The 72,089-nt window shown below is 46.1% G+C and overlaps 1 protein-coding gene across 1 annotated transcript; it reads right to left on the minus strand.

The window, feature by feature from the left end:
* Nucleotides 1-21,690: 21,690 nt before the first annotated feature.
* LOC134957803 (peroxiredoxin-6-like) lies at nucleotides 21,691-39,368 on the minus strand. Its single transcript, XM_063939974.1, has 5 exons — nucleotides 39,179-39,368; nucleotides 27,470-27,626; nucleotides 23,003-23,149; nucleotides 22,755-22,901; nucleotides 21,691-22,274 (listed from the first exon to the last, which is right to left on the minus strand). The coding sequence occupies exons 1-5, from the start codon at nucleotides 39,268-39,270 to the stop codon at nucleotides 22,143-22,145; spliced, it is 675 nt and encodes a 224-aa protein (XP_063796044.1). The 5' UTR covers nucleotides 39,271-39,368; the 3' UTR covers nucleotides 21,691-22,142.
* Between the last annotated feature and the right edge of the window lie 32,721 nt (nucleotides 39,369-72,089).

The raw sequence follows: 72,089 nt of genomic DNA on the forward strand, positions 1-72,089 counted from the left end.
TCTTCCTTACCAGCTTCTGTCCTGGACAGGGAAGTGGTAGCAAAAAATTGTCAGGATCAGGTCATTGTCCTGGTTCCGTTGTTACAACAAGGAGAGGGGTTCTATTCAAGCCTATGTGTAGTTCCGAAGCCGGACGGCTCGGTCAGACCAATTCTAAACCTGAAAAATCTGAATCTCTACCTGCAAAGGTTCAAATTCAAGATGGAATCTCTGGAGGCAGTGATTTCCAGTCTGGAGGAATGGGAATTCATGGTGTCAGTGGACATAAAAGATGCCTACTTACATGTTCCCATTTATCCTCCGCATCAAGCTTATCTGAGATTCGCAGTGCAGGATTGTCATTACCAGTTTCAGACGTTGCCATTCGGACTTTCCATGGCACCGAGGGTGTTCACCAAGGTGATGGCGGAGATGATGGTCCTCCTTCGACAGCAAGGAGTCAATATAATTCCTTACCTGGACGATCTCCTGATAAAAGCGAGGTCCAGGGAAAAGTTGGTGCAGAACATTGCACTCTCCCTAACAGTACTCCAACATCACGGTTGGATCATACATTTTCCAAAGTCACAATTGGAACTGACGACAAGATTGTCCTTTCTCGGGATGATACTGGACACAGAAGTACAGAGGGTATTTCTTCCAGTAGAAAAGGCTCTTGAAATCCAGAGAATGGTCAACCAAAATTCTAAAACCAACAAGAGTGTTGATTCATCAATGCATTCGGTTGTTGGGAACGATGGTAGCGGCCTACGAGGCCATACATTTTGGCCGATTCCATGCCAGAGTATTCTAGTGAGACCTATTGGACAAGTGGTCCGGATCCCATTTACACATGCATCAGAGGATAATCCTGTCTTCCAAAGCCAGAATTTTGCTCATGTCGTGGCTACACAGTTCTCACCTCCTAGAGGGACGCAGGTTCGGGATTCAAGACTGGATCCTGGTGACCACAGATGCAAGTCTCCGAGGCTGGGGAGCAGTCACACAAGGGGAAAGCTTCCAAGGAAGATGGTCAAGGCAAGAAACCTGTCTTCACATAAACGTTATGGAGTTGAAAGCCATTTACAACGGCCTTCTACAAGCGGTACATCTTCTTCAAGATCAACCCGTACAGATCCTGTCGGACAACGTAACAGCAGTTGCATACATAAACCGTCAGGGTGGAACGAAAAGCAGAGCGGCAAGGACAGAGGTGTCAAAGATCCTCCTCTGGGCAGAAAGACATGCAAAAGCTCTGTCGGCAATTTTCATTCCGGGCGTGAACAACTGGGAAGCAGACTTCCTCAGCAGACACGATCTCCATCCGGGAGAATAGGGTCTCCACCAAGAAGTCTTCGCAGAGTTGACGGGCCTTTGGAGAATTCCTCAAATAGACATGATGGCGTCTTGTCGCAACAAGAAGCTTCAGAGATAATGTTCCAGGTCAAGAGACCCTCAAGCAATAGCAAAGGATGTACTGGTGACCCCGTTGGTGTTCCGGTCGGTATATGTCTTCCCTCCACTTCCACTGATACCAAAAGTTCTCAAAATCATAAGAAGAACAGGAGTTTGAGCGATCCTCATTGTCCCAGACTGGCCAAGGAGGGCTTGGTATCCAGATATTCAAGAGTTGCTCATAGAAGTTCCTCAGCCTCTGCCTCTCTGCGAGGACCTGCTGCAGCAGGGGCCGTGCGTGTATCAAGACTTACCGTGGCTACGTTTGACGGCATGGCTGTTAAGCGCCAAATCCTAGCCCAAAAGGGAATTCCCAAAGAAGTAATTCCCACTCTTACTCAGGCCAGGAAAGGAGAAACGTCTAAACATTACCACCGTATTTGGAGAAAATATGTGTCTTGGTGTGAAACCAAGAAGGCTCCAATGGAAGAGTTTCAGTTAGGACGTTTTCTCCATTTTCTCCAGGCGGGTGTGGATGCGGGCCTACGATTGGGTTCCATCAAGGTCCAGATTTCGGCCTTGTCCGTTTTCTTTCAGAAACAATTGGCCTCCCTTCCAGAAGTTCAGACTTTCGTGAAAGGGGTTCTGCACATCCAACCTCCATTTGTGCCTCCTGTGGTACCATGGGATATTAACGTGGTGTTGCAGTTCCTTAAATCAGACTGGTTTGAACCTCTCCAAGAGGTCGAGTTAAAGTTTCTCACTTGGAAAGTGGTCCTGCTGTTGGCCTTAGCATCTGCAAGGCGGGTGTCTGAGTTAGGGTCCTTGTCTCACAAGAGCCCTTATTTGATCTTCCATGAAGATAGGGCTGAGCTAAGAACTCATCAGCAATTTCTTCCAAAGATGGTTTATTCTTTCCATATAAACCAACCTATTGTGGTGTCAGTGGCTACTGACACCTTCGCTGCTTCAAAGTCTCTGGATGTGGTCAGAGCTTTGAGGATCTATGTCGCAAGAACAGCTCGGATAAGGAAAACAGAGGCTTTGTTTGTCCTGTATGCTCCCAACAAGATTGGGTGTCCTGCTTCTAAGCAGACTACTGTGCACTGGATCAGAGGTACGATTCAGCACGCTCATTCTACGGCAGGATTGACGATGCCGAATTCGGTGAATGCCCATTCTACTAGGAAGGTGTTCTCATCTTGGGTGGCTGCCTGGGGGGGGGTCTTTGCATTACAGCTTTGCCGAGCAGCTACTTGGTCAGGGGCAAACACGTTTGCTAAGTTTTACAAGTTTGACACCTTGGCCGATGAGGACCTACAGTTTGGTCAATCGGTGCTGCAGGGTCATCCGCACTCTCCCTCCCGTACTGGAACTTTGGTATAACCCTATGGTACTGAAGTGGACCCCAGCATCCTCTAGGACTTATGAGAAAACAGGATTTTAATACCTACCGGTAAATCCTTTTCTCCTAGTCCGTAGAGGATGCTGGCCACCCAGCCCAGTGCGTACTTTAGCTGCAGTTGTTAATTTTGTTGAAAATGTTTTCAGCACGTTTGCGGTTATGTTTCATGCCTGTTGGCATGTGGTTTGTCGAATGCCATGTTGTGCGGCATGGTTGAGGTGTGAGTTGGTATGAATCTCACCATTAACTTAAAAGTAAATCCTTTCCTCGAAATGTCCGTCTCCCTGGTCACAGTTCCTATACTGAGGTCTGGAGGAGGGGCATAGAGGGAGAAGCCAGTTCACACTCTAAAAAAGTCTTAAAGTGCCCATGGCTCCTGCGGAACTGTCTATACCCCATGGTACTGAAGTGGACCCCAGCATCCTCTATGGACTAGGAGAAAAGGATTTATCAGTAGGGATTAAAATCCTGTTTTTTGAGGAATCCTGGGCTAACCCGGAAAATAAATTTGCTATCCCTAAAAGGTTGCGGGTAGCATAACCTTTCCCTGAAGAGTATAGGCGTAAGTGGGAGTCACCCCCAATGATAGACACCTCAGTCTCTAGGTTGTCAAAGAAAATCATTTTACCTGCCCCGGGGTCAGCTTCATTAAAAGAACCTGCTGACCGCAAATTAGAGACGACTGTAGAGTCCATCTATGTTGCTACGGGTACATTACTCAGGCCCACAATTGCTTCTGCATGGGTAGGTAACGCAGTTGAAAAGTGGGCAGATAACTTGATTGTTAATATTGACACAGTCGATAAAGATGACATGCTGCAAATTCTAGGTCATATCAAAGACTCTGCAGGTTACTTGGTTGAGGCTATGAAGGATGTAGGCTAACTGGGCTCACGGGCCTCTGCTATGGCGATTTCAGCCCTCAGGGCACTCTGGATCCGACAATGGAATGCTGATGCAGAATCCAAAAGAAATATTGAGGCGCTCCCTTACAATGGTGAGGCCCTCTTTGGAGAGAAACTAGATGCCATGATATCAACTACTACATCTGGCAAGTCAGCATTTCTGCCGTGGGCGGCTGCACCAGCTAAAAAAGTATATCATTCTCATACTATGCAGTCCTTTTCGGCCCAACAAGTACAAAAAGGCTAAAACTACCCCTTTTTTCACAGGAAAGGGGAGAGGAAAAGATAGAAAACCTACAACACCCTCAGGCTCCCAAGAGCAGAAGTCAGCAACTACTTCTGCAAAAGCCACAGCATGACGCTGGGGCTCCCCAGCGGGAGTGCGATTGGGTGGGGGCACGTCTACTATTTTTCAGCCACATCTGGCTTCGCTCAGATCTTGATCCTTGGATTTTACAGATAATATCCCAAGGTTACAAGTTGGAATTTCAGGACCTTCCCCATGCCGATTTTTCAAATCAGCCTTGCCAGTTTCTGCTCAAGACCGCACAAATGTCCTGAACACAATACACAAATTATGTCAAGACAAAGTAATTGCCTTGGTTCCTGCCGAACAAAGGAACCAAGGCTTTTATTCAAGCCTGTTTGTGGTACCGAAGCCGGATGGCTCGGTCAGACTGATTTTAAACCTAAAATCTCTGAATCTTTTTTTGAAAAGATTCAAATTCAAGATGGAATCCTTGAGAACAGTGATTTCCAGCTTGGAAGAAAATAAATTTCTGGTGTCAGTGGACATCAAGGATGCTTACTTGCATGTCCCCATTTACCCGCCACATCAAGCATACCTGAGGTTTGCGGTTCAGTATTGCCACTACCAATTCCAGACATTACCGTTCGGGCTCTCCACGGCTCCGAGAATATTCACCAAGGTGATGGCGGAGATGAAACAAGGAGTCAAACAAGGAGTCAACATAATTCCATACTTGGACGATCTCATAAAAGCGAGATCTAGGAACAAGCTACTCCAGAACATAGCATTATCCCTGAAGGTGCTTCAACAGCACGGTTGGATCATCAACTTTCCAAAATCCCAGTTGGAACCAACAATTAGATTATCATTTTTGGGAATGATACTGGACACTGAGGTACAGAGAATATTTCTACCGGTGGAAAAGGCTCAGGAGATCCAGAGCATGGTCAAACAACTTTCGCCTGTTGGGGAAAATGGTAGCGGCTTACGAGGCGCTACAATATGGCCGATTCCATGCCAGGGTCTTCCAGTGGGACCTACTGGACAAGTGGTCAGGGTTGCATCTCCACATGCATCAAAGCATAATCTTGTCAGCAAAAGCCAGAATTTCGCTCCTGTGGTGGCTACAAATTTCTCACCTCCTGGAGGGTCGCAGGTTCGGGATTCAGGCCTGGATCCTGGTGACCACGGATGCAAGGCTCCGAGGATTGGGAGCAGACACGCAAGGAGAAAGCTTCTAAGGAAGATAGTCAAGTAGAGAAACTTGCCTTCACATAAACATTCTGGAGTTGAGAGCTGTGTACAACAGCCTTCATCAAGCGGTACACCTTCTTCAAGGTCGTCCCATACAGATCCAGTCAGACAATGTAACGGAAGTAGCTTACATAAACCGTCAAGGCAGAACAAAAAGCAGGGCGGCAATGGCAGAGGTGACAAAGATACTCCTCTGGACAGAAAGACATGCAAAAGCTCTGTTGGCAACTTTCATTCCGGGAATGGAAAACTGGGAAGCAGACTTCCTCAGCAGACATGATCTCCATCCAGGAGATGGGGCCTCCACCCAGGAGTGTTTGCGGAGGTAGCAAGTCGTTGGGGCGTTCCTCAAGTGGACATGATGGCATCTCGTCTCAACAAGAAGCTTCAGACATATTGTTCCAGGTCGAGAGACCCACAAGCAATAGCAGTGGATGCACTAGTGACCCAGTGGGTGTTTCAGTCGGTGTATCTGTTCCCTCCACTTCCACTTGTTCCAAAGGTTCTCAAGATCATCAGAAGAACAAGAGTTCGAGCGATTCTCATTGCTCCAGACTGGCCAAGGGGGGTCTGGTATCCAGATCTTCAAGAGTTATTACTGGAAGATCCTCGGCCTCTTCCTTTTTGCAAAGACCTGCTTCAGCAGGGGCCGTTAGTTTATCCGGACTTACCGCTGCTGCGTTTGACGGCATGGCTGTTGAGCGCCAGATCCTAGCCCATAAGGGTATTCCCAATGAAGTCATTCCCACACTTATTCTGGCCAGGAAAGGGGTAACGTCCGAACATTACCATCGTATTTGGAGAAAATATGTATCTTGGTGTGAATCCAAGAAAGAAATAAGGACAACACCTGGGCGCAAATAATCAAAAAGTTCTGGGATGTTAACAACAATTCACCTGATCAAGGATTGCAGCTTCACATAAGAGGTCACTGTTACCTCCCAAAAATGCAGAAACAACAAAAAATAAATGAAGCGCTATCCTGATCAGTATAACTTAAAACATAAAACATTTATTAGACATTACACAGACAACATTAATATCACGGCTAGTATTGTTTAAAAAATACTTTTAAAATATAATTAACCCCGTGGCCACTTGACAGTTGATTAACTTAATTACTGCAGTAATAATCAGCAAAGTTCCTCACATTTGTATTTGCCAAGATTAAATCAGGATGAAGCTTAAAGATGTTAGAAGCTGTTACCTAATCATAAAGCAATAATTGGCTGCCAGTTAGTAACTTTTGCCAGATGGAAACAAGCTCAGAGATGTTAAAAGATGCTCAATTAGTGTTATGTAACAATCTTCAACTGTTAGTTCATAACTTATGAGATGGTTTAGATTCAAAGCATGCATGCAGTTGATTAGTAGAAAAACTGATTGATGATTAATACTCAAGAATTTCTGTCCAGAGAATATTTCAACTCCACAGTCCAGCGTGGCCACGCTAATAGTAAAAACCAACACAACGTGTCTTCAGACCAGGAAACCAATTTGTGGAGTGACGTCTCACTCTAGATAGTTACCACTCCGGTCCTCACGTACAAGTGTTGGAAGTAGCAGATCACCGCCGTGATTGGCACTCCTCTTACGCGTTTCTCCGCCTGTGTGCAGATCGGCGGCTTCTTCCAAAGAATAATGAATTCTTTGGAAGAAGCCGCCGATCTGCACACAGGCGGAGAAACGCATAAGAGGAGTGCCAATCACGGCGGTGATCTGCTACTTCCAACACTTGTACGTGAGGACCGGAGTGGTAACTATCTAGAGTGAGACGTCACTCCACAAATTGGTTTCCTGGTCTGAAGACACGTTGTGTTGGTTTTTACTATTAGCGTGGCCACGCTGGACTGTGGAGTTGAAATATTCTCTGGACAGAAATTCTTGAGTATTAATCATCAATCAGTTTTTCTACTAATCAACTGCATGCATGCTTTGAATCTAAACCATCTCATAAGTTATGAACTAACAGTTGAAGATTGTTACATAACACTAATTGAGCATCTTTTAACATCTCTGAGCTTGTTTCCATCTGGCAAAAGTTACTAACTGGCAGCCAATTATTGCTTTATGATTAGGTAACAGCTTCTAACATCTTTAAGCTTCATCCTGATTTAATCTTGGCAAATACAAATGTGAGGAACTTTGCTGATTATTACTGCAGTAATTAAGTTAATCAACTGTCAAGTGGCCACGGGGTTAATTATATTTTAAAAGTATTTTTTAAACAATACTAGCCGTGATATTAATGTTGTCTGTGTAATGTCTAATAAATGTTTTATGTTTTAAGTTATACTGATCAGGATAGCGCTTCATTTATTTTTTGTTTTTTGTTGTTTTTTTTGTTGTTTTTTGTTGTTTTTTTGGTGAATCCAAGAAGTCTCCTGCAGTGGAGTTTCAATTAGGACGTCTTCTCTTATTTCTACAGGCGGGTGTGGATGCTGGATTGAGATTAGGATCTATCAAGTTTCAGATTTTGGCCGTGTCAATTTTCTTTCAAAAACAATTGGCTGCTCTTCCTGAGGTCCAGACGTTCGTAAAGGGGGTTCTGCGCACCCAACCTCCCTTTGTGCCTCCTGCGGCGCCATGGGATCTTAATGTGGTATTGCAGTTCCTTAAACCGGACTGGTTTGAGCCTCTACAAGACGTAGAGTTGAAGTTTCTCACTTGGAAAGTGGTCATGCTATTGGCCTTGGCCTCAGGCAGACGGGTTTCTGAGGTAGGAGCTCTCTCACACAAGAGCCCTTTCTTAATATTCCATGAAGATAGGGCTGAACTGAGAACACGACCGCACTTTCTTCCGAAGGTTGTGTCTTCTTTTCATATCAACCAGTTTTGGTGCCAGTGGCTTCTGACACCTCAGCCATCTCAAAATCCTTGGATGTCGTCAGAGCGTTGAGGATTTAAGTTGCAAGAACGGCTAGGATAAGGAAAACAGAATCTTTGTTTGTCCTCTATGACCCCAACAACATTGGGGGTCCTGCTTCTAAGCAGACTATTGCATGCTGGATCAGGGGTACCATTCAGCACGCTCACTCCACAGTAGGATTGCCGTTACCGACTTCAGTAAAAGCCCACTCTACAAGGAAAGTGGGTTCGTCCTGGGTGGCTGCCCGGGGTGTCTCGGCTTTGCAAATCTGCCGAGCTGCTACTTGGTCAGGTGCAAACACATTTGCTAAGTTTTATAAGTTTGACACCTTGGCTGCTGACGACCTAAGATTTAGTCAGTCAGTTCTGCAGGAACATTAGCACTTTCCTGCCCGTACTGGGAGCTTTGGTACATCCCCATGGAACTAAAATGGACCACAGCATCCTCTAGGACGTAAGAGAAAATAGGATTTTAATTACCTGCCTGTAAATCCTTTTCTCGTAGTCTGTAGAGGATGTTGGGCGCCCGCCCAGTGCTAATTTTTCCTGCTGATTACGTTTATCTTTTTGCACATTTTTCATGTGTTCAGATGTTAACAGCTGTTGCTGTTGCGTTATGCATGCTGGATGGCATGACTTATGTTAAAGGCCATGTTAGCCGACATGTTGTTTATGGATGGTGTGAGCTGGTGTGAATCTCGCCACAAGTTTATTAGTAATTCCTCTCTCGAGTGTGTCTGTCTCCTCGGGAATAGTTCCTATACTGAGGTCTGGAGGAGGGGCACAGAGGGAGGAGCCAGTTCAAACTGTTAAAAAGTCTTAAAGTGCCAAAGTCTCCTGCGGAACCGTCTATACCCCATGGTACCAAAATGGACCCCAGCATCCTCTATGGACTACGAGAAAAGGATTTACCGGCAAGTAATTAAAATCCTATTTTTGGTTTGTGAACCGAAGGAAACCCACACAAGTATGGGAAGAATATACAAACTCCACACAGGGCCATGGTGGTAATTGAACCCATGACCTCAGTGCTGTGAGGCAGCAAGGTAAGACACTGACATTATGTCTAATAGAGTTAGATATCAGAAAAATACATGTAATTTTTTTTCTCTTACGCTACTTCATAGCAGCCATTACTTCTGGGATTGTATCCAATTCCTAACTTTAGACAGGGAGTTTTTTTCAATGAATAGGAACTGCCCACTCTGGGTACATAGCACCGCTCCTTCCCATTCCCCATTAGTCTTTTTTTTCTGTGTCCTAGCTTGACAGGGTAGGAGTTTGTTATTTTATGTTCTGGGCTTACCTCTATATTCCCAGCAAATACGCCTCTTTGCAGCCGTGCTGGAAGAGGGTGGCACCCTGGGGAGTTTTGGCAAAGTGTGCTTGGGGTGGTCAAGTAAGTCCCCGTTTTATCAGCTTAAGGTTTTCTGCCTGCTAAGTGAGGTGACAGGACTCTCACCCTTCCTTACCGCTGCCTGTAACCATCGCCCCGTGCAGATGCCGCTCCGTTAGCCGCATCGCTCTGTGCTCCTGCTTCCATGCTGGGACTGAAAGTAGGGGCTGGCAGCCGGAAGGTCTGTGGAGAGAAGGGGATGTGCGGCTAGCGGGTGGAAGCACTGGGGGAGGTCAGGATGCAGAGGCTGGCGGGCGGAAGTGCTGGATAGCGGCCGTCCCAGTTTTGCTGTGTGGGACGGTCTGCTCAAGCACCCGTCTTTTTCTATGGTATCAGGGTTTTTTTTTAAACGAAAGGCGCGGGGGTGTGACTTGGCTGTTGGAGTGATCAGTCACGTTTGAGTTGAGCTCCGGTTCTCCCTGATTATAAATCACTGTATGTCCTGCACTGATTGTCTTTTCTCTCCCCCTGACCGTCTGTGACTTGCCTGAGCTCCCTTGTGAGATCAGGTACATGCCACAGAATCTGGGAGCACGTCCCGGAGCTCCCGTGGATTGTGGCCTACCTGAGACTCCCAGGCCGGGACCTCAATTTCCAGCTTGGTCCACCGGAGCCGCGGCCGCTGCTTCCTGACTGATCCTGCATCTGGCGGTGACCTAGCTGCCGCGGTGCGGGCGCTTCCTCTAGCTCCCTAGCTCTGCTTCTTCTGCTGGGAGCCGGAGGCACACGCTGGGAAGATTTGGCCGGGTGCACAGACGGAACTGCGGGACGCCCTGAGGCCATCTTCATTCCTCCTTTTACAAACAGCGGCGGCAGCAGCTATCATTAGAGCCAAAAAGCTCATAGCAGACCATCGGTGTTCTCCTTCTCCCAAGGCCTCATAGACGGACAGCTGCAATCCTCTTTGTGCTTCACAGGGTGCCAGTGTGCGGCAGCGTTGGAGTCTGATCCTCTGCACGGTGGCCATCTTCCCTCCTCACTCCATCAGGGCAGGTGGAATACCATGAGGAGGGATATACAGGATTATGTTAGTTCTTGTCCTCAGTGCACACAGCACAAAATTCCTCGTCTGCCTCCTGCCAGATTGCTTCGTCCTTTGTCCATTCCAAGGAAACCCTGGACCCATATTTCTATGGACTTCATTACCGAGTTGCCCCACTCCAAAGGTTACAATACCATCTGGGTGATTGTTGACCGTTTTTCAAAGATGGCATACTTTGTTCCGTTGACAGGTCTACCAACAGCTCCCAAACTGGCTCTGCTATTTATCCGGGAGCACTTTCGGTTACATGGTTTACCTCTGTAGGTGGTCTCAGATCGAGGGGTTCAGTTCACCGCCAGATTTTGGAGAGCTCTCTGTTCTGCCTTACGAATTAAACTCAAATTCTCATCTGCCTATCATCCCCAGACAAATGGGCAAACCAAACGAGTCAACCAGGATTTGGAGACTTTTCTCCGCGTTTATCTCTCTCCTTCACAGGACGACTGGGTGGAACTGTTGCCCTGGGCAGAGTTTGCCCAAACGAGTCAACCAGGATTTGTAGACTTTTCTCCGCGTTTATCTCACTCCTTCACAGGACGACTGGGTGGAACTGTTGCCCTGGGCAGAGTTTGCCCATAACCATTTGTTTCATACCTCCACTGGCGAATCTCCGTTCTTCATCAATTACGGGTTCCATCAACGGGTTCCGGAATGACCAATCCTTCCGTCGGAGGAAGTTCCAGCGGTAACCTCCACGTTACAACACTTCAGTCAAATTTGGAGTAGGGTTCATGCTAGTCTCAAGAAATTCTCAATCCGATACAAATTCTTTCCTGACAGGAAACGGCGGGCCGCTCCTCAATACTAAGTTGGCCATAGGGTATGGCTTTCCACCCGCAACCTTCGTCTAAAAGTTCCCACTATGAAGTTTGCTCCAAGGTTCATCTGCCCTTACCCTGTTTTACAAGTCCTGAATCCTGTGGTCTGCAAATTGGGTTTGCCTCCTCAATTTCGTATACCAAATTATTTCCATGTCTCTCTCCTTTGTCCCCTCACACTAAATCGCTTCCATTCAGAGCCTTCTAGTTCAACCTCAGTAGAGACTGAAACTGGGACAGAATTTGAGATCAAAACTATTCTGGACTCTCTTTACTATCACAAGAATTTACAATATTTGGTGGAATGGAAGGGTTATGGACCTGAAGAAAGAAGTTGGATAAAGGCTTCTGAGGTCACCGCTCCCCGACTAATTTGGATCTTTCATTCCAGACACCCAACTAAACCAGGTAAGTGTTCTGAGGCCACTCCTAGAGGAGGGGGTACTGTCATGCTGCCGCGGCCACCGCGCTTGCCCCTCCGGGTGCGCTGGGCATCCTGGCGGCCATCCCCGCTGGTGGTCCCCGGCTCCTGGTGCTGCGTTGGCACTGGTCCTGGCGGATGTCCGGGGGATGGGCGCCGCGGGTGCGCCCGGCGTCCACGGGGGTCCGATGGGTGGGTGACATCATCGGCGCTCTCCGCCAATCGGAGACAAGCGGAAGGTTAAATTCAGACGCCGGGCAGAGCTCCGGCGCCTGAGTATCATCAATTCTGCTGATAGAAGCTGTGATCTCCAGAGCTCCCGCGTTCCTGCGGTTTCCAAGCATCTCCGTGCCTCCAAGCATCTCCGTGCCTCCAATCACTTCCGTGAATCCAAGCACTTCTGTGTACACTTCATGTACCTCTAAACACCCATGTACCTCCAAGCACCTCGGTGCCTCCAAGCAACTCGGTGCCTCCATGTGCCTCCGTGCCTCCAAGCACCTCAGTGTCTCCAAGCACCTCAGTGTCTCCAAGCACCCAGTGCACTTTAGCACAGTTTGTGCCTCCAGCACCGGGTATTCTTCACTGATTTATCAGCGTCTTTCAAGTTTTGTCTTTCAGGAGACCTTCAACGTCCACACGTGCCTCCTGTCTGCCGATCTAATCCTGCATGAGGAAAACTTACATTTGGCCATCCCTGCTGCGGCCCAGTTGCGGTTCCTCTTCCCGGTCACCGGATGAAACCCCGAGTCCACAACACTCCCAAACCAGGTCAGTGATAGTCTTCAGTAGAGGACGGGATGAGACTTCTTCAAAAGTGGAATCTAGGGGGGTCATGGGTCTGGCTCTCCTGATCGCCAACTCCAGCAGGACTGGTCGACAGTTGAGATATAGAGACCTACATGTGCTATGCTTGTTTGCCAAAACCGGCCTTGGTTAGGCTGGTGGTGCCTTGATAAGATATCCTGCTACGAAGTTTGCTATGGATACTGTGTGTGTTGACTAATGTCATTGAGTTATATATTTTTTATTTTTCTGTTTGTCCTTTTTCTCCAGTTTTGATCATTTACGGGTTATTTAGAGTTTTGTTTCAGGAGTTAAGGACGCGCAGCAGGTCTTACCCTGCTATTCCTGCTGTTGCCATTAGGTCAACCTGTTTATTCTAGAACTTAGAGATTCGCTTAAGATAGCATGTGTATGTAAACTTGCATATATATGCTCTATATGCCGCATGGACATGTGAGTACCGAGATTCACAATTCTCTGTGGTCTGATTGCAGGGAGGTTGGTCACTAACCCCTCTACCTAGTAGTGTGAGGCGCTGGATGTTTTGGTGCCTTACTATGACTCTGTATCTTTACTGGGTCTGTTTCTATCTTTTCTTTCTGTTGTCTTATCTACTTTTTTCCCATTTGTTTCACTTGTGTGTCTTGTCTCCCCTATGATTTTGAATTTGCTATGTCGAAGATCTCAGGTTACGGTATTCTCCTTGGTTACATTTGTCAGTTTAAGTGGTCAATCTGCCTCCCGATTACTCCATTATGGTTACACTAGTGTCACTGAATGTTAAGGGATTGACCTCTCCACAGAAGCGTAAACTGGCTCTGTCCTCCTTTTATAAAATTAAGGCGGATGTTGTTTCAATTCAGGAAACTCACTTTAGGAAATTAGACCCCCCCTAGATTTCATGATAACCGATCCCTACCTGTTACATGGCTAATGGCCCCACAAAAAAGGCCGGTGTAGCGATACTGTTCTCCCTGAACTGCTCTTTCACCCTAGAATCACAAATTGTAGACCCTGAAGGCCGGTACCTCATACTATTAGGACCACTTGAAAACACTATGGTCACTTTAGTCTCATGCTATGCTCCGAACTCTGGTCAACTTGCGTTCTGCAAGAAATGATGCTCTCTAGTACAGAAACATGCTAAAGGGGCCGTTATGATTTTGGGGGATTTCAGTCTGGTTGTTGATCCTCTTCAGGATAGATCTCACTCTACTAGATGCACCTTACCCAGGAATCAAAGCACCCCAGATAGGAAGGCTGGCCTCCGCCACCTACTTGGAGAATATGATCTTTATGATGCGTGGAGGACTAAACATCCCACGGTAAGGGACTATACATTTTACTCTCATGTCCATTCCTCGTATTCTAGAATTGACCTTGTTTTAACTAATAAAGAGAAATTTCTGACTATTAGGGAAATACTGATATTACCAATGACTTGGTCCGATCATTCCCCACTACTTGTAGTATGGGACCCGGAGGCCTGTAAATTCTCACCAGGGCCCTGGAGATTGTGAAATTTCCTATTTAGTCACTCTGAAGCTTCCCTCGCCATACGACGTTCTATACAGCTTTATTTGGATACTAATAAGCCGGAGGACACCTCGATATTTAATAACTGGTGCTCCCTTAAGGCGGTAGTTCGGGGATCGGCCATTCAAACAGCCTCTCGGCTTAAACATTCTCAACAAACTGAGCGCTTGCTGGCTGAAAGTGAAGTTGCCAAATTGGAATTGACGCATAAAGCTGACCCCCAAAATTAATCTGTTTTTAAGCTTTTGCTAGTCACTAGGGAAAGGGTGAATGTTTTCTCTCTTCGGGACGTGCAACGTAATATTGCACGACTTAACCAGAGATTTTATGTGCTTGGTAATAAGGTGGGTCGCCTCTTGGCCATGAAATTACGAGTCAGGCGAGCTAGGGCTTATGTTTGTTCCTCCACGAGATCCAGAGTTTCTGACCCCTATGATATTGCGAACACCTTTGCAGAGTATTATTCCCAACTCTATAGTTTACAGTCTGACCCGGCTACCCCCCAGCCCGTGGGGGCTGAAATTCAGTCTTTTCTGAGGAATACCTCTCTCCCGATGCTGGAACATAAAGGAATTGGAAGCGGCTATTGACGATCTTCCGAGAGAAAAAGCCCCTTGCCCTGACGGCTTCCCATCTAACTTCTATAAAACATATAAGGCGGACTTGGCCCCAGTGCTGTTGTCAGCTTTTAATGAGGCATCAGATGTAGGGCGGGTTCCGAGGGAAATGCTCGAAGTGCAAATACTTGCTATTCCTAAACCCGGTAAACCCCCCACATCTGTTCAAAATTACCGTTCGATAGCTCTGTTGAACACAGACATTAAGCTTTTTGCAAAATTTATCGCCAATCGCCTCTGTCCACTACTGCCATCCCTCATAGCTGCTGACTAGGTTGGTTTTGTCCCGGGCGGGCAGGCCCCAAACAACACCCGGAGAGTCTATACCATTATAGAATATTGCAATGCACATAAAACGTCCCTTTTAATTCTTTCGTTGGATGCAGAGAAGGCGTTCGACAGACTCCATTGGGGATATCTGAGGGCTGTTCCGAGTAAGTTTGGATTTATTGGGAGGTTTTTAGATTCTATATTTGCTTTGTATTCCACTCCCTCTGCAAGGGTGTTTGTTAATGGATGTCTGTCGGGGAGATTTGATATATTGAATGGCACTAGACAGGGCTGGCCCCTGTCGCCCCTCATATTTGCCTTAGCTATCGAACCTCTAGCTGAGACCATTAAGGCTGAGAAGGCAATTACGGGTACGGAGATAGGAGGTTTGACTCGCAAGATCAGCTTATTTGCTGATTACATTTTGCTCTGTTTGACCCACCCTGACACCTCCCTCTCCGCCCTCCATCATATCCTGAATCGCTTTACCGCTCCACATTCCACCACGCACTATAGCTTTACTTAAAGTCAGACATAGGTATGCTTGGCATGGGAGATCCATCAAGTATCTGGGTATTCATCTCTCTCTTGATAGCGATTTATATGACTGTACTTATATACCCTTATTAAGCGCATTTGAAGATTTAATTAAAGAATGGTCTTTTCATGAAATCTCCTGGCTAGGACGTATTTCTGCAACCAAAATAATCTTACTCCCTAAACTCTTATACCTGTTTAAGGCTATCCCTCGCAGCTTTCCCAAACCTCTTAATGTATGGGCTAACAAACTCATTTCTGTTTATTTGGAAGGGGTCTAGGCCCCGCATTACTAAGCAAGTCTTGATTTTGTCCAAGAATGTCGGAGATGTTGCTTACCCTAATCTTGAGGCGAACCACTCCGCCTGTCTTCTCAGTCAGGCCCAAGACTGGTTTACTATGCACAATCCCAAGCCATGGGTTCTTATTGAACGGTCTTTCTTGGGGTCGCTTGATATAAGTGATCTCTTCTTACTTCCCATCCATAGCGTCCCAAAATGGCAGGGCTCGGGGGAAGCGATTAGAAGTACCTTGAAGCTTTGGCATTCGGTGGTTGCTTCTGATCCGACTATTTCGCTGCCGTCGGCTGACTTACCAGTTAGAACTATTGCTTGTATTATACCTAATCTGGCGCTGGACGCTTGGGTGGATGCTGGGATTGTGCATTTGAAGGACATCTGCTCGGAAGGAGGCTTAGTGACCTTCTCTAGCTTAATAACCCACTCAAATATACCAAAACATTACTTCTTTAAATACTTACAAATACACCACTGGCTTTATTCCTGTGCTGGGGAGATGAGAGGTCCCGTTCCCTTCCCTGCTCCTATATACACTAGGTTATCCTTCCCTGCACATAGAGGTGGGTGTTCAAATTGGTATCAGTACATTGTCCTTTTGACCAAAAGGGGTAAGACTCCTTTGCAGTTGAAATGGGAAAGAGATCTTTCTATTGTTCTTAGAGAGGAGGAGTGGGACACCATTTCCTCGACGTGCTTCAGCGGCTTCATAGTATTTGGACCTCGGTTTCCCAGCTATGCTGGAGAAATTGCGGTTGTGTAGGCAATATTTTACATATCTTCTGTGAGTGCCCGACCCTGAGGCCGCTGTGGCCTGAGGTGTTCTCTCTCATACGAGAGGTGCTGGGTGTGGAGGTGCCTGTGAATCCCATGTTTGCTTTGTTTCATTACTCCACATATGATCTACTACAATCAGACAGATATGTCCTCATATCCACTAAGGCAGCAATCGGACAGATGTGGAAATCGCAGTCAATTCCCTCTATTCACACTATTGTCAATAATACCCACAAGCATTTCTTATTTGAGACGGCAGGAGGTGTGTACTCTATATCGCCTACCTCAGTGCAAAGAAAATGGATGAAATGGAAGGAATTTCGGGAGCGGCGGGGACTTCTCTTGGTTGTTAATGATTCTACTGCTTTGTCGCAATTATACTCCCCACATTCTGATACTACCTGTTATAACTGACGTTTCACACTTACTTTCCTATGCCACTACTTGATTTTGCCATTTCTGGGAACTCAGTTATAGTAGAGCTCTACCTTTGTTTTTCTGTCCCCCTGTGTGTCACGGTCTTGTCTCTCTCCTTCTTTCACTTTCCTATCTGCACTCTTTGTTCTGTTTCTGTTGTGTATTTTATTTGTATGTTACCAAGGTTCGTAATGCACGTTTGGTGAATTGAGCACTTTGTGCAAATTTCTGCTGTATGCTCATTTCCGCTATCTTTTATTGACATTTCATGTAATGTATACTATTGCTATTGATTTTCTGTTTCTGAAAAATGTAATAAAAAACTATTATATAAATAAAAACTAAAGGCGCTGCACACTAGGAGTGGAAATAATCTCCTACGGTGGCTAGGCAGGTTGTTCTGTGCTTACCAACATTATGGAGAGAGAGCCTTCTCCGCAAAAGCCTGTCAGTGCCCAAAAGAGGTAAGTCCTCATAGAGGGCATGTTATTTTTTAAAGGAGCTTGGTCAGGGTAGGTTTTAAATATTATTATTATTGTTATTATTATTATTATAGTGTGTCTCCATCTAAGAAGAGGTTATGTAAGAAGAGGCATAAAGACATGCAGTGTGCAGCCCGTGATAAGATTTTTTTCTTCTGCTGAAAATGTGAAGTTCTGTGAGGACTGTACACAAAGTGATTCTCAGCATGCAAGCTAAGCAGATACAGAATTTGATGGATTTGATGAAAAGGTCTTTCGTTACCAAAGAACAGCTGGCTGAGTTGCAGGGAAATAAAGAGAACTAGATCGCTGGCTAGTATTGACTCTTTGGATGAATCAGTCTCACATGATTGCAGTTATGATAATTAATTATCAGGCCCTCTCTAGTGCGGAGTCATAGGAGATACAAGAAGATGATAGAAAGTTTAATCTGGCACTTATGGACAGGTCTTCTGAAAAATATATTTAAGACCATGAATTATAAAGAGGCTGAAGTTTTAGATTTTGCTGCAAAGTCTATGGCAGCAGGTGTGATGGCAAGAAGGGCATTGTGGCTTCGGTCATGCACTCCAAAAATAGACTGGTGTCCTTGCCATATGAGGGTTCTCTGTTATTTGTCAATAAATTGGAGGCCATTATACAAAAATGTCAGGAGGTAAGTCAGCAAAGTTACCTCAAGACAAAAGTAATAGATTTCCAATTCTTTCTTCCAAGCAGCAGTTTAAGGAGGCTAGAGGATATTGACCAGACCGGGCTCATACAGGAAGATACTCCTCAGGGATAAATAGACAGTCCTTTCGTCAGTCCAACAGAAGAGGTGGACTAAGACAATGACTATTACAGGGTTCGAGTATCCTTTCCAGTAGGTAGCAGACTTCGGAGGTTCATCAGTCATTGGCAAATTTCAACTCAAGATACATGGGACTAGACGTGATATCTCGGGGATACCAGAGTTTTCAGAAGTCCCAGAATGGGACAAAATTTCTAATTTCAGAGACACCAACTATGTGTCTAGAGTTAAAAGCTCTGGAAGACAATTTAAGGAAACTCGTGAAAGCAAGAGCAGTAGAGGCAGTCACCTTCTCAGAAATGAGGAGCGGATTCTATTCCAGAATATTCCTGGTAAAGAAAGCTTCTGGAGACTTCAGAATTATCTTAGATCTCAGACAGCTCAACAAATATACAAGAACAAGAATATTTTGTATGGAGACTCCGAAATTCATTCTGTCGGGTGTAAGGAAAGAAGATTTTATGGCATCCATAGACCTAAAGGATGCTTATTCCCATGTATCTGTAGACAGGCGGCACAGAAAGTACCTAAGATTCCGCGTCCTCGGCAAGCATTTTCAGTTTACGTGCCTTCCGTTCGGTCTGAAGACGTCTCCAAGGGTATTTACCAAGGTCCTGACGGCACTTGTAACTCTGATAATAGGACGACAAGTAGCAAATTGGTCATATCTAGACGACCTGCTAGTATGGAAGTGATGCTGCAGATCCTACAGAGTCATGGCTGGTTGATAAACTGGGGGAAGAAAAGAAAAAAAGCCAGTTGGTACCAAGGCAAAACATCCAGTTTCTGGGGGTACAGGTGGATACCCTCAGTTATGTGATAAGTCTCTCAGAAGGAAGGTGCACAAGAATTCGACACCTAGCTACTCTGGTAAGGGGGTGCAGCAGTGTAACACTGCGTCAGGGAATGTGTCTTTTAGATGGAGTCCTTTGGGTGAGATGGAGGATGAAAGATCTTCAGTTAGATATCCTGACTTTACTTCTGATGAGGGATCTGTTGCATCAGGGTCCGTTGTTGCACCCGAATCTGCTGCAGCTTCATTTGACGGTTTGTTACTGAGAAGAAAGAGTCTATCTGAGCAAGTCATTAATTTGCTGATTCAGGCGAAGAAAAAAAACCCCCAAAATATGTATCCTCTAATATTTATTATAGGATCTGGAAAAACTTTAATTTCTTGGTCCGATTCAATATTTGACCCACAGAAAGCAGAGACGTCTCAAGTTTTACAATTTCAGTTTGATGGCTTTGAAAAGGGACTGGCAGTATCCACTATCAAGGTGCAGATAGTAGCTTTGAGTGTCCTGTTGGAGTGAAGATTGTCTGATGAAGACCTGGTGAAGAAGTTCTGTCAGGCAATTAAAAAGGATAAGACCTCAAGTTAGGTCAGTTCTCGCTCCGTGGGAATTGAATTTAGTTTTGAATTCTTTGATGTTGTATCCATTTGAACAGTTACAAGATATTTTGGTGAAATTATTAACTTGGAAAGTAGTGTTTTTAATAGCAATCACCTCAGCCAGAAGAGTTGGTGAATTACAGGCTCTGTGGTCGGAGGAGCCTTATCTTAATTTCTTTCCGGATAGAGTGGTTCTGCGAACCAATCCAGATTTTCTTCCTAAAGTGGTGTCAGAGTTTCAATTGAATCAAGACTTGTTACCTTCTTTCTATCCACAGAATGAGGAGGAGAAGGAAAGGATGCATAATCTAATAAGAGCAATCTCAATCTACTTTGAAAGCGTTAAAGAGTTTCGGAAGACAAAGCATCTTTTTTGTGTTACATTCAGGAGCGAAGAAGGGTGAGAAACCTACAAAAAACATTTCCAGATGAATTAGGGAACTCTTAACGTTTCTTTACGAAGAAAGTGGTCGTAGAGTTCCAGAAGAACTAAAGGCACACTCTACCAGGGCTGTGGCAGCTTCTTGGGCTGAGAAGGCTCGAGTGTCGGCGAAAGACATATGTGCAGCAGCTACATGGTCATCCATCCATACTTTCTCTAGTCATTATGCAGTGGATGGTGTAGACGCCCACTTTGGGAAGCATGTCCTTGATGTGGCATTAGCATAAATAATTATTACTAATCAGTATTGAAACATTGGGGCAGATGTATCAACCTGTAGACGGCATAAGGAAGTGATAAACCAGTGATATGTTCAAGGTGATAAAGGCACCAGCCAATCAGATCCTTACTGTTAATTTACATATTGGAGCTGATTGGCTGTTGTGTTTGTCACCTTGCACATATCACTGGTTTATCACTTCCTTATGCCTTCTCCAGGTTAACACATCTGCCCCAAGGTCTCTTGTGTGTTTATATTGCCCTCCCTATATTGAGCGTTGGTATATCCCAGAAGTAATGGCTGCCATGAAGTAGCGTAGGAGAAAAGAAAAAAAAGCAAATTATACTTACTGATAATTTTGTTTCTTCAAGTTACTTCATGGCAGCCTACAATATACCCTCCCTTAGTAAGTTTTTTCATAGGGACCGGTCGTAGGAGACACTCCAATGACTAATAGGGGGTGGGTGAAGCGGAGGAGCGGTGCTATATACCCAGAGTGGGCGGTCCCTATTCATTGAAAAAAAAAACTCCCCATCTAAATTTAAGAATGGGATACAATCCCAGAAGTAATGGCTGCCATGAAGTATCTTGAAGAAACAAAAATTGTCGGGAAGCAGAATTTGCTTTTTTTGTGGCTATTAAAGCCCATTTTTAAATAGGAAGAGCAAAAATAAATATGTTTATTATTTAAAGTGATAATAGATATTTGTTTGATCTAGAACAGTGACTATTGGGAAGCGGTTCTGGTTTTACTGTTTGTTCCCGTTTAAGTATAATTGCACTAATTATTGTAGAATTGCTGATAAAAATGACTTTGTGTCATGAAGGCCAGCCCTCTGACAAAATGTTAGGTCACAAGGCTCTGCCCTAACTATTCCCTAGTGTCTCCTGCACTACATCAGTGGCTGGCGTGATCCGACCACACTGCAGCTTCTGATAGCAGCTAGTGGCGGGTGTGTTACTATTCTGATAAAGCCACGTGGCACTCAACCCACACTTACAGATATAGGGTAACAGTTTCTCTACAGACCATTTTTAGTATGAGTTGTAGGTTATGCACTATGGTGTGCCCCCTTGTTATTAATTATATACACACATACAAAATATGGTTTTAAGCAACCACTAGGTCATGCAGTATGGTTGTAACTGAGATTGAGGACCTTTATGACCCGCTCTGATGACTCTGTGACCATAAGGAGCTGTGTCCATGAAGTCTTTCTCCTACTCCGCAGTGAAAGAGCTCTGTCAGTCACTCAGTACAGTTCTGCGTGTGGTATTAGGCAACATAGTGCAAGGAGGATTATCCCAAGGAGTACTTCGTTCTTACTAGTTATTTTATACATACCATATATTGGTTTCTTTTTTAGCACAGACTAATGAACACACCTATACAATTTGAATCCACTTGTTAAATTTATTCAGAAATAATCCCACAGTATGTCCAAAAGTTTCAAAAATTAAAGGTTCATGGAACAAAGCAAAAATAGTAAAGGATGTTTGAGTATCAATGCATTGATTTTTGTCAGAAAGGCAGTATTGCTACTGTATATTATGGCTACCAGTATCCAGACATCAGGGAATCTTCCAGTCCCAATGCCAGCACAATAACTCAAGATAAACTACAGATCTGATGAGAGAGTTAAAGTCATATTTAAAGCATCAGTAAGGAAGTTAGCTGTAATCTTGAGAAGACCAAAGGTTTCAAGGATCCACTGTTCATATTACATTCTTCTACTTACTCAGTAACAGAACTAGATATGTGACTAATCAGATTTAGCATGCAAAAACCAGGTACTGTAGGATCATTTCTTCCTCGCCATCAAGCAGAAAGAGCTCTGATGTAGCATTATTTTGGCTGTGCGGTATATCGCAGGTATTTTTTACCAGAAGGCAGCTCTATGGTGAAGACGCCGGAAGGAAACATTTTGCAAGCCTCTGCCTCAGGAACAGTCGGTGGGACCATAACTCTGTCACCAAGCTAGATAAAATAAATAAATATAGGAGTATTCAGTACACAGCGGATTACCTTGCAAAATATTGAAGCTGTAAACAAGGGAACCCTGTGCAATGGTAATGCTTTCAACAAGTCTAGTGAATACTTTGGTACACCAGACCAGTTTAAAATGATGTATATCCAAGTGTCTTCCTCACCTCAAACACACATAGGACTTTATAGATGTAACCAGCAAGTCTATAGATTGGATTCAAACTCCAATAGTGTACACCTGTAATTTCTTGCGGTGAACGATCCGTAAAACAGCACACGGCACTTTGTTCCCTTACAGCCTCCCCTCCTCCTCCCAAGTACTTCGCTCAGGAAGCAGAGTTTCACAGAATGACGCAGTTGTGTTATGAGTTCTGCAAAACTCTGCCACCCGAACGGAGTACTTGGGAACTGAGTAATTACTCCCAACCAGTAATGCCCTCTTCAGTTTAGCCATAATCCCTGGCATCTCACCTTCCAGTCCACAGGAGTTGCAACATTGTGGTTTGAGGTTAATTGAAGCGAGTCCACTACTCTCAAGATCTCATCAAAATTTCTACCAGTGGTTGCTGGATACAGTATTGACAGCTTCATTTTCTTATCTGGGCCAATAATGAACACCTGAGACAATACAGAAGAGAAATCAGTTGGTCATTTAATTACTTACATTTTTTTTTCTTTTTTAAATCAGCTCCTTTAAAATACTCATCTGAGATACCCACACATCGTGCAGTCACTGGCATCCCTTCATTGTCCTTCTCATCAGGATCCAGCATACCTAGTAGCACAGCAAGATCCCGTTTGGGATCTGCAATAATTGGAAAGGGTAGAGTCTCTGTGGGCTCATCGGAGTTGTATGCATTTATGTCCTGCAGGAGAGAAAGCATAAACTTATCTTTAATGGATTACCCCAAATCATACATGCTCTACACCATGAATGGGTGGAAGAAGAGTCATAGAATGTTCCTATACCCAGCACTTACATCATCACTAGCTCTAGTTAATGAGGTCTGCTAATGTCTGGCATTGGGATCATAGGGGGATACTTAGCAAATTGTATAGCTATGATAAGTTTTATGTAATAACATGCCCTATGAAGTCCAATTTAATAGGATATAGTCAATATCCACAGGGTCATAAGGTTGATAGTCAAAATTTCAACATGAACAAAATAAAATCCAGCCACTGCTGCTAAGAGCAGGCGGCATTTTGAACCTGTTGACATTTTGTGTTGACCTTAGTTTGTTTATAAAGGTTGATATGACAGTCATAAGTGGGTACTCCATTACAAGTGCTACTATTCTGGACAAGAACAAAAAATACCCAACCAAAAAATGGGCTATTATCACAATTTTACCCTGATAGTCATTATCAAGATATGCAATTACAGCCTGTTTATCGGCCAAAAAATTACCAGTTTTTGGGCAGTTACACATGGGATCCTGGACCCATGTGTTATCATGGTTCTGAGGGCTAGTTATTGTGGATTATGCATAATCCCTAATAAATGTCAGGTATCTGGGTTGATTGTATAGTCCCCAGCTAATCCACTAGCTGTGGTAAAATTACCAAAGTTAATTGGATACTGCCTGAGGCCTGGCTTTCCACTGGCGAAATGTGATGCAAGTGAAATCACCCTTGAAATAAACAGGTCTACTGTCTCAAGAAGTAGAGGACAGATAGAACACTTGACAGAATTAAAGATAAACATAACATATGTAATATACGTCTCTATTATACAAATCACAGTATAACAATAATTTTTGCTGGTGTAAGTATGTTATTTGTTTCTTGTATGAATAAAAAAAAAAAATTCTGTACTGTTAATACAGCCAAGTTAAAGGTAACAAAACGCAGAGGTTATTAATGTGTGTGTGATGGACTATTTTAGCTACAATTAAGGCCAGACAATATGAGTGAGTGAGTGAGTGCAGCAGTTTTCCAACCAGAAAAGCACTACATCCTGTGACTTAACGATTACATCACCAAGGCTTAATCATCTTACTCCATTTGTTACTATGTTGTGCCGTCTGACAGACACTGTCTTTGTGCTGATGAAACTGGAACATTCTGAAACACCCATGTGTCTAAAATACTTACTCCTGAACATTTAAAAATACAGAACCCACAATCAGCATTATTTTGGAATCCTAAAGGGCCCTACACACTGGCCGATTCGCCTCCGAGCTGCCCGATGGTGGATTCGGCCGAGGAGCGACTTGACGGCGGGGGGGCAGTGAAGTTTCTTCACTCCCCCCCCCCCCCCCCCGTCACGCGGCTCCATTGAAGTGCAGGCAAATATGGACGATCTCGTCTATATTGGCCTGCATGCACAGCCGACGGGGGACCAGCGATGAACGAGCGCGGGGCCGCGCATCGTTCATCGCTGGAGCCTCCACACTGAAAGATATGAACGAGTTCTCTTCATTTATGAACGAGATCGTTCATATCTTTCAAACAAATCGGCCAGTGTGTAGGGCCTTGTCAAAGTCGAAAAATATCATGATTCACTATTGCCTTGTACTAACCCCAATGCACGTGCCCGCTGCTCGTGCACCGACTCCCCCGTGCGTACGCATCCCCTCAGGTTGCGTAAGGGACGCTCCGATGTCTCCTGCGCACGGAGATGTGTATTTACGGCAGTGTTTGTGTGCGACTAGCGAGCGACTCGATCGCTACATATTTAACCAATATAATGTGTTTTATAGGTAATAGTCCCCTTAATAATATCTGTAAGTATGTTTAGTGTAACTAGTTCGTGGACAAAGGAATTCCTCTTTGCATGATATGAAGGGTCAGACAAAGGTTGACCGATGATGTCTAGTATCCAACGGAAGAGTATTTTATTAGAAATATTCCGGTGTTGGTTAGGAAGAGATCGTTCGCTGCTGCGTATAGTTATGCACAAAAGTATATTTGGAACATTAAATGTATTTGCAGTTCATTATCCATGCGGCGGGAATCTTGTGGATACCTCCCACCTGAGCAGTTTGAAATAGTCGCAGCCCACCTGTTCGAATCCACCTATGACCTTTTGTTATAATGCAAAGACAGGTTCCTGTGTCCAATGAACAATGAGATTGTAGGGACCATTGTATTGTTACTGTATGTTGTGTATATAAGGCAGCCAGCCTGGGCCAGCTCACTCACTTCTCTCTACAAGGTTTTCTCTGTGATGACTGAGAGCTGGTTTCCAGGACTGCGCTTGCGATCATTCCCACGTGTGTAAGTTTCTCTGTGACCATTTTGTTCTCCTTCTGTGTTAGCCATTTACTCTTTCTCTCTGTTATTATTTGCGATTGTGCCGCTATTGTATATTTATGTCTAGTTACTCTGTTTAGGTATTAATGTTAGTTTTGTAGTGTATAAGCTGTACTGTTTTCTTTTTGCATTGAACGTATCTCTCATAAAGGTGTTGGAACCTTACTAGGTATTGTGTGTTTACCATTATATTGCAAAGGGTATTCTGAGTGTCTCAATCGCTCACACAGCTTTTATATTATCAAGGTCTATAAGCATTATATCATTACAGTACTAAGGTTTACAGTATAAGCGTATCCTTTCAGTGTGTTGCTAACAAGGTTTAATGTGTCATTTTGAGAGTGTCTGCGCCGCTCGTGTTCTTCTCGTGGGCACAGCGTCCGCTACGCTAACAGCGTAGCATTACGGTAGTCGGCCACCTATAGCGTGCTCGATACCAAGCGTAAACCCACGAGCGTACGTGTCGCTTGTGCATCGCGCTCGCGGTCTAACGTCTGCTACGCTAAGAGCATACCATTATGGCACTGCGTACGCCAATTGCGTACTGAGTCTCTTACAAATATATAGTGAATGTTTAAAGGTAAAGAATAGGCTTTATCAGCCTATAAGAAAACTCCTCATAATTGAAGCACCAGGACTACAATTAGCAGATTTTTGCATTCACTCAACAAGAGGCAAAGAATATGGAGGGTGCGAGAATCAGAAAGTGAGAACTTTTGTTAGAGCTCTGTGTTTTTTTTAGAGTGCAAATCATTTACATGTTAAAATTAATCAGCTTATGCCATGTAAATAACTGCAAGGAAAAAAAAAAAAGATTTATTTTTTAAATTTATATTACACACACGTATACATACATACATATCCAACAGGAGAACTCTCACATTCTGATTCTCACATCCTATTAGATTCCCTTTGGGTATTTCACTTTTAAAGCTCACTGTGACCCAAGGAATGCTTCTTGCATATCCCCTACAATGTGAAGTTAAACTGTTTTTTTTTTTTTTTTTATCCCTATGGTCACTACAGGTGTAGATTTATGTTTTTGCTGGTGGGTGCAGGGTGCTCAAGCCTGTTGAATGCCCCACCCCCACGAAAAGCATTCTGCAGTAGCTTTCATGACTTGCTGCTAAGTGTGGTCCCCGTCACCCCCATTCCATGGCCCTCACACTACCCTGCACTCCCCTCCTTCCCACATTGCTCCTTATCACCCCCTCCCCCAGCTGCCTTGTCACTACTCCTCCTGAGCCTTTGGCCTCGATCCAGGCAGGTCTGTCTCATACTCCCTGTCCTCACTGATGGGAAGTCAGCCATGACATGCGCCGGAGACACTCCGCCTGCTCACCTGCCGGCCCCAGGACACTCACCATCCAGCAGGCTGTGTGTTCCGCTCTCCGCACCTGCCTCCTTGCTGCTGCCCAAGCGTCCTCGCACAGCCCATCCCCAGTTGTTGAGTAGATGTGACTGGCCTGGCCCCTCCCAGTCAGCTTGGGTTCTGCTGCAGTGCATCCCTGCCACCCTCCCAACAGTATAACTGCTCCTGTTATCTGTGCCACGGGCACAGAGAGGAGGCAGCACTACAGTCCACTGTGCTAGCTCTGACAGGCGCTGGCAGACCCTTGACACCTGATGGACGCTAAGCGGCAGGCGTGGCGTGTGTGAGAGGGTGCTGTGCTCACGCCTATGGGTGCTCAGGCCCAGGAACACCCACGGAATCGGCATCTATGGATCACTTTATATTGCAAGCAGCAAGTTGTAGGCAAATTAGTCCAGAACACTGCTCCACTCTAGAATATTCAGATGTAAAGCCTATTGTCATACATCATGCCAACATTCTAGTGCAAAGACCAGTGAAACCGGTAAGATCTCATAATTCATTGCCTACCAATTTCTGCCAGCTCGTCTTTTCCAATAGCCAATGTAATATTTACCTTGCTCCAGGAAAGATGGTTAGGCACAGAGTCTATGGACAGAGCGATCATGCGAACGTTTCGTTTCTTAAATTCTGGTGCTAGTTTTACTGCCCGTCCCAGCTCTGTGGTGCACACTGGCGTATAATCCCTCGGGTGTGAGAAAAGGATACCCCATCTGAAACAAAAAGTATAAGCAACATGTTAGGGGTAATCTGCACCCGAGACAGGTCCTACATGTCAACAAGTGATCAGTGTTTGGTCTTATGGGGAAGAGTGTTCACAATTGCAGGGTTTTTCCCTTCCTCACCAGGCCACAACTTATAAAATGCCAACATGCCCGAGCACTGCAGCTGCTATACACTGTAACCGAGCACTGCATCGAAAGCCAGGAATTTCTATGTTGAGAGTTCAGAGTGTGGCAATACTGAGTCCGCCCCGCATGTCAGGCCCTGTCCCGCTGCACAAGTACAAACGCATCACACAGCGGCGATGCTTTTGTACTGGTAGAGTAGCTTCCCACCAGCGCTGGCAGGGAGCTACTCATCGCTGCTTGGCCTGCGTTGCACAGACGGTGCTCCATAACCGGCAGCCAAATGCCGCTGGCCCGCCCTCTCAGTCGGGGAGAGGCGATCGCAGGGCTAAGACAGCCGACACATGCGCAGTTCAGATCTGATCAGGTCTGAATTAGCCCCTATATTTGCCCCCATTACAATTTATAGTGTGCACAGCTTGGCAAGGCATGCATGTGCCATTCTGCAAGGGTCGCTTATTTTTGTACATTAGTTTTGTTGTTGAAAGTTCTCATATCTGCAGAGGCACAAGGTACACTTTTGTATGCAGTACCCACACAAATACAAATATTGTTCTTAAAAAAAAAACCAAAAAACTTTTTGGTTCTTGTTTTGCCAATAATCTTTCTTGTAATGCATGGTTATATTCCATCCGCTGGTATGTCACCAGGTGTCAGAATTCCGGAGCCTTTATCCTGACAGCCGGGATCATTACTGCATACCTTTAATCCCAATCGGTCAACATCAATGGGCTCCATAGACATCATAAATAAACATGATATTTGTGGCACGGTGTTCGGAACAGGCGGCACCCAGATATCAATGAGAGGGAGAAGACACATTTAGCAGATTCTAGGAATAATAAAATAAAGTCCCGCCTCTGCCTTTATGGGGGGGGGGGGGGGGGGGGTTGCTGAGAAAACACCAAATAGGACAAATGTGCCTCTTGAAAAAAGGAGATTTTTTTTTTTTAAATGTTTTCTTTTATCAGACACTCAACCCTGGTGCAAGATGCCAGCTGACGGTGATGTCAGCAAGTGGCCATGTGTAATTTGCCTTCTGTCCCTGAAGCTGTGTACACACGGCGTGATATTTCTTTTGATTTTTACCATATAGTCAAAATCGTAAGGATAGTGCATATAGTCCTTGCAATGCTAATGCGCAGTCCCGCAGGATCGTCATCGCAAGGAGAAAAAAATAATAATAGGATTTTAATTACCTACTGGTATATCTTTTTCTCGTAGTCCGTAGAGGATGCTGGGGTCCACATCAGTAGCGTTCCCTCTAGGCAGGGGGCCAGAGTTTAGGGGCACACTGGCGTGCGCGGTGAAATGGGGGCATGGCCATGCCCATGCCCCTGTCATTTTAGTGGGCGGTGCAGCCCACAGACGCTGCTATAGAGGGCGTCTGTGGCCGTCAACGTCAGTGTTGGGGGCGTGCCCAGCAGGGCTTCCCCCAGCTCTCCCAATGCGTGAATGGATGCCGCTCGCATGCGCACGGCATCTTTACACGCGAAAGGGGGCAGGAAGTGGGCGGCTGTTTTACATTAGTACCATTGGGTATAAACGGGTCCACCAGAGCCATTGGCACTTTAAGAGTTGAGAGTGTGGGCTGGCTCCTCCCTTATGCTCCTCCTACCAGACTCAGTCTAGAAACTGTGCCCGAGGAGACGGACATCTTCGAGAGAAGGATTATACACAGATAGTGGCGCGATTAATACCAGCTCACACATCAAGCTAACAAGCTTGAAAAACTTCGGCAACAGCTAAAACATTACTTGCCTAGTAATAATGCAGTACATAACAACAAAGTTGTAGTGAACCAGATAACAACGGCAGGAAAACGGAGCGCTGGGTGGGCACCCAGCATCCTCTACGGACTACGAGAAAAGGATTTACTGGTAGGTAATTAAAATCCTATTTTCTCTTACGTCCTAGAGGATGCTGGGGTCCACATTAGTACCATGGGGATGTACCAAAACTCCCAGAATGGGAGGGAGAGCGCGGGGGCTCCTGTAAAACTGTTTGGCCTCTGATGATCTGAAGTTCAGTCAAAGTATCAAACTTGCAGAACTTTGCAAACGTGTTCTACCCAGACCAAGTTGCTGCTTGTAATGCCGAGACACCCGGGCAGCTGCCCAGGAAGACCCCACCTTACGAGTAGAGTGGGCCTTAACAGACTTAGGACACGGCAATCCCGCCGTAGTATACGCATGCTGGATAGTGAACCTGATCTAGCGAGAAATAGTCTGCTTAGAAGCAGGACACACAATTTTCTTGCGATCATAGAGTCCGATTTTCTGTGACGTGCCGTCCTCTTCACATAGACCTTCAGAGCCCTTACCACATCTAAGGACATAGATGAAAATGAGGAGTCAGTAGCCACTGGCACCACAATAGGTTGGTTGATATGAAATGCCGACAACCTTCGGAAGAAACTGCTGACGTGTCCGGAGCTCGGCTCTATCTTCATGGAAGATCAAGTAAGGGCTCTTACAAGACAAAGCCTACAACTCTGACACACGTCTAGCAGAAGCTAAGTCCAACAAAGTGACAGCCTTCCACGTAAGACACTTGACCTCTACCACTTGCAGAGGCTCAAACCAGTCAGACTGGAGAAACTTCAACTCCACATTAAGATCTCATGGCGCCATAGACGTACAAAGGGAGGCTGGATGTGCAGAACTCCCTTCAAAAGGGTCTGAACCTCAGGGAGGGCAGCCAATTGTTTCTGGAAGAAAATGGATAGGGCCGAAATCTGAACCTTCACAGATCTCAACCTCAGGCCCATATCCACTCCTGCCTGCAGGAAGAGGAGAAACCATTCCAGTTGAAACTCCACCGTAGGAAACCTCTTGGACTCGCACCAAGACACATTTTTTCCAAATACGATGGTAATGTTTAGATGTTACTCCTTTCCTAGCCTGTATCAGGGTAGAAATAACTTTGTTCAGAATGCCCTTCCGAGCTAGCATCAGGCGTTCAACCTCCATGCCATCAAACATAGCCATGGTAAGTCCTGATAGGCGAACGGCCCCTGCTGCAGCAGGTCCTCTCGAAGAGTAAGGGGCCTCTGCTTTTCTTGTAGTAGATCCAGAAGGTCCACGTACCAAGCCCTTCTCGGCCAGTCTGGAGCAATGAGGTTCGCTTGAACCCTTGTTCTCCTTATGAGCTTTACGATTTTGAAACTCCAGCCTGTACCCCTGGGACACAATATCTTGCACCCAGGGATCCCGGCCGGATGACCCAGACGTGACTGAACTGCCCGAGTCTCGCTCCCACCAGCCCCATCTCTGGGACCAGCAGTCCACCGTCATGCGGTGGACTTTGGTGTACCTGAAATAGGTTTCTGTTCTTGGGAACCTGCCGTAGCGGGTCTCTTGGACTTAGGCCTACCTCCCCGAAATAAGGTGTTGGACAGCCTGGCCTTTCTGGGCTTCGTAGTCCAAAAGGGCTGTGATGTAGGTGAAGAAGACTGTTTCTTTGGAGCAGGAGCAGCTGAGTGAAGAAAGGGAGAGACTTTCCCGATGTAGCCGTGGAAATCCACGCATCTAGCGCTTCCCCAAAGAGAGCCTGACCTGTATACAGTAGGGACTCCATACTTTTCCTGGATTCCGTGTCAGCAGACCACTGACGTAGCCACAGTCCTCGCTGAGACTGACATGGAAGAAATTCCTGCAGCCATGGAACCCAGATCTTTCATGGATTCCACCAAAAATCCCACTGAACCCTGAATGTTGTGCAAAAAGAAGCCAACATCATCCTTACCCATATTATCCAAGTCTTCAAGGAAGGTGCCAGGACCACTTTACTATAGCTATGGCAATCCAAGCACTGGCAATAGTGGGACGCAGTATAACCCCTGAAGCCGTGTACGTGGATTTGAGCGTATTATCAATCTTACGATCATCCGGCTCTTTCAAGGTGGTAGATCCCTGGAACAGGCAACACCACCTTTTTTGAAAGTCTGGACGCGTCAACAATAGGCGAGTTTTCCCATTTTTTCTATCCTCAACAGGGAAAGGAAATGCCAGCAGAACCCTCTTAGGGATCTGGAATTTTTTCTCAGGTTTTTCCCAAGCCTTTTCAAAAACAGCATTTAATTATTTTGACGCAGGGAAGGTTAGCGAGGCTTTCTTATTCTCAGTGAAGTAAGCCTCCTCAACCTGCTCAGGTGGTGTATCATTAATATTCAACACATCCCTAATAGCCTCTATCATCAACTGCACCCCTTTAGCAAGAGATGCTGTCCCCTGTACCCCATCATCAACGTCAGAATCTGTATCAGTGTCATCCTGCATAATTTGTGCTAAAGGACGCTTATGGGAGTACACAGCGGGTATCAGAAGTGGGCCAGACTGCCATATTCTGCAGCACCTGGGTAGCAGATTCATTTTGTGCAACCCTCTGTGAAATCATATTTTTGATAGAGGATAACCATTCTGGCTCCCATGCTGGAATCTGTGCTAAGTCAGTGCAATCCTGATTACATGGAATGGGATCATCTTGAGAAAACAAATCCTCTGCAGCATATGACACAGAGTCCCTGGACATTGCTATTGGAGACTACAAACACTCCACGCACACACGGGATACAGACAGAGTTTCTCCCCAAGAATGGCAAGAGAGACACAGAGATTGGAGCCAACCCACACACAGCGCTTTTATACATATAAGGGAGACTCCTTATGAGCACTCACTGTGTACCTTAATAGGTTACACCGCCGTTTTGCAGCCTTCCATCCCCCCCCCCCCTTCTACAACCCCCTGGTACCGTGAGATAGCTGGAGATTGCTGTGGCGGGACTTGCTTCTTTCCTGGACAGCGCTGTGCAGGCAGGAAAATGGCGCTGAACGCTGCTGGGTCCACTCTGAGGAGACGCTCCGCCCCCAAAATGGTGCTGTCTTCCCGCTCTTCATAGGATTATACTGGCCTGAGGATTGATGCTGGCTGAGATCCGGGGACCCCGACAGGCTGAGTGACCAGTGTAGGGTGCAGGCGCTGGCTCAGTGCGCCCCACAATGTACTGCTGAGCCTCCCGGAGCGCAGTTAATACTGCGCTCCTACCCTGATGCCACCATCTTCACACTGGCCCCCCGCTCTGCAAGGGGGTGGACCCGTCTATACCCCATGGTACTAATGGGGACCCCAGCATCCTCTAGGACGTAAGAGAAATAGACACTGCAGGCAGCCCAACATAAATTATATTGGCGGGGCCAGCAACACTGAATAGTCAATGGTGGGCTGTACGGCGCATCGTGCCGTGTGTACACAGCCTAAGACTCTCCCAGTTATGCAAAAATCTAAGCAACATCAGGCTAAAAGAAAGCAACATATTTGTGGATGGCTTCATGATTAGACCGGAAAGGGAAAGGAGACCTATTGTTTCAGATTTATCAAGAAGGAAAAAGGAAGGTTTTAGCCTGCATCTGTTGACTGGGAATAAACTACAAACAAAGTTTAATCACCACTAAGGGGAACATTCCCTTATTGGAATACAATATACATCAGTGGACTTTGGAGGTTATTTAGACCTGATCGCTGCTGTGCGTTTTCGCACAGCGGGCGATCAGGTCTGAACTGCACAGCGCCGGGATGGTGTGAAATAGGCGATCGCACCGGCAAACGCACTGAGTGACAGGAAGAGGGCGTTCATGGGTGGCAACTGACCGTTTCTAGGGAATGTCTGGAAAAACGCAGGAGGGCCCCACCGTTTTGTGGGAGCATTCCAGACGTCAGTTCTGGTCCCGATCATTGCAGTGGGCTGTGCAGAGACTGCATAAACTGTTTGTGCAGCTCACCAGCACAAGCGGTCGCACACCTACACACATCTAATAAACTCCCCTATAGGCGGCAACTACCTGTTCGCAGGGATGCAAAAAAAAAAAAGATGCACCCTAGCGATCAGGTCTGAATTACCCCCTTTGATAAGGGGGTAATTATTCCCATTTTACCTGTTGTTGGTGTGAAGTGCATTATCCGTGTTTTATTTCACTTCTGTGCATATCAAGTTCACGCAAGACGTGTCATCAAGGAAGGCACTTGCATACATGTGTTTTGGATGAACACTTCTTTAAGCAATTTTAGCTACATTCCTTGATTTTATTGCGCATCTTTCAAAGTACTATTTGCTATACAATAAACATAGGGGGTCATTCCGAGTTGTTCGCTCGTTGCCGATTTTCGTTATTTTGCGATTTACCGCTTACTGCGCATGCGAAATGTCCGCAGTGCGACTGCGCCAAGTAAATTTGCTATGCAGTTAGGTAATTTACTCACGGCATTACGAGGTTTTTCCTTCCTTCTGGTGATCGTAATGTGATTGACAGGAAGTGGGTGTTTCTGGGCGGAAACTGGCCGTTTTATGGGTGTGTGCGAAAAAACGCTACAGTTTCTGGGAAAAACGCGGGAGTGGCCGGAGAAACGGGGGAGTGTCTGGGCGAACGCTGGGTGTGTTTGTGACGTCAAACCAGGAACGACAAGCACTGAACTGATCGCAATGGCAGAGTAAGTCTGGAGCTTCTCAGAAACTGCTAAGATTGCGAATCCGTCGGTCACAATTTTAAGAAGCTAAGATTCACTCCCAGTAGGCGGCGGCTTAGCGTGCGCAATGCTGCTAAAAACAGCTTGCGGGCGAACAACTCGGAATGAGGGCCATATGGACGGAGCGTCCAGAAGCAGTTATTCAATGCGAATAAAGAACACTACAAGACAGCAAATTTATTATATGTATAATAATTACACTATATAGGCACACAATCTTAACAACTCAGTGTGAGCAAGGCTACATTCGCACAATGCATGTCTACAGAAGCGGGTGCATACACACATGCTCTCGCACATCCACAGGCAAACTATTTGCAGCAAACAAATCTTTTGCTTTGAATAGCCTCACAGATGAGCCAGAACTCATCTCGAAGTCAACATCATCAATACTAAACTTGCCTCTTCTGGCATTTTGACATGTGCATTTAAAACAGAATTAAAAGCATTTTGCCTTTAGTAAATCAAAAAAAGGTTTCCAAACCACACCAAAATTGCAAAATAACATTCTGTTTCACAAAAACATAGGTAAGTAAATTTGCCTAGATATTTGACTGGGTCGGATAACAAGGGCTGTGGCACATACAAAGGGCTGCGGGCCAAATCAAGTACCTCTCCCTCATTAGACAGACTGGATTACATTTTTACATTCCATACCCATGCTAGTCTCATGGGCTCCAGATAAATTAGACCAAACCTTTAACAATAAGGGAGTTAAGAGTTTAATTTTTAATTTTAGCCTTCTCATCTTGCACAACTAAATGCCAATGGAACATTTCCACTTATCACACAAGAAGCCATATTCAGGTCCAGTACTGGTGATAGGGCGAAGTACCAATGTTTGAGTCCAGCGTCATACTGCACCCTGGATGGGTCCTGTATCGTTGGGATGCATTATGGCTGCAGACGCATATGCTACAGTGCATAGATGAACATTTCTCAGTAGTAAAGCCGTCAATATAACAAGCCGGTCAGTTACTTGTCCAAGTCACAAACAGATTTCAGAACAATGGTGGAGATGTATCGAAGCCTATAAAGACCAGCGAAGCAACCAATCAACCTCTTAAGGTGCATATACAGTGAGATTTTGACTATGTGCCAATTCTGACTTTGCTATTTTCCTTGAACTTCCCGAAGCCCAGACCCACCGATACGGACTATCTTTACTTGAGATTTTGACTATACTATGTACTAGATTGTGCAGGCAAGGCAATTTTGACTATATAGTGTACAGTTTATCTTTTCTTGCAATACCAGCCCCACGGGAGTGCGCACTTCAGTATCGCAAGCTGTGTACATGCAGTGCGATTTGCACTAACTTTCCTTACGATTTTGGCGATATAGTCAAAATCGTACGGTTACATCGCACAGTGTGTATGCATATTGGCCCTCATTCAGAGTTGATCGCTCGCTAGCTGCTTTTAGCAGCAGTGCAAACGCTAGGCCGCCGCCCTCTGGGAGTGTATCTTAGCAGAAGTGCTAATGAAAGGATCGCAGAACTGCTCCAAAAAAAGATTGTGCAGTTTCTGAGTAGCTCCAGACTTACTCCTAGCTAGCGCCACTTCAGACTGTTTGGTTCCTGTTTTGACGTCACAAACACGCCCTCCGTTCGGCCAGCCACGCCTCGGTTTTCCCAGCACGCCAGTTTTTATCTGGCACGCCTGTGTTTTTACACACACTCCCCAAAAACGGTAAGTTACCACCCAGAAACACCCACTTCCTGTCAATCACTCTGCGGCCAGCAGTGCGACTGAAAAGCATCGCTAGACCTTGTGTGAAACTGCATCGGCCATTGTGAAAGTACGTCATGCGTGCGCACTGCACCCCATACGCATGTGCAGAAGTGTCGCTTTTTTTACCTAATCTCCGGGCTGCGATCGAAAGCAGCTAGCGATCAACTCGGAATGAGGGCCATTAACATTTATCAAGTACATTCTATAAAATGATTTATTTCTCCACTTTTTAGACTCTCCACCAATGTATTCAGCGGTACCCGGACTCCAGGTCGACAACAAAAAGGTTGACACACCTTAGGTCGACACCAATTGGTCGAAACACCTTATGCCGACATTGACAAAAGGTTGACAGGAACAAGGTCGGCATGGAAAAAGGTCGACATGAGTTTTTCACAATTTTTTTCTTTTTTGGAACCTTTTCATACTTAACGATCCACATGGACTACGATTGGAACGGTAATCTGTGCCGAGCGAAGGCACCATGCCCGAAGCATGGTGAGCGAGCGAGCCATGCGAGGGGACGCGGTGCACTAATTGGGGTTCTCGGTCACTCTACGAAGAAAACTACACAAAAAAACAACCTCATGTCGACTTTTTCCAATGTCGATCTTGTTCCTGTCGACCTTTTGTCCATGTTGACCTTTTGTCCACGTCGACCTAAGGTTTGTCGACCAATTGGCGGCTACCTAAGGTGTGTCGACCTTTTTGTTGTCGACCTGGAGTCCCAGACCCATATCCAGCATTCCTGGCTCTTTAGCTTATGCCATTTTGAGTCCTATTGGAGAAAGCGCTATATAAAATGATCATCTTAGTTAGTATTTCTTAAGTTAAACATAAATGCAGAATAGTTACCAATGTTCTGGCGACCTACCTTTCCCCTTTCTGTATGCAGCAGGCTGTGACTGTATAGTGTGATAAATAATCCAGATCAGCAGGAGATAAGAACCAGAATTTAGTTGATACACCTTAGCAAGCCTTGTTTCATGCAGGTACAGATTACATACTGCCAGCAGGAGCTACTGTAGGTGAAACAGGGTCGCTACAGTCAGGCATGGCTAACTCGGATAGATCACCAGACCACAGGTAATGCTCTCCATTTATAGTTCGTTAGAAGAGGAAACTGAATATATATGGGAGACCGGCAGACGGGATGCCGGCTGTCACTATACCGAATCCCAGCTGAGAGGTGGTGGTGGTGTATACCCACCATCCGAGTGGAAATTCGGGGCTGCGGTCGGTATTCCGACTGACAGCATTTCACTGGCTGTCGGGATTACGGATTCTGTGAATTGAATGCCGGATCCCAACAGCCGCTTTATTAGCTGCATCCCATGGGAACACACGGGACTTTTTTTGGACTGTAGTATGGTACCACTAGAGCTGCAGTCATGACTGTCTGGAAAACGTGCATTGCTTAGTACTGTGCACACTGAGTTTCCCAAAAGCCTGACAGACCATGGACACAAACAGCAGCATTCATGTCCCACCAAGTGGAAATTGGCAGTGTACTTTACACATCAATTAGCTATTGTGCCAGCCATTTACACAACATGACAGGCATATTCTGTAAAGCACTGCTGAATGTGTGCGCTATATAAATAACAGACAATATAGTACGCACACCAGCCACATGGTGCTCTCCCTAAACTGGACTCACTTTCTGGTGGTCCTCAACTGCTCAGCTGCTAAAGCACAGGTATTTTGTTGTAGCACACCTGTAATCTCTGCTCACATGGAGCAAGATGCACCGAGCCTTGGAAGGTGGATAAAGTGGAGAGAGATAAAGTACCAACCAATCAGCTCCTGGCTGTCATTTTTCAAACACAGCCTGTAACATGGCAGTAAAGAGCTGGTACTTATAACTCTCCAAGGCTTAGTACATCTTGCCCATAAACTCATAATATTAACTTTTGAAATTACCATAACACACGGCATACCTACAGTATGTGGCAATACTGGCAAGTCACAGAAGGCACTATACAAATGTAATACTTCGGTCACCAGTTATCAGAGAACAATTGTGTTATGTAAAAGTTAAACAATGTAAACAATACTATTCATCCAACTGAAATGAATTGTAAACACTTGCCTGTATACAGAGCATTCAGCAAAGGAGTGTTGCTGTAAACTCGAATCAGTATTTTCTGACACATTCTCAAAAATCATTATGTTTAAAATGAATAATTCTGCCTTGGCTCCAATTATCCCTTATGCTGCATTTAGATCGCAAATGCCGGATCCTACCCGGTAAGAGAAACGTGTCCTTACCGGGTGGGATCCGGCATTTGCGCTCCGTTGCAGGCTTTCTGACCTGGCAATATACCGGGTCGGTTGCCATAACAACGGAGCGCGCAGCAGCAGCAGGGGCGGGGGTGGAGGCGGCGTCGGGAGATGAGCTCATCTCCTGCGCCGCCTCTCCCTATCTTCTGAATGGGAACCGTGTCGCATCGACACGGCTCCCATTCACACTGCACCTGACCCGGTAATCAACCCGGGTAAAACCCTTCTTTTTTACCGGGTTGATTTACCGGGTCAGGCGACCCGCTAAATCGCCCAGTGTGCTTTCACATCGCACACTGACCCGGGTCGACACGGCAATATGCCGTGTCGATACCGGGTTATTTGTGCGATGTGAAAGGGGTATTAGTAAGCGGAGCACAGTACACAGAGGAGGACAGGGCTAGTACTGGGCAAGACAAATCAGGAAGTAGTTAGCTAGTTAGTAACACTGGGACTTGGCTGGGAGGTGGCAGGTCAGCTACAAGCGAGTGATTTACAGAAATTATATAATATTATATATATATTTATATTTTTATTATTATTATCTATTTATTTTATTAGTAGGTGCTTGATGCTAGATATAATGTTAGTAGATCGGTAACTACCTTGCGTATCGCCTACTGCTGTATACATATACAAATACCACCAGCATGCTTTGATAGACAAGGGCTGACATTACATGCTGTGCTGAAGACTGCAGAGCAGCTAGGCAATTGCCTATGTGCGCTTAAATATATATGGAACGCGGAAAGTACAGCACATTATATCTCGCAGCACAGACGCGCAGGGAGCCGCAATAGGTCTCGTCCTTGGTGCGACTGTCGTGAATGACGTGCAGCATAGTGATTATATGGATCATAGTAATCTATAAGGACTCACTCGTTTCCCAGGAACTCATGGAATTTGATCCTACCGATCGTGGTGTCTGCCTCGAAGTCCGGGAAGCAGTCCCCCAGCAATAGCCCAGGCATGCCTGCTGTCAGATGGAACACACCACGGATAAGCAGAGTAGACTAGTCTGCTCTGCTACAAAGCTGACATGTCCCGCTGCTTAATAAGTTACTCCAGTAGGCGTGGCTGACAGGAAAGGGGAGGAGTCTCAGTGGTGCCTCTGAGAAGGATGGAGTTATGCAGATTAGTATGAGTGAGGAGGATATAGCTGGAAACGGGGAGATCATGGCTCCCCCTACAGGTAGCTGCTGCTGCTGCTCTCATTCAGTGATTTCAGTGATTTCCTTTTACTATTTGTTGAAGTTTTACTGTTTGTTGAAGTAACAGATCTTGAGCGTCACTAATGTGACTGAGAACGCAAGCTGCTGGATGCCAAATATTCCTGATGATGGGGAAGTCATGTGCTGAAGGGAAATACGCTGTCAGAGTAACCATGCACTTACCTAATCATCCTATCATGGGTAGATCAAAATTTGCATTGTTAGTTTTGACCGAAATAACCTTAATTTCTCTTACGTACTATAGGATGCTGGGGTGAACATTAGTACCATGGGGTATAGATGGGTCCACCAGGAGCCATTGGCACTTTAAGAGTTTGAGAGTGTGGGCTGGCGCCTCCCGCTATGCCCCTCCTACCAGACTCAGTTTTGAAAATGTGCTCGGAGGAGCCCGTAACAGCTAGGTGATTTCTACAGAGCTTCTTTAGTAAAGTTTTTTTTTTAGAGTTTATTATTTTACAGGGAGGCTGCTGGCAACAGTGTAATGTCCACCCACAAACAAACACATGACATTTACGGTGCCGAAAACTTGAACTAAATTGTGGGGTGCTAGTGTGAATCAGGTTCGGGTGATCAGAGCGGCAGACCTGCTTTACCTCTCAGACACAATGACAACACAAACATAATATAGTATCCAACTCCATTTTATTATCCTAACAAAATTTACAAGAGGCAGGTAAACAGGGAACTGGCGCACAATTGAAGCAGGCTGGTTATTGCTTCTAAATAACAGTCTCAGGTAACCAGCGTTAGCAATACAGGTAGCAGGTAAGCAGGAACTTGTGCACAATTAAAGCAGGCTGGTTATGGCTACTAAACAACAGTCTCAGGTAACCAGTGTTAGCAATACAAGTAGCAGGTAAGCAGGTAACTTGTGCACAATTCAAGCAGGCTGGTTATGGCTTCTAAATAACAGTCTCAGGTAACCAGCGTCAGCAATACAGGTAACAGGTAAGTAGAAACTGGTGCAATAGCTTCAGGGTATTACATTCTTCCCCCCTAAAATTATACGTGTCCTCACGTATACACCTTAACACTATACATCGGTTAACATAAGCCTTGAACTGGGTACAGCTCTGTTGGCAAACAAGTCATTGTGTCTGGAGCACAGGCCCGCCTGCGATTCTCTGATCCTGTTCGTGACGCCAAAATTTATGTAATGTCAACCCACAAACAAACACATGACATTTACGGTGCCGAAAACTTGAACTAAATTGTGGGGTGCTAGTGTGAATCAGGTTCGGGTGATCAGAGCGGCAGACCTGCTTTACCTCTCAGACACAATGACAACACAAACATAATATAGTATCCAACTCCATTTTATTATCCTAACAAAATTTACAAGAGGCAGGTAAACAGGGAACTGGCGCACAATTGAAGCAGGCTGGTTATGGCTTCTAAATAACAGTCTCAGGTAACCAGCGTTAGCAATACAGGTAGCAGGTAAGCAGGAACTTGTGCACAATTAAAGCAGGCTGGTTATGGCTACTAAACAACAGTCTCAGGTAACCAGTGTTAGCAATACAAGTAGCAGGTAAGCAGGTAACTTGTGCACAATTAAAGCAGGCTGGTTATGGCTACTTAAACAACAGTCTCAGGTAACCAGCGTCAGCAATACAGGTAGCAGGTAAGCAGGAACTTGTGCACGATTAAAGCAGGCTGGTTATGGCTATTAAACGACAGTCTCAGGTAACCAGCGTTAGCAATACAAGTAGCAGGTAAGCAGGTAACTTGTGCACAATTAAAGCAGGCTGGTTATGGCTACTAAACAACAGTCTCAGGTAACCAGCGTCAGCAATACAGGTAGCAGGTAAGCAGGAACTTGTGCACGATTAAAGCAGGCTGGTTATGGCTATTAAACGACAGTCTCAGGTAACCAGCGTTAGCAATACAGGTAGCAGGTAAGCAGGAACTTGTGCACAATTAAAGCAGGCTGGTTATGGCTACTAAACAACAGTCTCAGGTAACCAGCGTCAGCAATACAGGTAGCAGGTAAGCAGGAACTTGTGCACGATTAAAGCAGGCTGGTTATGGCTATTAAACGACAGTCTCAGGTAACCAGCGTCAGCAATACAAGTAGCAGGTAAGCAGGTAACTTGTGCACAATTAAAGCAGGCTGGTTATGGCTACTAAACAACAGTCTCAGGTAACCAGCGTCAGCAATACAGGTAGCAGGTAAGCAGGAACTTGTGCACGATTAAAGCAGGCTGGTTATGGCTATTAAACGACAGTCTCAGGTAACCAGCGTTAGCAATACAAGTAGCAGGTAAGCAGGAACTTGTGCACGATTAAAGCAGGCTGGTTATGGCTATTAAACGACAGTCTCAGGTAACCAGCGTTGGCAATACAGGTGGCAGGTAAACAGGTAACTGTTGCACAATTGAAGCAGGCTGGTTATGGCTTCTAAATAATAGTCTCAGGTAACCAGCGTTGGCAATGCAGGTGGCAGGTAAACAGGTAACTGGCGCACAATTGAAGCAGGCTGGTTATGGCTTCTAAATAATAGTCTCAGGTAACCAGCGTCAGAAATACAGGTAGCAGGTAAGCAGGAACTTGTGCACGATTAAAGCAGGCTGGTTATGGCTATTAAACGACAGTCTCAGGTAACCAGTGTTAGCAATACAAGTAGCAGGTAAGCAGGTAACTTGTGCACAATTAAAGCAGGCTGGTTATGGCTACTTAAACAACAGTCTCAGGTAACCAGCGTCAGCAATACAGGTAGCAGGTAAGCAGGAACTTGTGCACGATTAAAGCAGGCTGGTTATGGCTATTAAACGACAGTCTCAGGTAACCAGCGTTAGCAATACAGGTAGCAGGTAAGCAGGAACTTGTGCACAATTAAAGCAGGCTGGTTATGGCTACTAAACAACAGTCTCAGGTAACCAGCGTCAGCAATACAGGTAGCAGGTAAGCAGGAACTTGTGCACGATTAAAGCAGGCTGGTTATGGCTTCTAAATAACAGTCTCCGGTAACCAGCGTCGGCAATACAGGTAGCAGGTACTTGTGCACAAATAAAGAAGGCTGGTTATGGCTTCTAAATAACAGTCTCAGGTAACCAGCGTCAGCAATGCAGGTAGCAGGTAAGCAGGAACTTGTGCACAAATAAGCAGGCTGGTTATGGCTTCTAAATAACAGTCTCAGGTAACCAGCGTCGGCAATACAGGTAGCAGGTAAGCAGGAACTTGTGCACAAATAAAGCAGGCTGGTTATGGCTTCTGAATAACAGTCTCAGGTAACCAGCGTCAGCAATGCAGGTAGCAGGTAAGCAGGAACTTGTGCACAAATAAAGCAGGCTGGTTATGGCTTCTAAATAACAGTCTCAGGTAACCAGCGTTAGCACTACAAGTAGCAGGTAAGCAGGTACTTTGTGCACAAATAAAGCAGGCTGGTTATGGCTTCTAAATAACAGTCTCAGGTAACCAGCGTCAGCAATGCAGGTAGCAGGTAAGCAGGAACTTGTGCACAAATAAAGCAGGCTGGTTATGGCTTCCAAATAACAGTCTCAGGTAACCAGCGTCAGCAATGCAGGTAGCAGGTAAGCAGGAACTTGTGCACAAATAAAGCAGGCTGGTTATGGCTTCTAAATAACAGTCTCAGGTAACCAGCGTTAGCACTACAAGTAGCAGGTAAGCAGGTACTTTGTGCACAATTAGAGCAGGCTGGTTATGGCTTCTAAATAACAGTCTCAGGTAACCAGCGTCGGCAATGCCGGTAGCAGGTAAGCAGGAACTTGTGCACAATTCAAGCAGGCTGGTTATGGCTTCTAAATAACAGTCTCAGGTAACCAGCGTCAGCAATACAGGTAACAGGTAAGTAGAAACTGGTGCAATAGCTTCAGGGTATTACAACAGCGTCACTGCTTCGTGGGACTAAGGGGGGGAGTAGTGTCCACCCTGTGGGGACTGAGCCACTCTCTCCTCTGACAGGACACTGAGCTCCTGAGGGGATAGATCGTTCCCCGCCACAGGGGATCGCTCACCCCAGCAGCATGCCGCCACCCCCTTACAGAGCTGAAGATCAGTGGCGAGTGAGTCACCGACCCCCCTAACAAGCGGGGGGCCAGTGTAAAGATGGTGGGAACAGGGTAGGAGCGCAGTACTAACTGCGCTCCGGAGGCTCAGCGGTAGTTAGTGCGGCGCTGTGAGGGGTGCACTGAGCCAGTGCCTGATCCCTGCCTGCACTGGTCAGCAAGCCTATGGGGGTCCATGGATCTCAGCCAGCATTTTACCTCAGGCCAGTATAATCCTTGAGAAGAGCGGGAAGACAGCGCCATTTTGGGGGCAGAGCTTCTCGGAGCGGACCCAGCAGCATTCAGCGCCATTTTCCTGCCTGCACAGCGCTGTCCAGGAAGAGCAAGTCCCTCCACAGCAACTCCAGCTATCTGTCACAGTACCAGGGGGTTGTAGAAGTGGGGGGAAGGGGGGGGGGGCTGCATTAAGACTGTGTAAGCTATTAAGGTGCACAGTTAGCGCTAGTAGGGGTTTCCCTTTACATTAAAAGCGCTGTGTGTGGGTTGGCTCCAATCTTTGTGTCTCTCTTCCCATTCTTGGGGGTGAAACCCTGTCTGTCCTCCCATGTGTGTGTGTGTGTGTGTGTGTGTGTGTGTGTGTGTGTGTGTGTGTGTGTGTGTGGAGTGTCTGTGGTTTCCATTAAGCAATGTCCAGGGACTCTGTATCATATGCTGCAGAGGATATGTCCTCTCACAATGATCCCATTCCATGTAATCAGGATTGCACTGGTTTAGCACAGATACCAGCAAGGGAGCCTGAGTGGTTATCATCTATCAAATCTATGATTTCTCAGATTTCAAACAGGGTTGCACAAAATGAATCTGCAACTCAGGCTTTACAGAACTCTTTGGCAGTCTGGCCCAGTTCTGGTACCTCAGGGTTCCCCGCCAGAGCTGACCATAGGCATAGGCAAACTAGGGAATTGCCTAGGGCATTTGATATGCCTAGGAGCATCATCAGCTTCTGCTGATTAAAATGATATGCGGCATGCCTATATTCTGTATGTAGCATTTCATATGCAGATACAGCCACAGTCTCACACGGTATATTGGCATACTGCATATCATTTTAATCAGCAGAAGCTGCTTGTGCATCCTAGCCACATAGCAATGCAAATAAGATGCATTGTCATAAAAAAAGGTGCCCGATGTTAGCATTGATGCAAGATTTGTGAGGACGGGTTCACTACGGCTGGCCGGCGGTCGGGCTCCCGGCGACCAGCATGCCGGCGCCGGGAGCCCGACCGCCGGCTGACCGACAGTGTGGCGAGCGCAAATGAGCCCCTTGCGGGCTCGCTGCGCTCGCCACGCTACGGGCACGGTGGCGCGCTACGCGCGCCACACTATTTTATTCTCCCTCTATGGGGGTCGTGGACCCCCACGAGGGAAAATAAGTGTCGGTATGCCGGCGGTCGGGCTCCCGGCGCCGGTATACTGAGCGCCGGGAGCCCGACCGCCGGCATACAGAAGACCACCCGTGAGGACACATCTGTATCCAAGCAGAGGCAAAGGTCACAGTGTTAGTGGAAGTGTGAGTGCTGTGTGCATGTGAGTGGGTTGGTTGTGCAGTAGAGTTCAGAATATGTGTAAGGAGCATTAAAGGTGTCATGTAAAAATGTATTAATAATGTGCAGCATATGTGTAAAGGGCCACTATGTGTGTCATTATGTGTATAAGGGCATTAATAATGTGTGTAATATGTGTAACAGGGTACTACTGTATGTGTGTCATTATGTGTATAGGGGCACTAATAATGTGCAGCAAATGTGTAGGGGGCACTATGTGTGTCATAATGTGTATAAGGGCATTAATAATGTGTGGCATATGTGTAAGGGACATTATGTGTAAAAGGGCATTAATAAAGGTTGTCATAATGTGTAAGGTGCATTATGTTTATAAGGACATTAATGTGTCTCATATGTGTAAGGGGCATTACTGTGTGGAATTGTGTATAAATGCATTACTAATGTGTGGCATTATGTGTATAAGGTGCTCTACTATGTGGCGTTGCATATAGAAAGGGCACTACTGTGTCATCTAATGTGAATAAAGAGCAATAAGGTGGGGTGTAATGTGAATAAGGAGCAATTCAGTGTGATGTAATGTGAAGAGTAACGTTTATAAGGTAAAGTGATACTACTGTGGGATGTAATATGAATTATGGACACTATCGCAAGATAAAATGTGAATAAAGTTGCAGTACTGTGTGGCGTAATTGGAATTGGGGTTACTATTGTGTGGCCATGCCCCTTCCCAGCAAGAAGATGCCCCTTTTTGGACTGTGCGTCAAATGTGCGAACTCTTCCTATTTAAAAATAAGAATTTACTTACCGATAATTCTATTTCTCGTAGTCCGTAGTGGATGCTGGGAACTCCGTAAGGACCATGGGGAATAGCGGCTCCGCAGGAGACTGGGCACAAAAGTAAAGCTTTAGGACTACCTGGTGTGCACTGGCTCCTCCCCCCATGACCCTCCTACAAGCCTCAGTCAGGATACTGTGCCCGGACGAGCGTACACAATAAGGAAGGATTTATGAATCCCGGGTAAGACTCATACCAGCCACACCAATCACACCGTACAACTTGTGATCTGAACCCAGTTAACAGCATGATAACAGAGGAGCCTCTGGATAGATGGCTCACAACAACAATAACCCGATTTAGTTAACAATAACTATGTACAAGTATTGCAGACAATCCGCACTTGGGATGGGCGCCCAGCATCCACTACGGACTACGAGAAATAGAATTATCGGTAAGTAAATTCTTATTTTCTCTGACGTCCTAGTGGATGCTGGGAACTCCGTAAGGACCATGGGGATTATACCAAAGCTCCCAAACGGGCGGGAGAGTGCGGATGACTCTGCAGCACCGAATGAGAGAGCTCCAGGTCCTCCTCAGCCAGGGTATCAAATTTGTAGAATTTAGCAAACGTGTTTGCCCCTGACCAAGTAGCTGCTCGGCAAAGTTGTAAAGCCGAGACCCCTCGGGCAGCCGCCCAAGATGAGCCCACCTTCCTTGTGGAATGGGCTTTTACAGATTTTGGCTGTGGCAGGCCTGCCACAGAATGTGCAAGCTGAATTGTATTACAAATCCAACGAGCAATAGTCTGCTTAGAAGCAGGAGCACCCAGCTTGTTGGGTGCATACAGGATAAACAGCGAGTCAGATTTTCTGACTCCAGCCGTCCTGGAAACATATATTTTCAGGGCCCTGACTACGTCCAACAACTTGGAGTCCTCCAAGTCACTAGTAGCCGCAGGTACCACAATAGGTTGGTTCAGATGAAACGCTGAAACCACCTTAGGGAGAAAATGAGGACGAGTCCTCAATTCCGCCCTGTCTGAATGGAAGATCAGATAAGGGCTTTTACAGGATAAAGCCGCCAATTCTGACACGCGCCTGGCCGAGGCCAGGGCCAACAGCATGACCACTTTCCATGTGAGATATTTTAACTCCACAGATTCAAGTGGTTCAAACCAATGTGACTTTAGGAACCCCAAAACTACATTGATATCCCAAGGTGCCACTGGAGGCACAAAAGGAGGCTGTATATGCAGTACCCCTTTTACAAACGTCTGAACTTCAGGAACTGAAGCTAGTTCTTTCTGGAAGAAAATTGACAGGGCCGAAATTTGAACCTTAATGGACCCCAATTTTAGGCCCATAGACACTCCTGTTTGCAGGAAATGCAGGAATCGACCTAGTTGAAATTCCTCCATCGGGGCCTTACTGGCCTCGCATCGCGCAACATATTTTCGCCAAATGCGGTGATAATGCTTTGCGGTTACATCCTTCCTGGCTTTGATCAGGGTAGGGATGACTTCATCCGGAATGCCTTTTTCCTTCAGGATCCGGCGTTCAACCGCCCTGCCGTCAAACGCAGCCGCGGTAAGTCTTGGAATAGACAGGGTCCTTGCTGGAGCAGGTCCCTTCTTAGAGGTAGAGGCCACGGGTCCTCCGTGAGCATCTCTTGAAATTCCGGGTACCAAGACCTTCTTGGCCAATCCGGAACCACGAGTATAGTTCTTACTCCCCTCCGTCTTATAATTCTCAGTACTTTTGGTATGAGAGGAAGAGGAGGGAACACCTACACTGACTGGTACACCCACGGTGTTACCAGAGCGTCCACAGCTATTGCCTGAGGGTCCCTTGACCTTGCGCAATACCTGTCCAATTTTTTGTTTAGGCGGGACGCCATCATGTCCACCTTTGGTTTTTCCCAACGGTTTACAATCATGTGGAAGACTTCTGGGTGAAGTCCCCACTCTCCCGGGTGGAGGTCGTGCCTGCTGAGGAAGTCTGCTTCCCAGTTGTCCACTCCCGGAATGAACACTGCTGACAATGCTATCACATGATTTTCCGCCCAGCGAAAAATCCTTGCAGCTTCTGCCATTGCCCTCCTGCTTCTTGTGCCGCCCTGTCTGTATACGTAGGCGACTGCCGTGATGTTGTCCGACTGGATCAGCACCGGCTGACCTTGAAGCAGAGGTCTTGCTTGGCTTAGGGCATTGTAAATGGCCCTTAGCTCCAAGATATTTATGTGAAGTGATGTCTCCAGGCTTGACCACAAGCCCTGGAAATTTCTTTCCTGTGTGACTGCTCCCCAGCCTCGCAGGCTGGCATCCGTGGTCACCAGGACCCAGTCCTGAATGCCGAATCTGCGGCCCTCTAGAAGATGAGCACTCTGCAACCACCACAGGAGAGACACCCTTGTCTTTGGTGACAGGGTTATCCGCTGATGCATCTGAAGATGCGATCCGGACCATTTGTGCAGCATTCTTGCGTGGAATCTGCCGAATGGAATTGCTTCATAGGAAGCCACCATTTTTCCCAGGACCCTTGTGCACTGATGCACTGACACTTGGCCTGGTTTTAGGAGGTTTCTGACTAGTTCGGATAACTCCCTGGCTTTCTCCTCCGGGAGAAACACCTTTTTCTGGACTGTGTCCAGGATCATCCCTAGGAATAGAAGACGTGTCGTCGGGATCAGCTGCGATTTTGGAATATTGAGGATCCAACCGTGCTGCCGCAACACTACTTGAGATAGTGCTACCCCGACTACCAACTGTTCCCTGGATCTTGCCCTTATCAGGAGATCGTCCAAGTAAGGGATAACTAAAACTCCCTTCGAAGGAGTATCATCATTTCGGCCATTACTTTGGTAAAGACCCGGGGTGCCGTGGACAAACCAAACAGCAGCGTCTGAAACTGATAGTGACAGTTCTGTACCACAAACCTGAGGTACCCTTGGTGTGAAGGGTAAATTGGGACATGGAGATAAGCATCCTTGATGTCCCGAGACACCATATAATCCCCTTCTTCCAGGTTCGCAATCACCGCTCTGAGTGACTCCATCTTGAATTTGAACCTTTGTATGTAAGTGTTCAAGGATTTCAGATTTTAAATAGGTCTCACCGAGCCGTCCGGCTTCGGTACCACAAAAAGCGTGGAATAATACCCCTTTCCCTGTTGCAGGAGGGGTACCTTGATTATCACCTGCTGGGAATACAGCTTGTGAATGGCTTCCAATACCGCCTCCCTGTCGGAGGGAGACGTCGGTAAAGCAGACTTTAGGAAACGGCGAAGGGGAGACGTCTCGAATTCCAATTTGTACCCCTGAGATACCACCTGAAGGATCCAGGGGTCCACCTGTGAGTGAGCCCACTGCACGCTGAAATTTTTGAGACGGGCCCCCACCGTGCCTGAGTCCGCTTGTAAAGCCCCAGCGTCATGCTGAGGACTTGGCAGAAACGGGAGAGGGCTTCTGTTCCTGGGAACTGGCTGTTTGCTGCAGCCTTTTTCCTCTCCCTCTGCCACGGGGCAGAAATGAGGAGCCTTTTGCCCGCTTGCCCTTATGGGGCCGAAAGGACTGCGCCTGATAATACGGCGTCTTCTTATGTTGAGAGGCTACCTGGGTTAAAAATGTGGATTTCCCAGCCGTTGCCGTGGCCACCAGGTCTGTTAGACCTACCCCAAATAGCTCCTCCCTTTTATAAGGCGATACTTCCATATGCCTTTTGGAATCAGCATCACCTGACCACTGTCTTGTCCATAACCCTCTTCTGGCAGAAATGGACAGCGCACTTACTCTTGATGCCAGTCGGCAAATATCCCTCTGTGCATCACGCATATATAGAAATGCATCTTTTAAATGCTCTATAGTCAGTAATATACTGTCCCTATCTAGGGTATCAATATTGTCAGTCAGGGAATCCGACCAAGCCACCCCAGCACTGCACATCCAGGCTGAGGCGATTGCTGGTCGCAGTATCACACCCGTGTGAGTGTATATACATTTTAGGATATTTTCCTGCTTTCTGTCAGCAGGTTCCTTAAGGGCGGCCGTATCCGGGGACGGTAGTGCCACCTGTTTAGACAAGCATGTGAGCGCTTTATCCACCCTAAGGGGTGTTTCCCAACGTGCCCTATCCTCTGGCGGGAAGGGGTATGATGCTAATAACTTTTTAGGAATTAACAGTTTTTATTGGGGGAAACCCACGCATCATCACACACTTCATTTAATTCCTCAGATGCAGGAAAAACTACAGGCAGTTTTTTCTCACCCAACATAATACCCTTTTTAGTGGTACTGGTATTATCAGAAATATGTAAAACATTTTCCATAGCCTCAATCATGTAACGTGTGGCCCTACTGGAAGTCACATTCGTCTCTTAATCGTCGACACTGGAGTCAGTATCCGTGTCGGCGTCTGTATCTGCCATCTGAGGTAACGGGCGTTTTAGAGCCCATGATGGCTTTTGAGACACCTGGACAGGCACAGGCTGAGTAGCCGGCTGTCTCATGTCATCAATCTTTTGTAAAGAGCTGACACTGTCACGTAATTCCTTCCATAAGCTCAGCCACTCAGGTGTCGACTCCCTAGGGGGTGACATCTCCATTACAGGCAATTGCTCCGCCTCCACACCATTTTCCTCCTCATACATGTCGACACAATCGTACCGACACACAGCACACACACAGGGAATGCTCTGATAGAGGACAGGACCCCACTAGCCCTTTGGGGAGACAGAGGGAGAGTATGCCAGCACACACCAGAGCGCTATATATATACAGGGATAACCTTATAGAAGTGTTTTTCCCCTTATAGCTGCTGTTTTATTAATACTGCGCCTAATTAGTGCCCCCCTCTCTTTTTTAACCCCTTTCTGTAATGTAGTAACTGCAGGGGAGAGCCAGGGAGCTTCCCTCCAACGGAGCTGTGAGAGAAAATGGCGCCAGTGTGCTGAGGAGATAGGCTCCGCCCCTTTTTCGCGGACTTTTCTCCTGCATTTTTATGGATTCTGGCAGGGGTTAAAATACATCCATATAGCCCTGGGGGTTATATGTGATGTATGTTTGCCAGCCAAGGTGTTTTTATTGCTGCTCAGGGCGCCCCCCCCCCAGCGCCCTGCACCCTCAGTGACCGCAGTGTGAGGTGTGTATGAGGAGCAATGGCGCACAGCTGCAGTGCTGTGCGCTACCTTGGTGAAGACTGATGTCTTCTGCCGCCGATTTTCTGGACCTCTTCTTGCTTCTGGCTCTGTAAGGGGGCCGGCGGCGCGGCTCTGGGACCGGACTCCGAGGCTGGGCCTGTGTTTGGTCCCTCTGGAGCTAATGGTGTCCAGTAACCAAGAAGCCCAAGCTGGCTGCAAGCAGGCAGGTTCGCTTCTTCTCCCCTTAGTCCCTCGATGCAGTGAGCCTGTTGCCAGCAGGTCTCACTGAAAATAAAAAACCTAAAACTAAACTTTCACTAAGAAGCTCAGGAGAGCCCCTAGTGTGCACCCTTCTCGGCCGGGCACAAAAATCTAACTGAGGCTTGGAGGAGGGTCACGGGGGGAGGAGCCAGTGCACACCAGGTAGTCCTAAAGCTTTACTTTTGTGCCCAGTCTCCTGCGGAGCCGCTATTCCCCATGGTCCTTACAGAGTTCCCAGCATCCACTAGGACATCAGAGAAATATAGGGGGTACAAGGACTGCTATGGGTGAGGGGTGATGGTGCTGGGAAAGAGGTGCAAGGTCAGAGGCAGAACCAGCGGTGGTGCTAGAGGGCACCAGCCAAAATCTTGCCTAGGGCATCATATTGGTTAGGACCGGCTCTGCTCCCCGCTGTATATTCACATAAACGTGCTCTTGCGCAGATCATGCAGGATTTTACAGATACCGATTCTGACACTGCAGACGGTGACGGGGATGTGTTGCGGGGGGCAGAATATCTTGCTAAAGGGGTGCAGTTGATAATAGAGGCTATTAGAGATGTGTTGAATATTGCTGATACAACACCTGAGCAGGATGAGGAGGCTTACTTCACTGAAAATAAGAAAGCCTTGCTAACCTTCCCTGCGTCAAAGGAATTAGATGCTATTTTTGAAAAGGCTTGGTAAAACCCAGATAAAAAATTCCAGATACCTAAAAGGGTTCTGGTGGCATTTACTTTCCCGGTAGAGGATAGGAAAAAATGGGAAAACCCGCCTATTGTTGACGCGTCAGTATCCAGACTCTTAAAAAAGGTGGTTTTACCTGTTCCAGGATCTACCGTCTTGAAAGAGCCGACTGATCATAAGATTGATAATGCACTCAAATCCATGTACACTGATTCTGGGGCAATACTAGGTCCCACTATTGTCAGTGCTTTGATTGCCAAAGCTATAGTAAAGTGGCACGTTACTTGAAGACTTGGATACTATGGAGAAATGTGATGTTGAATTGTTTTTACGTAACATTCAGGATTCGGCAGGATTTCTGGTAGAATCCATGAAAGACCTGGGTTCCATGGCTGTGGGAATTTCTTCCATGTCTGTATCAGCTCATCAAGGACTGTGGTTGCGCCAGTGGTCTGCCAACGCGGAATCCAGGTGAAGTGTGGAGACCCTACCCTACACAGGTCAGGCTCTCTTTGGGGAAGAGTTAGATGCGTGGATCTCCATGGCTACGGCTGGTAAGTCACCTTTTCTTCCCTAAGCTACACCTACTCCGAAGAAACCCTTTTCTTCAGCTACATCAAAGCCCTTTCGGTCTACCAAGCCCAGAAAGGCCAAGCCGTCCAACACCTTCTTTCAGGGAGGTCGGCCGAAGTCCAAGAAAACTGCAGCTGCAGGTTCCCAGGAAGAGTAACCTACTTCAGGTACACCAAAGTCCTCCACATGACGGTGGACTGCACATCGCGGCGGTGGGGCAAGTGGGAGCGAAACTCAGGCATTTCAGTCACGTCTGGGTGTCATCCAGCCTGGACCCCTGCGTGCAAGATATTGTGCCTCAGGGGTACAAGCTGAAATTTCAAAATCTCCCTCCTCAACGATTTTTCAAATCAGGCTTGCCAGCTCTGCTGGCAGACAGGACTGTCCAGCAAGAAGCCATCCAGAAATTGGTAGAGGCACAGGTCATTGTGCCAGTACCACCTCATATGGAAAACAAAGGTTACTATTCGAACCTTTTCCTGGTACTGAAACCGGACAGTTCGGTCAGGCCCATTCTGAACCTAAAGTCACTAAACCACTTTCGGAGGGAGTTCAAGTACAAAATGGAGTCTCTAAGGGCAGTGATATCAGGTCTGGAGGAGGGGGAATTCCTGGTATCCCTGGATATCAAGGATGCGTACCACCACATTCCAATTTGGCTGCCGCATCAAGCTTATCTTCGATTCGCACTGATGGACTGTCATTTTCAGTTCAAGGCCCTACCATTTGGCCACTCCGTAGCACCGAGGGAATTCAACAAGGTGATGGCGGAAATGATGATTCTTCTCCACAGACAGGGGGTGAACATAATTCTGTATCTGAACTATCTGTTGATAAAGGCATCGTCCAAGGAGAAGCTGTTACGGTCCATAGCTCTAATGACCCAGCTTTTCAGGGAAATGGTTGGATCCTGTATCTTCCAAAATCTCATTTGGAACCAACCAGGAGGTTGTCCTTTCTGGGAATGATCCTCGACACGGAAGTGCAGAGGGTGTTCCTTCCAGAGGAAATAGTGCTGGTGATACAAACTATGGTCCGGGATGTCTTGAAGCCAACCCGGGTGTCGGTTCATCAGTAGATTCGCCTTCTGGGGAAGATGGTGGCCTCTTACGAGTCTCTGTATTACGGGAGGTTTCACGCTCGGTCCTTCCAACTGGATCTCCTGGACAAGTGGTCGGGTCCCATCTACACATGCACCAGAGAATACGTCTGTCGCCAAAGGCAAGGATTTCACTCCTCTGGTGCCTGTAATTACCTTACTTTCTGAAGGGCCGCAGGTTCGGGATTCAGGACTGGATCCTTCTAACTATGGATGCAAGTCTCCGGGTTGGGGCGCAGTCACTCAAGGGGAAACCTTCCAAGGAAGGTGGTCAAGTCTGGAAGCCAGGCTGCAGATAAATATTCTGGAGCTAAGAGCCATCTACAATGGTCTTCTCCAAGTGGCCCATCTTCTGAGAAATCGGGCGGTTCAAGTTCAGTCGGACAATGTGACAACAGTGGCTTACATAAACCGACAGGGCGGAACGAAGAGCAGAGCTGCAATGTCAGAGATAACAAGAATCATCCTTTGGGCAGAAAAACCCGTGTTGGCGCTGTCAGCAATCTTCATTCCGGGAGTAGACAACTGGGAAGCATACTTCCTCAGCAGACACGATCTCCAATCCAGGAGAGTGGGGGTCTCCATCCGGAGGTGTTCAAGTAGGTAACAGATATTTGGGGCGTACCCCAGATCGACATGATGGCCTCTCATCTCAACAAGAAGCTTCGTAGGTATTGTTCCAGGTTGAGGGACCCGCAAGCAGTGGCAGTGGACGCCCTAGTGACTCCATGGGTGTTCCAGTCGGTGTACATGTTTTCTCCACTTCCACTCATCCCAAGGGTTCTAAAGCTCATAATTAGAACAAGGGTTCAAGCGATCCTCATTGCTCCAGACTGGCTAAGAAGGGCTTGATACATGGATCTTCTGGATCTACTGCAAGAAGAGCTGAGGCCTCTTCCTCTTCAGGATGACCTGCTACAGCAGGGGCCATTCGCCTATCAAGACTTAACACGGCTACGTTTGATGGCATGATGGTTGAACGCCTGAAATTAACTCAAAAGGGCATTCTGAACAAGGTAATTCCTACCCTGATACAGGCTAGGAAAGGAGTACCGTCTAAACATTACCATCGAATTTGGAAAAAATATGTATCTTGGGGTGAGTCCAAGAAATTTCCTGCGGTGGAGATTCAACTGGGACGGTTTTCTCCTCTTCCTACAAGCCGATGTGGATATGGGCCTGATGTTGGGATCTGTGAAGGTCCAGATTTCGGCCCTATCCATTTTCTTCCAGAAACAGTTGGCTGCCCTCCCTTAGGTTCAGACCTTTTTGAAGGGAGTTCTGCACATCCAACCTTCCTTTGTACTGCCTACGGCACCTTGTGACCTTAACGTGGTGTTGCAGTTCCTCCAATCGGACTGGTTCCAGCCTCTACAGGAGGTTGAGGTCAAATTTTTTACATGTAAGGCTGTCACGTTGTTTGCCTTAGCTTCTGCTAGACGTGTGTCGGAGTTGGGGGCTTTGTCCTGTAAAAGCCCATACTTGATCTTCCACAAAGATAGAGCTGAGCTCCGGACATGTCAGCAGTTTCTTCCGAAGGTTGTGTTGGCATTTCATATCAACCAACCTATTGTGGTGCCAGTGGCTACTGACGCCTCAATTTCATCAAAGTCCTTGGATGTTGTAAGGGATCTGAAAATCTATGTGAAGAGGACTGCTCGTCACAGAAAATTGGACTCTCTGTTTGTCCTGTATCATCCCAAGAAAATTGGGTGTCCTGCTTCTAAGCAGACGATCTCTCGCTGGATCAGGTTCACTATCCATCATGCGTATTCTACGGCAGGATTGCCGTGTCCTACGACTGTCAAGGCCCACTCTACTCATAAGGTGGGGTCTTCCTTTGCGGCTGCCTGGAGTGTCTTGGCGTTACAACTTTGCCGAGCTGCAACTTGGTCTGGGTCAGACGCGTTTGCAAAGTTCTACACGTTCGATACTTTGGCCTCTGATGATCTGAAGTTCAGTCAATCAGTTCTGCAGGAGCCTCCATGCTCTCCCTCCCATTCTGGGAGCTTTGGTACATCCCCATGGTACTAATGTGGACCCCAGCATCCTCTAGGACTCAAGAGAAAATAGGATTTTGGTTACCTACCGGTAAATCCTTTTCTCGTAGTCCGTAGAGGATGCTGGGCACCCTCCCAGCCCTTCGTTTTCCTGCTATCGTTATTTGGTTCAGTACAACTTTGTTTTAGTTGAGTACTGTATTGTTACATGGTAAGTAATGTTTCAACGGTTGCTGAGTTTTCAAGCTAAGTTAGCTTGATGTGCCGTGTATGTGTGAGCTGGTATGAATCTCGCCACTATCTGTGTTAAATCCTTCTCTCTAAGATGTCCGTCTTCTTGGGAATAGTTTCTAGACTGAGTCTGGTAGGAGGGGCATAGAGGGAGGAGCCAGCCCACACTCTCAAATTCTTAAAGTGCCAATGGCTCCTGGTGGACCCATCTATACCCCATGGTACTAATCTGGACCCCAGCATCCTCTATGGACTACGAGAACGGGATGTACTGGTATGTAACCAAAATCCTATTTTCTGATTTAAACAATTTTTTTTTATTGCAAGTAGGATTTTACCCTGAGTGCATATTGGAATAGTGATGACCATTGATGGCTCTGGTCTAGACCATCGATAGTTGCTATCAATGGATGGTCGATGGCCACCCCTATACTGGATTAAAAACATTTTATTTATAGGAAACAGGACAGTCATAAACAAATACAGTCAATGTTTTCAATGTCACATCAGCTTGATCAATTAGGGTAAAAATCTGTGAACTTGGGGCAGCTGTAACTGCTGTACAGCCGTGGCCAAAAGTTTTGAGAATGGAACAAATATTGATTTTCACAGTTTGCTACTTCAGTGTTTTTAGACCTTTTTGTCAGATGTTACTATGGTACACTGAAATAAAAATAGGATTTTAATTACCTACCGGTAAATCCTTTTCTCGTAGTCCGTAGAGGATACTGGGCTTCCATTTAGTACCATGGGGCATAGACGGGTCCTTTGGGAGCCACTGGCATGTTAAGACTTTAACAGTGTGGGCTGGCTCCTTCGTCTATGCCCCTCCTACTAGACTCAGTCTAGAAACTGTGCCGGAGGAGATGGACATACTTCGAGAGAAGGAAATACAGATAGTGGTGAGATTCACACCAGCTCACACCGAATGGAAAAAAACGTGCAGACCAGCATGCAACATGGAGACACCAGGACAAGAAAGTATACTGGTGCCGGCTGAATTTCAAATAATGAACGGATATGAGTTTTTCAATAAAAAGTTATTCATACATTTATTAAGAATTATGCTAGAAATAATTACATCGAATCTGATAGTCAAAAGGGTAAGATTAGTGTTAAAAGAATTGTGAGTCTCTCAAATTAACATGTGACCATATCTCCACTTAAACAATATGCACTTGTTTTCTGGCTAGGACTCATTCCTCCAAAGTGTCCTCAATACGCTTTGGATATAGGTATTTCCATGGCCTCAGGAAAAAAGTCCCCTTGGTTCTCAATTGCAGATCGAGGTCCAATGGCAACAGGGGAATGTCAAGAGATTCCAAATGGACAGCGCTGATGAGGATCCTGTGGGAGTTTGTAAGTCCAATAGTTGCCGGATGGTTAAGAATAGTAAGTGCAGTGCCTGTTGTTAGGAGGAGAAGGGCTCAACGCGTTTTGCTGGTCTTAGTCACCGTCAGCTTCCTCAGGAGCATATGGAGAAACCATGCTAACCAGCATGCACTATTAAGAAATCATGCAAAACCGCATGAAACATGAAGAAACCATGTCAACCAGCACGTAACATGAAGAAACCATACTAACCAGCAGGTAACATGAAGAAATCATGTCAACCATCATGCAACACGAAGAAAACATGTTATCTAGCATGAAACAGGAAGCAACCATGCCAATCAGCATGTAATCTGAAGAAACTATGCTAACCATGCATGAAGGAGGAACAGCAACAGCTGAACCAATACTTAACCAAGTAGCAACGCAGGAAAACAAAGCACTGGGCTGGCACCCAGCATCCTCCATGGACTACGAAAAAAACATTTATCGGTAGGTAATTAAAATCTTATTTTCTCTTACGTCCTAGAGGATGCTGGAGTTCCATTTAGTAACATGGGGATGTACCAAAGCTCCCAGTACGGGAGGGAGAGTGCTGAGGATCCTGCAGAATGGAGTGACCAAACTTTAGGTCCTCAGATGCCTAAGTATCGAACTTGTAGAACTTCAGCAAATGTGTTTGACCCCGACCAAGCAGTTGGTCGGCAAAGCTGTAAAGCCAAGACACCCCGTGCAGCTGCCCAGGAACAACCCACTGTACGAGTAGAGTGAGCCTTAAAAGATCTTGGACACGGCAGGCCTGCCATAGAATAAGCATGCTGGATTGTAAATCCGATCCAATGAGCAAATGTCTGCTTAGAAACAGGACACTCAATCATGTTGGGACCATAAAGGACAAACAGAGCGTCCGACTACCTGTGACTAGAAGTCCTCTTCACAAGTTAGAAATTTGACGTCCACCTCCTGTAAAGGCTCAAACCAATCGGACTGCAGGAACTGCAGCACCACATTAAAATCCCAAGGTGCCGTATGAGGCACAAAGGCTGGCTGGATGGGCAGAATCCCTATCAAGAAAGTCTGAATCTCAGGGAGTGCAGCCAATTGTTTCTGGAAGAAAATGGACAAGGCCAAAATCTGGACCTTATATGGAGCGGAAGCATAGGCCCAGAACCACACCTGCTTGCAGAAAGAGGGGAAACCATCCTAGTTGAAACTCCACCATAGGAAACTTCTTGGATTCACACCAAGACATGTACGTTTTCTAAATGCGATAGTAATGTTTAGACGTTACCCCGTTCCTAGTCTGTAGGAATGACTTTGTTCGGAATGCCCTTTCGATCTAAGATCTGGCGTTCAACCTCCATGCCATCAACATAGCCATGTAAGTCTTGATAAGTGCACGGCCCCTGTTGCAGAAGGTCCTCGTGAAGAGGAAGAGGCCTCGGATCTTCCAGCAGTAATTCCTCTGGATATGTCCGCATTCAAAGAATTAGCTACCAGCGGCCGGGAGGACTTTTTATATTTATAAGACTGTGCTCGGGTTGTAAGGATCCCATTTAGGTGATACTAATCATCTGCATTTGGACACTCTAAGCTCTTATAAAGAACACCTATATTGTAGTTCTATTGTGAACTCCCTAAATGTGCTTTTTTAAAGTAGGGTAAAAAAATTTTACCGGCAGGTAATTTACTTAATTCACTTCATTGCATTATAAAAATATTGATTGTTTTTATACCCATGTATGATGCATTATAATTATTAAAACTAATAGTATTTAAATACCAGCGCTTCTTTTTCCTTCACTTTGTGGGGAATTTCTGTTTCTAGTAACTCCAGAAGATCCGCGTACCAAGCACTTATTGGCCAGTCCGGAGCAATGAGGATCACCTGAACTCTTGTTCTTTTTAGTAGCTTGAGATTCATGGGATGAGTGGAAGTGGAGGGAACACATACACTGACTGGGACACCCACGGAATTACCAGGGCGTCCACCGCCACTGCTTGTGGGTCTCGTGACCTGGAACAGTATCTCCGAAGCTTCTCATTGAGGCGAGAGGCCATTATGTCTATCTAAAGGTACACCCCATCGGCTTGTTACCTCTGCGAATACCTCCGGGTGGAGGCCCCATTCTCCTGGATGGAGACCGTGTCTGCTGAGGAAGTCTGCTTCCCAGTTGTCCAATCCCGGAATGAAGACTGCTGACAGCGCCCGTGCATGCTTCTCTGCCCAGAGGAGGATTATTGCCCTGCTCTTCGTTCCACCCTGCCTGTTTATGTAGGACACCGCTGTGACGTTGTCCGACTGAACCTGAATGGCTTGATCTCGCAGAAGATGTGCCGCTTGTAGAAGGTCGTCGTACACGGCCTTCAGATCCAGAATGTTTATTGGAAGGAGAGATACCTGAACTGTCCGCTTTCCTTTGAAGTTTTCCCCCTGAGTGACTGCTTCTCAACCCCTGAGACTTGCATCTGTGGTTAGATGAATCCAATTCTGAATCCCGAACCTGCGGCCCTCGAGTAGTTGAGAAGTTTGCAGCCACCAGAGGAGTGAAATTCTGGCTTTCGGCAACACGCGTATCCGCTGGTGCATGTGACCAGGAGATCCAGTGGGAAAGACCTTGCAAGGAATCTTCCGTACTGTCGAGCCTCTTAGTAGGCAACCATCTTCCCCAGAAGGCGAATGCACTGATGAACCGATACCCAGGCTGGCATCAGGACATCCTGGACCATTGATTGGATCACCAACGCTTTCTTCACTGTTAGAAACACCCTCTGCATTTCTATCCTCAGGAAGAAACGCCTCCTTATCGGCTTCCAATGCAAAATTGGAAGCTTCAGGATCCATCCGAGATCCCGGGACAGTTGATTTGAGAGAGCAACACTCCGTAACAACATCTCCCTGGAGGATGTTAAGGTTGCCCAGATATGGAATTATGTCCACTCCTGGTTTGTGGAGCGGGAGTATAAAGGCTGCCATGGCCCTGATGAACACCCCCGGTGTTGCGTAGAAGCCAAGCTCAGTGTTTGGAACTGGAAGTGACATAGTTGTAGTGCAACCTTAGATAGGCCTAGAGAGGTGGCCAGATTGGAATGTGAAGTACGCACCCCTGATATCCCGGCATACCAGGAATTCCTCTACATCTTGAGCAGAGATCACCACTCCCAGACTCCATCCTGAATTGAACACCGCCAGTAGGGAATCAATGACCCTAGGTTTGAATAGTAACCCCTGTAATGTAAATGAGGTGGAACTGGAATAATAGGATTTTAATACCTACCGGTAAATCCTTTACTCTTAATTCGTAGAGGATGCTGGGGATGCTTCAAAAACCATGGGGTATAGATGGGATCCGCAGGAGACATGAGCACTTTAAGACTTTGAATGGGTGTGAACTGGCTCCTCCCTCTATGCCCCTCCTCCAGACTCCAGTTTAAGTAACTGTGCTCAGGGAGACGGACATTTCGAGGAAAGAATTTATTGATAAACCACGGTGAGCATTTTACCAGCTCACACCTCCAGTATGCCGCAGAACGTGGCATTCAATAGAAAACCAGCCCACGGCATGAAAAATATACAGCAATATGCTGACATAAAGCGTAACACAACCTGTGTGTGTAAACACAACCAATAACAGCATAACACATGCCATGGCATGAATATCGTCAGCAACAGGCTGACTTAAACGCAACACACCACGTGTGTAAACATACCCAATAACTGCAGATACAGTACGCACTGGGACGGACGGACTAAGAGATAAGGATTTACCGGTAGGTATTAAAATCCTATTTTATCATACGTCCTAGAGGATGCTGGGGATGCTTTAAGAACCATGGGGTTTATACCAAAGCTCTAGAACGGTCGGGAGAGTGCGGATGACTCTGCAGCACCAATTGACCCAACAAGAGGTCCTCCTCAGCCAGGTTATCAAACTTGTAAAACTTCGCAAAGGTGTTTGATCCCGACCAAGTAGCAGCTCTGCAAAGCTGTAATGCTGAGACCCTTCGGGCAGCTGCCGAGGACGAGCCCACCTTTCTGGTAGAACGGGCTTTCACCAATTTTGGTAACTTAATTCTGCCATAGAATGAGCCTGCTGAATCGTATTACAGATCCAGCATGCAATAGTCTGCTTGGAAGCAGGAGCCCTAATCTTGTTGGGAGCCCACCGGACAAACAGAGCCTCTGTTTTCCTAATCTGAGCCGTTCTGGCGACATAGATTTTCAAAGCTCTGACCACCTCGAGAGACTTCAATTCCGCCAAGGCGTCAGTAGCCACTGGCACCACAATAGGCTGGTTTACGTGAAACGATGAAACCGCTTTTGGCAGAAATTGCTGACGAGGTCTCAACTCCACTCTATCTGCATGGAAGATTAAATAGGGGCTTTTGTGAGACAAAGCCAATTCACACACCCGCCTTGCGGATGCCAAGGTCAACAGCATGACCACTTTCCAAGTAAGGAATTTCGACTCAACCTTACGCAAAAGTTCAAACCAATGAGATTGCAGGAACTGCAACACCACATTAAGATCCCATGGTGCCACTGGGGGCACAAAGGGAGGTTGGATGTGCAGCACGCTCTTTACGAAGGTCTGAACTTCTAGAAGGGAGGCCAATTCTTTCTGAAAGAAAATAGATAAGGCCGAAATTTGTACTTTAATGGAGCCTAACTTTAGGCCCGCATCCACACCTGCTTGCAAAAAATGGAGCAAACGCCCCAGCTGAAATTCTTCCGTAGGAGCCTTCTTGGATTCACACCAAGACACATATTTTCTCCAAAAATGGTGGTAAAGCTTCGCCGTTACTTCTTTTCTAGCCTGAAGCAGTGTGGGAATGACTTCACTGGGAATACCCTTTCGGGCTAGGATTTGGCGTTCAACCGCCATGCCGTCAAACGCAGCTGCGGTAAGTCTTGATACACGCACGGTCCTTACTGTAACAGGTCCTCTCGTAGAGGAAGAGGCCAGGGATCTTCTATGAGTAATTCTTGAAGATCTGGATACCAAGCCCTCCTTGTCCAGTCTGGAACAATGAGAATCACCTGAACTTTTGTTCTTCTTATGATATTTATCACCTTCGGAATGAGTGGAAGTGGAGGGAACACATAGACCGACTGAAACACCCATGGTGTCACCAGGGCGTCCACCGCTATTGCTTGATGGTCCCTCCACCTGGAACAATATCGCTGAAGTTTCTTGTTGAGACGAGACGCCAACATGTCTATTTGAGGAATTCCCCAACGACTTGTCACTTCTGCAAAAACCTCTTGATGAAGACCCCACTCTCCTGTATGGAGATCGTGTCTGCTGAGGAAGTCTGCTTCCCAGTTGTCTACACCCAGAATGAAGACCGCTGACAGAGTGCTTACATGTCTTTCCGCCCAGCGTTAAACTTTTGTGGTTTCTGCCACTGCCGCTCTGCTTTTTTATGTACGCCACTGCTGTTAAGTTGTCCGACTGAATTAAGACGGCCAGATCGCGAAGAATATGTTCCGCTTGCAGAAGGCTGTTGTAAATAGCCCTTAATTCTAGAATGTTTATTGCAGACAAGCTTCCTGGCTTGTCCATTTTCATTGGAAATTCTTCCGCCTGAAAGGCTGCTCCCCAGCCTCAGAGACTTGCATCCATGGACACCAGGATCCAATTCTGGATCCCAAACCTTCATCCCTCTAGGAGGTGAGAACTGTGCAGCCACCACAGGAGAGAAATTCTGGTCCTGGAAGATAGGATTATTTTCCGGTGCATGTGCAGGTGAGACCCGGACCACATGTCCAACTGGTCCCGCTAAAACCACTCTGGCATTTAACCTGCTCACTGAATGGCCTCATAGGCCGCAACCATCTTCTTCATCAATGGAACATATTGATGGATTGACACTGTTGCAGATCTGATCCGACTCTGGATCCTCAGAGCTCTTTCCACTGGAAGAAACAAACTCTGAACAGTTCTGCATCTAACATTATTCCCAACTCCGACAACTGCGTCGTTGGTATCAACAGTGATTCTGGCAAGTTCAGGAGCCAACCACTTTGTTGAACAACTGTCAGGGAGAAAACAACGTTTTGCACCACTTGTTTCTTGACCTCGCCGTACTCGGGAGACCGTCCCAGTACAGAATAATAATGACTCTTACTATTGAAGGAAAATCATCATACCATCATCACTCTGGTGAATTGGCAATGACAATCCTGAATAGCAAACCCAGGTAAGCCTAATGCGGAATAAACCGTACTTTCTTTCTCCATTTACAGATTGGAGATCCCTGCCCTGAGAGATTCCGTCTTGTAGTTCAACTTCTTAAGTAGAAATTTTTGGGATTGTTCTGACCGAGCCATCCGGCCTCAGAAGCACGAACCTTTGTGACAGGGCCCTGTGCAGAACAGGGGTGACTCTCACTTTATTCTATCCATGAGAAGGAATAACTTTATCTCAGCATTCATTATAAATATATATATATTTTCAAATGCACCTATACACACATATACCTATATATATATATATATATATATATATAAAATACATATACATATATACTTTTGTCAGGAACAGCCTGGTCCCTAGTGACGTTAATACGTTCCAATGTGTATGAACAGGTACTGATTGCTGATTTTGTGGATCTGATCAGGAAACATTATGGTCGACATAAGAAAGATTATTTGAGTCGATCTCAGGGAGTAGTAATTGTGCAAAATAAATTTTTTGCGATCCTGAGGGGTCTGAGAGAAATCTATTCTATGAATATGACTCCCTCCATAATTATTATCGCATCTGTGATCGTGCCACAGACCTTTGTGTAACCTTACAATACATACATATACATATAGGTATAGCTCTTTCTGATATGCATCACATTATCATGTCAATATCCACCCAGTCAGATATTGTTGGTGCCGACAGGGTCACCCCTCACATCTGTGTCTCCCATATAGTTATCTCTTGGGAAAAATATACCTCTTCTGACATGTTGACATTTATTTACATGTACCAAGTACTATTAGGAGTCGACAGCGCCAACATAGTCCTTCCCTTTGTGGCAGAGCACTCAGCCTCAGATATGCCGACACACATGTAGCAAACACCCACTGACATTACACTGGCTATAAGGGATAGACCCCAGTACATTCTGTCAAGGAAACACAGAAGGAGTTTACTAGCTCATTTCCACAGCACTCATGATATAGTGTTCTTTTATTTTTAACTTATATTGCACCAAACAACTGTGCCCCCCCCCCCCCCTCGTTTTCTACTCTGATCTGTACAGCAGTGCTTTGGAAGGACCAGCATCTCTGTGAGGAGAAAATGGCGCTGAAATGAGCTTTGAGGGGGAAGCCCTGCCCCCTTAATGGCGCGCTTCAGCCCCGCTATTACTTACAAATATTTATACTGGTGGGAGTTAAATATAGTGCCCAGGCACTTATATATTCTATTGCCAGTCTATGTTGAGGATTTATATGCTGCCCAGGGCGCTCCCCCCCGCGCCCTGCACCTGACAGTGCCTATGTGCGTGGGAGCATGGCGCACAGCGCGACCGCTGTGCGGTACCTCAAAGCCGTCACTGAAGTCTTCTGATCTTCTTCTACTTATCTGACTTCTGGCTCTACAAGCGGGGTGACGGCGCGGCTCCGAGAACGAGCATCTAGGCGTACCTAGCGATCAGACCCTCTGGAGTTAATGGTGTCCAGTAGCCTAAGAAGCAGAGCCTTGAAACTCACAGAAGTACGTCTGCTTCTCTTCCCTCAGTCCCATGATGCAGGAAGACTGTTGCCAGCAGTGCTCCCTGAAAATAATAAACCTAACATAAAGTCTTTTCAGAGAAACTCAGTAGAGCTCCCCTGTGTGCGACTAGTCTCACTGGGCACAGAATCTCAACTGGAGTCCTGAGGAGGGGCATAGAGGGAGGGGCCAGTTCACACCCATTCAAAGTTTTAAAGTGCCCATGTCTCCTGCGGATCCCGTCTATACCCCATAGTTCTTGAAGCACCCTCAGCATCCTCTAGGACGTATGAGAAAATTACATTAATTTGACAAATTATATGATAGCTTCCAGCAGTAGTCTTTCTGCCTGAGAAGTTAGTAAGCCTGATTTGAATAATCTGTGAGGCGGGAATACTAGAAATTCTAGTCTGCACTCATGGACAACGCAACTGTTTCCAGGGGTCTAGGCAGGATATCGCCCAGATGTGTTACTGAATCTCTTTAGTCTCGCTCCCACCTGCCTGAACCCCTGGCAGTGAGGTCCACTGACAAACCGAAGGATTTGAAAATGGTCGAATTTGAAATACATCCCTGGGAACCTGGCAGCGCAGGTTTTCTGAATTTCCAAACGTCCTCTGAAGGAAGTGGAGGAATATGTGGAATCCTGTTTGAAATAATTGCAGTGTATGTGTAGGATATAATTTCATAGTCTGTGCAGCTGCGGAAGGAAGACATACCAACTTACCCACAGTTGACATGGATAATCACGTATCCCGTGCATCCCAACAGGGTCTTACCTGTGAAGGGCGGACCTGTCATACCTTACTCGGATTCTGTATCTGCTGTCCATTGGTGTATCCACCTTTCCCTGCATGTCGAAACTGCCAGAGCAGTGGTCCCTGCATTACGCAGGTCAATCTCCTTCATGGCATCTCGCCGTGAAGCCTGTAGAATCCTGTATGTGACAAAGAAACAAGTACAAGTCACTTTGATAAAGCTAAATATTTATCTTACTTAAAACCCTTTAAGAGGTCTAAGAACACTGTACGCTATTGACGTCTGGAGTACCGTAAGGGTACGCACGTTGCGTAACAATCGCTTAGCCGTAGTCGAGACGCTCAAGCGTCACGTTCGCTCACAGCCAAGAGATCACAGGCAGGCACGCTATTGGCCGCCGACTAACGTAATGGTTCGCTATAGCGTTGCGGACGCTCGGGACCACGAGGAGATCACCAGCGGCGCAGACGCTCACAATGTTAAACCTTTATATGTAAACTATGAACAATGTATTATACGGGAAAACCTTAGTGTAGTGGTGGGGTGTAGATGCAACACAGTGTAACCTTATTAACTTTAAAAGCTGTACGAGCGTCTCCGACGCTCTGAGAATACTTAACACTATAAGAAATACACAAATACCGTGCTTAGGGTCTAACGCCTTATATGAATGTTATACTTGCAAAAAGGTAATACAATACAAGTCATACACTACCAATATAACATAGACTAACTAACCAGATAACTATACAGTAAATACAATACAATACAATTACGTTTAAGGGAAAATGAGAGAGAAAGAGGAAGAAGAGAGAGAGAGAGAGATATGGCCCACAATACCAATAAAGACAATATGATTGCGGAGAAAACTTACGCACAAGGGGAACGATCGCATGCGCCTCGATATCCAGCTCCCGATTATCAGCAATGAGAACCGTTGAAGAGAGTGAGCTGGATATGATCGGCTTGTCTATTTATGCCCCACACACAATACAATTCAATGGTCCCTACAATCTCATTGTTCATTGGACACAGGAATTCGTCTTCGCATTATAACAAAAGGTCATAGGTTGATTCATACAGGTGGGCTGTGTCTATTTCCAACTGCTCAGGTGGGTGGGAAACTAGGTTTCCCGCCGCATGGATAAGTAAGTGCAAATAATAGTAAAAGTACATAAACTTCTTATGTTCATAACTATTCGCACGAGCGATTAATCTGCTTCAAACCAACACTGGAATATTGCTAATTAAATACTCTTCCGATGGATACTAAACACCACTGTATAACCCATGTCTGACCCTTCGTATCAAACAAAGAGGGATCTCTCTGTCCATGAGCATGCTATATTAACTAAACTTTCAGATTCTATCAAAGGGACCATAATCTACAAAATACATTATATAGTTAAAATATGTTACGAACGAGTCGCCCGCCAGACGCACATAAACTTTACCGTAAATGCGCACACTGTGCGCCCGCGGGTGCACGCAACAGCGAGTATGCGCACGCACGGCAGGGCTCATGAACGTGCAACAGGCACTCGCATGAGGTGCAAATATGGCAGTGTGTAGCGTGATATTTTTCTGACTTTGACAGTCCACCCTTTGGCAGTCAACAATAACTGCCACTTCCTAAAACATTTCAAAAAGAGAAAAATATATGTCAAGTGTAAATACATTTCTATGGTTGGGTAAGGGAGGAGAGGAGAAGGTAGGAAAAAGGGTATGACCTAGTGAGATAGCAGAAGCATGTGTGTATGAATCCACGTTTGGGGGGGTCATGTATCATCGTGCCGTTCGTGTTTTAAATCAAGCTTCGAGGTATTGCGAAGTATACATTCGAATTCCTTCTTATCCCGTGGTACGGGTCTGTGGATGGGCTGTCAAACTTTACCGAGCTCTTTTCGGCTGTGGTTGTAACAAAATGGGGGAGCACATTTTAGTTGATGATACATGAATGGGGGAATATGTGATTGCTGATATCTGTGCCTGTATTCCCTATCGACTATGTGTGTAATTACCTGAAGGTTGTAGAAATGAAGATAAAGAACAATTATGGTAAATGCAGTGGTATTCTATGTCAGGTTAATGAACATTTGTCGGTTGAGGTCTTGTTCGGTGTCTGTTGAATGCAGTCTTCTTTGTGCTTTTGCCAAAAGGTGTGGGCAAAAAGCTTTGTCAATGTCCATAGACTTACAAAAGTGTTGGGCTAGCGTAATTTTAAAATTTCTAGGGAAACTGGGGGTCTATGGCATAGTTCATCAAATATCTGTGTATAAGGTTGTCAAAACTTCTTCTTTAATCCATCAGTTGTCCGTATACAGGATCATCAAATTCCTCGTCAAAAGTGGGTCTTTTTACCTTGGAGAGACTGGAAAAACAGGTCAAAGAAACGGACCGTATAATCGCATTTTCATCACATCATTGTTTCTACAGTTGGGTCATAAATCAAATCCATTGGAATTACAATTTCCTCACTCCTTAGACTCATTACCCTGGTACTACGTTTGCACTTCGTTAAAGCCTGACCGCATCTAAATATCAAGCCAATCGTTATGACAACACCTAAGATACATAGGAGAAACTTCCCTACATCCATTATGACTCCTTGAGCCCATTCTCCTAAACCAGAGAACCAATTTCGCGGGTTCAACCATGACACCCAACTAGTCAGCTCATTACCCACAGCAGCAAGGGTGAGATTGTGTCTCCTGCGAAATTCCCACTTTAATTGGAGAATGTCGTCCATCTTTTGGTCTATGACCTCGACCGGGTCCTCGGTACTATTCGTAATATATGTGCAGCATTTCACGCCGTACTGCGTTGCCAGTGTGACACAATATCCACCTGTTACTGCCGTGAGATAATTAAGAACCATTCTATGCTGAACCAGTTCTGTTTTATAAGCTAGAAGTTCTCTTCCAGTATACCTAAACGTGTCATCATACATTTCTGTGATATTGTCTAACAAATTTGCAAGCGCAGAGATATATCTATAGTTCAGCACTCCTCTAGCGGTGCGAGTGAAATCTAACGCAAGTAGGACCTGAATCCCGGTGGATTCATGGATCATGTCAGAGGCCGAATGCTCTGTCCTTTCTGTCAGTTGCCTTTTAACTACGTGCTCGTAGTGGGTGTGAGTATAAGGAGCTTGGGCACCACGGTGTATATCTTTCATTTTGGCATGTGATACAGTCATTACTTCAGGCAGTACTTTTCCAATATAACACAATCCTTCAGAGTTTGGGGCAAGCCACTTATACGCCTTCCTCCCGCATATGAAATATGCATCATCGGGGAGAACATATGGGACCGAGTAGGACATAACCATATTACACATCTTCCATGTGAAATCTCCTAACCCTAATTCTCCCATCTGTCTGGTACACGTATCAGTTTGTACGATATGTGCACAGTATCCTGGTGATACCTCTCCAACTCTCGTAATCCTACTTCCTAGGGTATACCTATATCGGAAAGATTTTTCTCTACTGGCTATGTGGCGTATAAGCTCTGTATCTGTAGGCATTCTATCTGCCCTATATGAAAAGGTCATGGTTTGGTTACTCCATGACACTTCCCAATTTCTCGGCTTTCGGGGATTGGAAATGTTAAAACATATTAGGGACTTATCCACATGATATTGGTGGAGCTTCAAACTAGGAGGACTGGAGATATTAAACCTCCTGTCCACCGGTCTCCCACCCTTTAGCTCAAGTACCTCCCCTACCGTTAAAGGAAATGGTACTAGTCCTGATTTGCTATGACCTTGAGGTACTTGAGAGCATACCCAACAATCTGTTTGATTTAACACACTACCCACTAAGGAGTGATAGTCACTCAAGGGATGCCGGTCCATGTGGATATTAAAACTGGATTGGCATTTCTTGATGCACCCATCCTCAACTACATTGTCACAGAGCCTACAGATACAGTTTTCTTCAGCTAACAATCCTTCACAATTCCTTCTATTGTCAATGCTATCGGATCGTTTTCTGATACTCGCCTTTACTTGTTGGTTAAGTTGTTCTTGGAAAACTACGCCTCCATCTTTGTCATCAGAACCCATTCCAGAACCTCTCTCGACCTCCATGGTACTCTCGCCGGAACAGACTGCTCTGGTCAACATCATGGTCAACAGGAAAATCCGGATCACAGTCTCTTGGGGCAAGTCCATCTTATAGGAGGAAACGGAGAAGAATGAGAAGGGGGAAAAAATAATTTGAGGGAGAAGGGATGGGAAGTGGAGAAAAACAATAAAAGGGAACAGGGAATCGACAACTGCTTTTGATCTTATGATTTCCCGATGCTCAGGTGCCGCCTCAGTCCTCCTGAAACAGACACTCCAGTGATACAACTTCCTCTACCGTCTGTTCCTTATCACGGGACCTCTCTGGATCAGCAACCTTCTTACAGTGGGACGAGTGAACCCAAGTCTCTCTCTCGGCAACCTTCAATGCTGTAGTGCTAGTCAATAAGACTTGGTATGGTCCTTCCCATCTGTCAATAAGGCAACCTGAGCGTAGAAAATTCCGTATCATTACATAATCCCCAGGTTCAATGTCATGACAATTACTATCTGGTAAATCAGGAATCACTAACTTCAAATTATCATTTTGATTCCTTAGCTGTTTACTCATGTTAACCAGGTACTTTACAGTCACTTCATTGTTACACTTCAAATCATCCTGAGGGTTAATCATAACATGCGGTTGTCGACCAAACAAGATTTCAAAGGGAGACAGATTAAGAGGGGACCTGGGAGTGGTTCTGATGCTGTACAGTACAATGGGTAAAGCTTCTGGCCATGTCAATCCTGTTTCTGCCATAACTTTGCTCAGTTTATTTTTAATAGTGCTGTTCACTCTTTCCACCTTCGCACTCGCCTGTGGACGGTATGGAGTGTGCAGCTTGCTATCAATTCCCATCAACTTACACATTCCTTGAAAGACATCACCTGTAAAATGGGTACCCCTATCACTTTCGATAATAATAATACCATATCTACATACAAATTCCTGCACAATTTTCTTAGCAGTAAACATAGCGGTATTTGTGGCCGCAGGAAATGCTTCGACCCAATTTGAGAACACATCTATACAAACAAGTACATATTTCAAATTTCGACAAGGAGGTAATTGTATAAAGTCAATCTGTATTACCTGAAAAGGGCCGCCTGTAGGTGGGATATGAGATGGTTCTGTTGGTATTGCCTTTCCGATATTCTTTCTCAAGCAGGTAAGGCATGACATTGCTCTCTTACTTGCATGAGATGAAAATCCTGGGGCGCACCAATATGCTCTTACCAACTTGCACATTCCCTCCTTGCCCAGATGAGTCAGCCCGTGTGCTGCCTCAGCTAAACATGGAAGATATGCTCTGGGGGCCACTGGTTTACTTTGTCCATCCGTCCAGAGTCCTGAGGACTCCTGGCCATATCCCTTTGCCTTCCAGACTGCCTTTTCCTGTGTGGAACACAAATTTTGCATCTCACACAACTTCTGTGTGTTGATGGTATTAAATACCATCAGTTGTGTGGTGTCTGTCTGTCTGTCTGTGGGTACCAGCTGCTAACTTAGCTGCTTCGTCTGCTCGGCTGTTACCAAGTGATACTGGGTCCTGGCTATATGTGTGTGCTTTACACTTGATAACAGCCACTCTGTCGGGTTCCTGTATCGCTGTTAGAAGCCTTTTGATGTGAGCTGCATGCGCTACCGGTGTACCAGCTGCCGTCATGAAATTTCTGAGGCGCCATAGGGCTCCGAAATCATGGACTACCCCGAATGCGTATCTAGAGTCGGTGTAGATATTGGCTGATTTGCCCTTAGCCAATTCACATGCTCTGGTTAGGGCGACCAGTTCAGCAACCTGGGCTGAGTGAGGTGGGCCTAGCGGTTCTGCTTCTATGGTGCCTTGGTCATCTACGACTGCGTATCCAGTACACAAGTCTCCCGAGTCCGACTGTCTGTGACAACTACCGTCCGTGTAGAAAGTTAGATCTACATCTTCCAGTGGGTTGTCACTGATGTCGGGCCTTGCGGTAAAATTTTGGGTCAAATATTCCATACAATCATGTGTGTCCTCCTTTGTATTAAATCCTCCTTCCCCACCACTCTCATCCTCCACCCTTTGTGCCTGTCCAGGCACACCTGGGAGATATGTTGCAGGATTTAATGCACTGCATCTCCTTATGGTGATGTTTACGGGGGCCATTAGTGCCAATTCCCATCTTGTAAACCGCGCTGATGAGACGTGCCTGGTTTGGGCAGAATTTAGCAAGGCTGACACTGCATGTGGTGTATGAATTGTGAGGTTGTGACCTAGCACTACATCTTCGCTTTTTGTTACTAGCAATGCTATCGCAGCAACGCTTCGCAAGCATGTGGGGAGGGATCGCGCTACCGTATCTAGCTGAGCGCTGTAGAATGCTACCGGCCTGCTGGTATCACCGTGCTTTTGGGT

Source organism: Pseudophryne corroboree, chromosome 9, assembly GCF_028390025.1.
Source record: "Pseudophryne corroboree isolate aPseCor3 chromosome 9, aPseCor3.hap2, whole genome shotgun sequence".
Taxonomy (NCBI): domain Eukaryota; kingdom Metazoa; phylum Chordata; class Amphibia; order Anura; family Myobatrachidae; genus Pseudophryne; species Pseudophryne corroboree.

Excerpts from the sequence above, each read along its gene's own strand:
- LOC134957803 (XM_063939974.1), bottom strand. The coding sequence starts at position 39,270 with ATGCCTGGGCTATTGCTGGGGGACTGCTTCCCGGACTTCGAGGCAGAC. Across the intron at positions 27,627-39,178 it reads CATGAGTTCCTGGGAAACGA|ATGGGGTATCCTTTTCTCAC; the intron begins GTGAGTCCTTAT and ends TTTTTGTTTCAG. Across the intron at positions 22,275-22,754 it reads CAACTCCTGTGGACTGGAAG|CTTGGTGACAGAGTTATGGT; the intron begins GTGAGATGCCAG and ends TATTTTATCTAG.